This window comes from Dryas octopetala, chromosome 2 (genome assembly GCF_963921425.1).
Source record: "Dryas octopetala chromosome 2, drDryOcto1.1, whole genome shotgun sequence".
NCBI lineage: Eukaryota > Viridiplantae > Streptophyta > Magnoliopsida > Rosales > Rosaceae > Dryas > Dryas octopetala.
In genome coordinates, this window is record NC_141367.1 from 3,867,063 (window position 1) to 3,922,498 (window position 55,436).

The window sequence follows — 55,436 nt, forward strand, 5'->3', positions numbered from 1 at the left end:
CTGGAACCCTCCATCCTATATATAAATTGACCGGCCAAGACTTGGGTGATTTTTGCACATATGAAAATCTCTTAAGAGTGTATTTGGGGATTAAGCTTTGATACGATTAAGAGTGTATTTGGGGATTAAGCTTCGATTAAGGAGATAGAGGAGATGGTAATTAGGGTGATTATTAGGCTGTTTTTCGGGGTAGCTGCAGAAAGCCAAGATGAAGATGAAGATGATGCTTATGAAGGACCTCAAGGTCCTCAATTAAGATCAGATTGGAGCAATGATTTACCAGAGGTATTTTGTATCTCTGTTACTCACTCTCACATATAGACATTTAATTATTTTTGTCAATTCTAATATACTCTCTCTCTCTCTCTCTCATACATAAATAAGAAATCTACCAAATCTATTAAAATATGTCACATATTTCAAATTTGGTTTTATTTTTATTTTTATTTTTCTATGCGATTTGCTTATTTTTATTTGGTCTGTTGGTTTTTCTTATTTTGAGTAAAAGTTTGTTTTCTGACCCCTAATTGAAGATTTTTTAGGTTTCTAATGGCTAATCAACTCTAGAGTTTGAAGAAAGTATACATCTTGGCTGTATTGGTGTATTGTTGTAGTTTAGTTGTTTGGTTGTGTTTCTGTTTGTTGCATTGCTTTGCTCATTTCTTAGTTATTTCACTGTGTGATTTTTGTAGATGGCTGGGTCAACAAAATTAGACCGCAGAATGTGGCTCGACGCAATGTTTATCAACACATCATCAAAAAAGAAAAAATGCAGCCCATACATCACTAAAGCTCTCATTGCGGATATACTCTCCAGGCTATCAGCTAGTGAGATTTCGCTGTGTATGCAAGTCTTGGCCTGTTCTAACCTCCAACCCTCAATCCGTTTCAAATCACCATAACCATGCAATCATGGCCACCAACATATGGAAAACACCTTCAAACAGTTTGTCTCAGCTAGACCTCTCTTTTTCATAGACTATAATGATCGATGGTGTTCTTGCAACGAGAGAGCTGGATCTGCCCGTGGTAACGATCGAGAATGAGAGAATTTTGGGTTCCTGTAATGGCTTGGTATGTCTAGAAGTTGACAATAACATCATTGTCTTATGGTTGTAGAAAACATTGAGGCTCATACTGTTAGTATATGAGTATAGGCCATGTCAGCGTTGGTTTGTTGATGAACTGTTAGGATTGGAGGGTTCTGATGTATTCTGTTAAATAGTCCACCAATAGGATATCTGATGTAGCCTATATAAGGCATGGTTAATTCACGTGTATTAGTGTGTGAAACAATATTCAATCTTAATGAAATAGAATTTTCTCGTCTCTCTCACTTTTTTTCTTTGCTTTCAATATTTTCTGAAAACTCCTATTATTTCATAGGTTCTGATTGCAGGCTTACTCTCCTAGGACAAGGGCCCTTGTTGTTTAGATATTTAATTTATTTTCTACTATCGTATTTAATGATTTTTAATTTATCTTCACTAATCACAAAGTGATTATCCAATGTATTTTTGGACCATTGTATCTCTAGCTACCAAACATTTAAATTCATGAACTCTGTTTAAAACCTTTTTTTATCTTGGTTTCCTGTATGGATCATGAAGACGGGGCAACACCTTGCCACGATAAAAGAGTAATGGAGACGCTTTGATTCTGCTCAAAAACAAATCCAAGATCTTGGCGTTGAGAAAGAATAATGGAGGCTATGTCTTTCTATTTGCTTGATTATAATTTTTCGAAAAATGAATTAATATTTTTTTTATTTTTAATGTCATGTCATTGCCATGGAAATATGGAAGCTACCTCAGCCCTTTTAAGCCCTTGGATGTCATTAATCTAATTAAGAGCATAAAAACATTGTAAAATTGTTTGTTAAAATATTTTTTCCACGATCCTAACCATACAAGCTCCTTCCATTATAACCAGTGGCGGAGCCAGGATCTTCATCCAAGGGGGGCACTATATAAACTTTTTTGAACACACAAAATATTTAGTATTGATTAATAATTTTTTTTGTGTTATAAGTATAATATTTTTCCTTTTATGAGTCTTTAAATTTTAATAAAATGTTGCATGATAACTTCATTGTTTTGAATATATAATTGTTTCTCTCAAGACATTTATAACAATAAAAATCATCTTTACATAATTAAGATTACTTTCACAAACAAAAAATTCAAGAGAATTAACTTGTTCTTAAGTTAATTAATCATTAAGTATTTTTAACAAAAAAAAAAGGATTTTTTTTTATAAAATGGCCGGGCAAGATAGATAGATCAACTTTTACTATTAAAAAAAATATATATATATATAATGAACATCTGGATTTATACATGTTACACAAGAAACTATTACATTTTTTATATAAAAATTAATTATTTAGAAAATATATGTCATATATATTAACAAAAATAATAGAAAAATCAACGAGAAAAGTCAATTAATTAGAGGTGAGGGGGGGGCATGTGTCACCCCTGATCCCTATGTCGCTCCGCCACCGATTATAACCAACCTTAGATGGTCAGCGCAAGGGATCGTCGACGATGGGTTGTTGCCGTGTAACACCCCGAACCTCGGGTCCATGAAAATACTGAACATCAAGCTGTTAAATCTGTTTTCTCTTACTTTTGAGCCATGCACTACAACATAAGTAAATATAATTCTGTCAAAAACATTTTAAACAAACCACTGAGTAAAAACAATTAAATAAATCTCTCTGGGTCCCACTGCCTCGTCTTCTCCCCACTGCTTCCTCAGCCTGCTTAACCTGCAAAACACAAATCCTACACCACATCCATGGTGTACCAGGTTATACGACAAACCCGGTAAGCTCACTAGAGCTCGTATGAATGAAGTGACATAATAATTGTCCTCAATAATTTTCTCAATCCCCAAACTCAAAAACAATGCGCAAAATATCCATAATTACTTAATCACAAAACATTCCACCACCAATCATCCAAGCATCAAGATAATCAAAAACTCCTCATATGCACATCAAATCTCATCAATAATAATAATAAAACGTTCTTGCAAATCAATTGCCTAATCGTTACTATTAACCTCAACATCAACCTCAAACATTCACATTCTAATTAATAACCTCACGGCATAATCACCCTCGCTTCCCTTCTCAAGCTTCAAGCCTAAACCTTACCAAATTCTAACCAGCCCAAGTCCTAACGAACAAAAGCCATACAACACACGGTACAAACAAACATCTATCCAATTTCACTCACGACGCTCTTTGAAACCCTCCAACTTTAAAACTATTTCTCAAATCCATTTTTAAGTCATCTCAAAACTGTGATTCGAACTCTGAAGAATAAATAGTATTTTCAAGTTGTAAAACTGTTAAAATAACTGAAATAAAAACACAAAACTCTACTGAAACTGTCATTTAAAATATTTACTGATGTAATTTCATTTCTCAAAATGTTCCACAAACTGAAATCTCACGTCACACTAGTACCCGGGGAACTGCTGGTCATACACCGCCGAGTCATCTCTAGGCAAGTGCAGAGCAAATTTATACCTGCTGTGATGCTGGTCATACACCGCCGACTAGGCAAGTGCAGAGCAAGTGCTGGTCGTACACCGCCTACTAGGCAAGTGCAGAGCAAATGTCATGCTGGTCATACACCGCCAATTAGGCAAGTGCAGAGCGAGTGCTGGTCATACACTGCCGAGTCATCTCTAGGCGAGTGCAGAGCAATATATACCTGCGTGCTGGTCATACACCGCCGAGTCATCTCTAGGCGAGTGCAGAGCAATACATACCTGTTGAAGGGGGTACTAGTATGGCGGTTTGAAACCGCTTCTGTATATCTCAATCAACCACCTCTCAAAAACTACTCCTCCAGATCAAAACTGAAATTTAAATCTTTCCATAAATTCGTTTAAATAAAATTATTCTCAAATTGTGAAAGCTGCTCGATCAAAATCATTTTCTAAAGGACAGAAATTCATTAATAAAACTTCCCCAAAATAATACCAAAAACCATTTCTAGAAACTGTCCATACTCAATTAAATCAAGAAAAGAGTTGGATTATAAAACGTGCAAAACATTTCGAAAAACCAAAGATCTACTCATAGTCTACCCCGAGCTACACCGAAACCTTCTCCGAAACTGATTTCCTACTCACGCCCCCTCACTTGTTTGCCATCCCTACTCACAGTCTACTGTATAATAATTGCTTAATCCTCACTTATATACCTCAACAACAAATATTTCTTCTCTAATTCAGCAAATATTCATCATTCCTTGATTCTCGAAAATAGACATTTCTCATCAAATCAGTACTTAACCCCAGGGCAACTCTATAAATTCCCAACTAATTTCTTAGCCTCAAATCTTCGTCAATTCATTCTCCTAATTCAAATTCTACACGTAGTCCCCTCTAACGTAAATCGGCAACTCCATAAAACAAACAATTCATCCACAGTACTCAATAGAATTACCAAATAAGTTTCACTCACAATTTAACTACGTAAAAGACCGAAATACCCTTCACGGTGCCATTGCTCGGATACCAAATCCGGCAGCATAACTGCATCGGGAATGAAATTTCCCGAGCCCATGTACCTGTTAAGACCAGACAACCAACAATATACAATAGATTCTTTAACTAGCTGTTAAACAACCGAAACAAGCGGCCAACCACCACACATGGTGGCTGCCCGGCCATAAACAACACACAAAAATAATCTCAGATAGTCACCGAACCTAAAATTAAGCTACTAGAACTCTAAGGAAGTGGAAAAATACAAGAAACCATCCAACCCGCCGCCACGAGTGGCGAAGCCGACGGTGGCAGGGGCGGCACAAACCTAAGAACACCCAAATTCAACTCCAATTAATCCTAATTGCATAATAAAACCTTCAATTGCACAAAATCCACTCAAATTCAAGTCCAATTTCAAGAAATCCGAAATATAACAAACACCCTAAAATCAATTTTTAATTTCTCAAAATTGAACAACAACACCTTAGGGGAAAGATTACCCGTACCTAGAGGATCGATTTTGTCAACTGGACCGACGGCCAAAAGTCACCGGAAACGCCGGAATCGACGGCGGAAGCCGCCGGCTTTTGCATCGTCGATTCGCCGCCGTGAGCGATCACCGGAGCAAGGGGGTGACGCTGCTGGACTCGCCGGAGCCTGGGGAAGAGAACCCAAGTGGTCGTCGGCCTCGAACTTGCCGAAAAAATTGAGTCGCCGTTGAGAGCTTCGTTCAGAAACGGCGTCGCTGCGCCGCCGTTGCGGCTTGGTTGGCTAATCGGACCCCACTGGGAGGTCGGCGGCGTGGAGGCGAGTCCAACGCCGGTCGGATCACTGAAATCCGGCGCCGAACGACCGAGGGTCGAGGAGAGAGATCACCGGCGGGGGGGGGGGAGAGAGAGCCAGCCGAGAGAGAGAAAACCAACGAGGAGAGAGGAGAGAGAGTGTCCAGAAATTTCTGGATTTTGGGTATTTAAAACCCACTCCTACTAAATTACAAAATTGCCCTTCCCTTCAAATGCTCGTATCTCTCAAACTATAACTCTGTTTTATACGTGCTTCGTGTCTACGAACTCGTAGGCTCGAGATCTATCAAACGGACCCAAGGTCAAAGACGAAAGTCCCTTAGTTTTAAAAGTCAACTTTGGGTCGGGTCGTTACATGCCGCCAGTGGGTGGGGTTGCTAAATCAAAGAGCTTTAACTAGGGATTGTTTTAGTACGGTAACCGTACCAAAACCTTGATACCTCATGCCGACCACTAAGGGTCGAAGCCCTTGTTTTTGTCATCGATACCGTGCCAATTGTTTGCGGTAACCGTAATTTTTTGTTGCGGTCGGAGAAGGGCTGCATCGGCATAGTACTGGGCTTACCGAAACCTAAGAGAGACAACGAGATGAAGAGACCGAGACAGAGAGAGGGAGAGATGGAGATCGAGAGAGCGAGACAGAGAGATGGAGATGGAGAGAGAGAAACTTGAAAGTTAGACAGAGAAAGACAACAAGATGGAGAAAGTGAAACAGATAGATGAAGATGGAGATAGCGAGACAGAGAGATGGAGATGAAGATGTGGTTTAGGGTGGAGTTTGTGGGGGTGGGAACATGGGATTAAACTTCAGTACTAAGATCCAGCAGGCACAGAGTGATGTTCATCATCATATGGGGTTCGGTGGCAACATGATGAATAGTTTATCAGCTGGTGGTGGTGGAGATCATCAAAGAGTGGATCAGTGGCGAAATTTGCAGCAAATTCCTTTCTTGGGTGGGTTTGATTAGTCAATTTGCAGAAAACAATATAATACTAATCAATTGATCTGGGGTACTAGAATTAGTGTTTGGACAGATTTATTAGGTACTGGTGGTGGTTTGAAGTCATAAATGGTGGAGATGATGGATTGATGGTGGACGTTGGAGAGAATCGCAGAGAGAGAGACACTGAGAGAAGAGAGAGAGATCTGAAAATGGATTGAATGAGATATCTGAAAAATGGACTGAATGTATAATATGCAGTACGGTATGCTATACTGACGGTATTGAATGTGGCCGGGGAACCGTTCAGATGCCGTTTATATGCGGTACGGTATGGTATTTTTGCCGATACCGTATTTGACACATTTTATACCATACCGTTCGGTATTTTACGGTACAGTTTGCGGTTTTTTTCGGTAATATGGTAAAAAAAACCCACCCCTAGCTTTAACCCATTGTAAAACTATTTGTTATACAATTATCCTAACCCATTCATATAAGATAAGTTTCAAAGCACCAAAAAAAAAAAAACAAAAGAAAAAAGCATTCAAGCACGACATATATAGGTATACCCCGACATGAACACAATGAGCACAAGATGGCTTAGGCTACGGGCCAAGCTAGGTCTAGGCCTCGATTACTCGGGGATGAGATAACATAATTGTTAAACACACATGACATGGAACATACAACATTTAATGAGCTGAGCCAACACTGCATGACCCTTTTGACCTCTTACAAAAGAAAATTAAGAAATCTACAATTTAATATCAAATCAAAACCAATTCAGATGTTGCCTATAACACCAAAACATCATTACAGCAAGAAAATTAAACCAATAATAGAAAATAAAATTCCCAAACTCTTCAAAAGAAAAGAGAAAAAAGCAAAACGTCTTTTGTTTTCAGGCCAATAAGTCAATAACATAACATATACAATACCAAATAAATAAATCAAACATATGAAAGACAAGCAGTGTCAAACCCTTTTTCACCTTAGGGCCAACCAGAACAAGTCTAGGCCTATCTATACTAGTAAGATCATCTACCATAACCGAAGCAACAGTAGGGAGAGGGAGATAAAAAACAGAACATCCAACATGCATCACAGTTAATGTCAAGCTTGGCAAAGCTATCAGCCACCATGTTCCTCTCCCTGTAGTTATGGCAGAAATTAGACTGCTCAAAATGATCAAGCTGGCACTGACAGCCCTTTATCATGAACTCCAAAGGAGAAATATAAAAATATCAGTTGGGCATGCATGACGTTTATAACCTTGGAGCTCTATTTGTGAGAAAATATTGAAAGTAGAGAAAGAAAGTGAGAGAGACGAGAAAATTCTATTTCATTAAGATTGAATATTGTTCCACACACTAATGCCTTATATAGGCTACATGCTAGAAATCCAATTGGTGGACTATTTAACAGAATACTACAGAACCCTCCAATCCTAACACTTCATCAACTAACCAATGCTGACATGGCATATACTCATATACTAACAATATGATCCACAATGTTTCTTACAACCATAAGACAATTATGTTGTTGTCAACTTCTAGACATACCAAGCCAATCAGAACCATCCAATTTTAACAGTTCATCAACTAACCAATGGTGACATGGCCTATACTAGCTCATATATTAACATTATGAGCCACAATGTTTCATACAACCGTAAGACGTACAATGATGTTGTTGTCAACTTCCTAGACATACCAAGCCATTACAAGAACCCGAAATTCTCACATACTCGATCGTTACCATGGGGGGATCAAGCTCTCTTGTTGCAAAAAGACCATCATTATAGTCTATGGAGGGAGAGGTCTAGCTAAGACAAACAGCTTGAAGCTGTTGCATACACAGCGAAATCGTACTATAGATTTCACTGGTAGCGCGCCCAGAGAGTATGTCAGCAATAATAGCATTGGTGATGTATGAGCCACATTTTTTCTTTTTTTCCCGAAGAGTTGAGCCACATTCTTCAGTCATTTGTTGTTGGCACATCCATCTACACAAATCACACAGTGAAAATAACCAAGAATTGAGTAAAGCCAACAAACATAAACACAACTAAACAACTAATTAAACAAGTATATATAATTCTCAACCTCACACAATCTTAAATCTCCAAACCAGAACCCCAATACACCCAAGATGGATATACTTTCTACAACTCTAGAGTTGACTTGCCATAAGAAACCTTAATAATCTTCAATTAGGGGTCAGATTTGGCCCTATTAATTTTAATTTTTGATTGCATTCCCTTAAGTTTCTGTTGTAACACATTGATTGATCGATGTAATATAATTCTCTATTACTTGTAATTAGCTAGGCTGATTGCTTGTAATTAGGTTTCGTTGCTCAAAATTGTTTTCTACTTCTGTGCATTCAATCTTGTATAAATTCAGAGATCAACAGAGAACAATCTTCTCATATGTTCACAGTTTCACACATAAGAAACTTTAATTAGCCGTGATAAACATCCCATAGGCCATTCAATTAGGGTGAGAAACTTTTGTATAACCAACTTTTCTACTAAAAATAAGAAAAACCAACAGATAAAAAAAAAAAAAAAAACCCCAGAAAGGAAAAATAAAATAAAACCAAATTTGAAATATAAGACATATTTTAATAGATTTGGTAGATTTCTTATTTATGTATGCATGTGTATGTGTGTGTGTGTGTGTGAGAGAGAGAGAGAGAGAGAGAGAGAGAGGGAGAGAGCGACCTGCAAGATCCAACACCATTCTTAAGTGAACTCAGAGTTCGTCTTCTCTCGCAGAAAACTCGTAACGTTTTTGCATTACCAAATTCTCATAAGAAGGCTACAACATACAGAAAATCAATATATATTAGAATTGACAAAAAGAAATTAATGTCTAAATGTTATAGTGAGTAACAATCCAGCAACCAAACAATAAAAAGAGATACTAATAGTAAATTGTTAATGATATACAATATACCTCTGGTAAATCATTCCTCCAGTCTGATTTTAATTGAGGACCTTGAGGTCTTTCATAAGCATCATCTTCATCTTCATCTTGGCTTTCTACAGCTACCCCCAAATACAACCTAATAATCCCCCCAATTACCATCTCCTCTATCTCCTTAATCAAAGCTTAACCCCCAAATACACTCTTAATCAAAGCTTAATCCTCAAATACACTCTTAAGAGATTTTCGTATGTGCAAAATTACCTCAATCTTGGGTCAATTTATAGATAGGAGGGAGGGTTCCAAAAGGAGGCCATAAGGGTTTGAGAAACAATGGGCTTCTAGGGTTTGATTTTTTTAAAAATAAAAAATAAAATCAGTGCTCCCTTCTCTTTTTTATTGGTCCACACATGGGTTTAACTTTTTTTTTTTTTTTTAATCAAGGCAAAGAGCCATATCTATTGAATTGAATTCAACCAAGCAGAAACATCATCTTAGAGGAAAGGAATAAGCCAAACAGGGCCAATCTCCCGCCAGACAACATAATGATTACAACTCAAAGAAAACCGAGCTAATTGATGGGCCACAATGTTAGAAGTCCGTGGAGTATACCCAAAAGAAATTGCTTGGAAAGCACCCACCAAATGGTGAACCTCCAAAACTCACCATCGGCACTTAGACATTCATCATCAGAGAGTACCTCATTAACCACCTCAAGTGCATCACATCCCACCACAATGCGGGAGAAACCCAGCCGCAGGCACAGCTGCAACCCATGAATAATCGCCAATAACTCAGTTGTTTTGTTCGAGAAACAACCATCGAACCGCTGGATTGCAGCAGCTTGCAACACCCCACCATTATTCCTCACGATACCCACAACTCCCACCACCCGATCCTCCAACTTTGTAGCTCCGTCAACATTAAGTTTAAACAACTCACCCTCTGGGAATAGAAGCAAGGTCTAAACTAAGCATGGCCTCTGTAAATTCTTGCAAATATCGCCTAGCCACATCGAGAACAACTTCTGGGGGGCGGGGCTGACCCCTTGCAAAACCGTATTCCGTTCAAACCAAAGCTGCCAAGCCACCACCATGATTTGGGCTCGGCAGTCAAAGTGGTGTGCTACATGGTTACAACTATGGGAGATAAAAATCATAAAACCAAATGAAATATTAGTGAAAAAATATAGAAGTAGCTTAATCTCCTCCACAAATTCATCATCAGGATCATTACTCTAGCTCCATCATACTATTGAATTTCATCCCATGCATACCAGCAGCATCACTCTCCAGTCTCCACAATTAAAGAATAAAACCCTGAATAAATTGCTAACTGTAGTCGATGAAGCATCGAAAAAAACTCAATGCATCCAAAAGAACTCAATTGTTTTAAGTGGAAAAACAACCCATTACAGAAGCAGAATACAGACAGCCATAACTATAAGCATAAGCTTGAAAAATGTCCCCACCACCAGACCACCACTTCCACAAGCCCCGTCAACCTTTCAATTTGAACATACCACGCAATGGGCCGGGGGATTCCATATTTGTTTCTTTGCATATTGAAAAATGTAAATTGTAAATTCTAATGTCACATTTTCTTGTATATATAGTTAAAAACAACATAATAATAATATTTAAAAGTCCATTAGAATATCATAAAATACAACTGACAAAAGTAGCTCTTTGGTCAATGGCAAGGCCTCCATCAATCATCTTAATATCCATCAATCATCATAATACGTTCCTTTGCTCTGTACTAGCACTATTCCTCCTTTCAGAAAACTGGATTGGAAGAAGAAAAGAAAGCGAAAAGTAGCGAGGAAGAAACATCAAAGAGTGATGGCAAGAAGACCAATGGGGCCAAGAAGAAGACCCAGGGCAGCAAGAAAAAAACCCTCTTTCTTCAAGGTTCTTGTAGAAGATGACTTCTCTGACCTTAGTCCAAAAAAAGATAAAGGCTTCTCTGACCAGTTGGTAAGTCTCTCTCTTCTATATATATATATATTTGCACTATGTTCTCTGCTTCACATAAAAATGAAAAATCCCTGTTATTTCTGGAAAGGAAACAAAGAAAAATGAAAAAACAGGTTACTACTTTGTTTTATCCTTTACTGATCTGTGTGTCATACTCATGCTTCTAATCAGATATTAGTTTGAGTTTCTGCAATGACAGATGGAGTTTGGCTCTTCTATGAGTATGAGTATGGATGGACCACCTAAATATATATGTGACTATTTCTTTATTTTCTATCTTTTGCTTATGATCCCATTTGGCGATCTCTGTATTCATGTTATCTATTTTGGAGTCTATATGGGCAACCTGTATTTGTTCATATTTTGTCTTTTGGAGTCTTATTGGGTTATGCAATGTGTGTTAAAGCTAGCCTCTTTAGTCCCCAAAGCCAACCTAGCTCCCTACTTAAGGCAGCATATATAAAATCTCAAGAATCTGTAAACTGGTTAAGGTCTTGAATTGTTTATGCTATAAGTATCCCCCTTCCTTAATATGAAATTTATTGTCAGTTTCTCACTGATGGGGTACAAACTTCTGCATCTTTTTGTGAAGATTTTTGACAAATATGTACATGAAACACATATTCTTACCTTTTTTGTGAAGATTTTTTATTTTTGCTTTTTTTCATGGTGATTGTTAACACGTCTTTTTCTTTATACTCTGGTCTTGATATAATTCATATATTGTAGATTGATTCATGGTGCTATTCATCTATATCTTCATCCTGATAACTTTGTTGTAGAAAATACCGCTAGCTTTCTACAAGCATTTTGATGGAAAGGTGCCTCAACGGTCTCTTCTTCAGACCCCAGCCGGAGCATGGAATGTTGATGTGAAAAAGGTTAATGACAGGTTGTTTTTCCAAAAGGGTTGGAAGAAATTTGTGCATGACAATGGATTAAAGATTGGTGAATTTCTAGTTTTCCATTATGCTGGAAATTCAAAGTTCAATGTTGATATATTTGGAACAAATTGCTGTGAAAGGGGGCATGTAATGGGCGTTGGGCAAAGTGACAGAATTGAAAGTGCCCAAGATCGAAGCACGTTGATAGCTCTAGCAGACATGGAAAGCAAAGCGTAGATAACCAGAGGTCAAAAGGCTTATCAGCTGATGGAACTAGGGCTAGCCAAGCCACTAGTCCCATAAAAAATAAAGTAGTTGTTATTGATGAATCTGAAACATCTAAATCTGAAGCATTTGAGTCTAAAGCATCTGAATCTAGAACATCTGAATTTGAAGCATCTGAATCTGAAACATCGATGCATCCATTGACTGCAAGTACTGAGGAAGCCACTGCTCTTGAGAGAGCTAATGCTTTCAAACCTAAAAACCCTTTTCTCAGGGTTTTTATGTGTCCCACTTATGTCTTCGCACATTATGTGGTAAGCTTTCTATAGACAACCTTGCTGGGCCATCACAACTTCTGTTATAACTTTTATTTGTACATGTATCTGTGAAAAGATTTAATCAAATACTTTTACAGAGCAAATCAAATCATAGATAACCTCTCCAAAAATTTTATTGATGCCTGCCTTTCATATATGTTTTCCTTTTTCTTTCAATATTTGTCATCTAAGTTTGTCAAGAGTCATCTAATCAAGCAGAGTAGTGTCAAGAGTCTTCTTATCAAGAATGCCACTCTTCGGGATTCAGAAGGGAGAACATGGCCTCTCAAATTCCAATACTAACATGCACAAGGTACATTCCAAGTTGGTTGGATGGCATTTGTGCGAGAGAATAATGTAGAAGTTGGTGATGTGTGTGTGTTTACCTTGATTAACAAGATTAAGCTTTTGTTTGAAGTTGCCATCTTCCGCAAGAAAGAAGCTGCAAATCACGCCTTGTCACAAGGTAAGTGATCTGTACGTAAACTTGTGAGTTTGTGCTCCCCTTTGGTCAGCTGTCTGCATAACTCATACAAATAGTGGGGATTCCGAAGTTGGGTTGCATGGTAAGTTTCTGAACGGATAATTAGTTTTAATATCCTTTTGAAAACTTCACATGCTCATTTCTTTAGTTGAGTTGCATTTCAATATGGAGAGATATTGATTAGTAATGTTGTATGCGTTTGACACTGGAGAATGTTTGTGCGCCATGGGCTGCCTCCTTTTGGTACATTCACACAAGCAAAAGAACTTTTCACTTTGTATGCATTTTGATACTCCAAAGATTTTAAAGTATTGTCTGTAGTTCCAAGTTTGTATATAACATATGCGTGTTTTTTGAAATTTTATGTGAAGTGTTTATGCTGTTATGATCATTCTATAGTCTTGTCGGATCAATTTCATATATATTTCTTTTTAAAATATCCCTAATTGAGTGTGGCAAAGTTCTCCCTAGATGGTGTCCAGTTAGCAATTTCTTTGGCTAGTAACTTTGTTTTCTGAGAGCTTGCAACAAATCTATTGTAGAAGTTGCATAGTATAGTCTAGTTGCTATTATATTGATCTGGATAGGATTATAGGTTGAATTTTTTGAATGATAATAGCATTCCATTGTTTCCAGATTTGTCCATTGTTATTTTCTTTAAATAGATTATTTTGTCAGACTAAACTTTTATTTCTTAAATAGTGAGCAATTTGATTTACTTTATTTTATACAAATTTTGGCATGGAGACATTTAATGGCTTGGCCAAAAGCTAATCAAATTTTAGGGTCTGTGACCCCAATTGAATACTCTAAAAGAACCATATTATATCCCCCAAAAGAGCAAAGTTTCAAATTGATGATGCTTGCAACTACAAAGAGAGTTTGCTCAATTTTGATGATATTCGCTCAAATATGATATATCTGTTGTAAAAGTATTTAGAAAATAGGGTTTGTGAAAAGAAAAGCAGAGAGAATATGATCTGTCTATTTCATTTATCTTATAAATATCCTTATATAGAGTAGGGTTTACTAGGGTTTTGAATATTTACTAGTATACCCCTACAACTAATTATAGGAATAGCCACACATAATACCATATTTACAACAGTCCTCCTTGGATATTCCATGTCATTAGTGTTGTCTCTGCTATGTACTTCTAAGTTGCCTCATTAAAACCTTGCCAAGTAATAAAAACTCTGTGGGAACAAAAACAACCCTGATCGAAGGAAAAAGAGTGCAACGCGCGTGAGTGAAGAGTAGTCGCATCAGAACCTCGAAAGTAGGTGAAGTCATATCTTCTGGATCATAAGCAGATAATATGTCTGTGGGAGCGGAATGCATTAGAGTTGCTACACCAAAACCTTGCCCGGTAAACCTAATGGAAAAAAACCCATGGTCGAAGGGAAAAGATGAGCAAATGCATATATATCAGATCAACACATCTTTAGGATGTAGTATGAGTAGGGTGATCATGCCAAGATGTGCCTCATTAAAACCTTGTCAGGTAACAAAACTCAGTGGGACAAAATAACCCTGGATGAAGGACAAAAGTGTACACGATGGTCAAGCGAGTATGCTTCGGGATACTCGCCCTGATGTCGACTCCCCCTGAGGACTACATATTAGGTAAATCAGCCAATCTAGGCAAACCAATACTTCAAACATGCATCAAGAACGTGGACTTTGGCAGTGACTTGGTGAAGAGGTCTGCATGGTTGTCTTGAGATCGGATCTGCTTGACTTCAATCATCTGATGCTCTTGTTGTTGTTGATTGAAGAAGAACTTCGGTGCAATATATTTGGTGTTGTCTTCTTTGATGAAACCCGTCTTCATCTGCTCGATGCAAGCGGTATTATCCTCATAGATAATCGTTGGTTCATCAGTGGTGGAATTCAGCCCACACGTACTTCGAACATATTTGGAAACTGCTCTTAGCCATATACATTCACGAACTGCTTCGTGAAGGGCTAGAATCTCAGCATGATTCGAAAAGGTAGCAACAATGGTCTGTTTAGTAGACCTCCAAGATATTGTTGTATTCCCAATGGTAAAGACATAACCAGTTTGAGAACATGCCTTGTGCGGGTCTGATAGATACCCTGCGTCAGCATATCCAACAAGGCGAGCATTGTTCTGAGGATCGAGGGGGTTCGATCCATTCCTTAATGCATAGGGATAAAATAAGCCCATATCCGTCGTACCTCTAAGGTAGCGGAAAATGTATTTTATGTCATTCCAATGACGGCGTGTTGGCGCAGAGCTATATATAATTAACAAGTTCACTGCGAATGAGATGTCCGGTCTAGTACATTGAGCCAAGTACAATAATGCACCTATTGCACTTAGATATGGGACTTTTGGTGCCAATATCTCTTCGTTATCATCTGCGAGACGAAACAGATCCTTCTTGGGATCTAGACTACGGACGATCATGGGCGTGCTAGAAGGCTTCGCTTTATCCTCATTAAAGAGCCTTAACGTCTTTTGGATGTAATTCGATTGATGGACTAGAATTCCATCTGCACGGTGCTTAAGCTCCAGGCCGAGACATAAATTCGTTCTCCCAAGATCTTTCATCTCGAATTCCAACTTTAGGTGTTTAGCTGTTTCCTTGATCTCTTCAGGAGTACCAATTCGATTCATGTCATCGACATAAACAGCTACAATAGCAAAACCGAAACTTGTTTTCTTAATAAACACGCAAAGACATAGATCATTATTCACATATCTCATCCCGATCAAATACTCACTTAGATGGTTATACCACATCCGTCCGGATTGTTTCAATCCATAAATTGAATGCCTCAAACGAATGGAGAGCGTGTTTCATGGTCTGGAACTATTTGCATTGGGTATCTTAAGTCCTTCGGGAACTTTCATATATATCTCTGTATCAAGATCCCCATAGAGATAAGCAGTGACCACATCCATAAGCTGCATACTCAGTTTTTTTGAAACTACCAAACTGATAAGGTAGCGGAACGTTATCACGTCCATTACAGGAGAATACGTTTCCTCGTAATCAATCTCAGGGCGTTGATAAAATCCTTGTGTCACTAGACGAGCCTTGTATCTTACAATCTCGTTTTTCTCATTACGCTTCCTTACAAATACCCATTTAAATCCTACAGGTTTAACATGGGAAGGTGTATGAACGACAGGCCTAAACACCTTTCTCTTTGTCAAGGAATCTAATTCGACCTGGATTGCTTTTTTTCATTTTGGTCAGTCGTCTCGACGTTGACATTCATCAACGGAGCGAGATTCGATGTCATCGCTAGTTATGATTTCAGTAGCTACCGCGAATACAAACATATCATAGATGATAATCTCGTTTTGATTCCAGAGCTCACTTAAGCATGCATAATTTATAGAGATCTCTCTATTCTCGGGAGTGGGTTCAGATGTTGGAGCGTCCTCCAACATCGTCTCTTTTAGGACGGACCCATAATCCGGAACTATTTCGTGAGATGGATCGGTTGAGATTGCTATGTCAAGAGTACTCGTTTGTGCCAAATTTATCCTCTTCCGAGGATAAGAGTCCTTCGAACTTAGTGGTCTACCTCGCTTCTGGCTAGGGACATATGACTAGTTAGCCTCTATAGCCGTACCTCGTCCATCTGAGACGACACGTCCTTCGGTATGGATATCCTTGCAGGCACGTTTGCAGCATGTATATGTGATCTCGTCACTTTAGCTAGATCAGAGAAAGCGTCTGGCATATTATGAGCTACACTCTGTAGATCTAGAATTCTCTACACTTCGTTATCACATTGTGTGGTTCGGGGATCGAGATGAGACATAGTGGCGACATTCCACGTCAATTTACGTCGTTCTTCAGGAATGGTGACGTTATTATCTTCCCCCAATGGCGGGAAGACTGTGTTATCAAAGTGATAATCCGCAAATCTAGCGGTAAAGAAATCGCCAGTCAAGAGCTCTAAAAAGCGTATAATAGATAGGGATTCATAACCGACATATATGCTCATCCTTCGTTGATGACCCATTTTGGTACGTTGTGGTGGCGCAACTGGCACGTAAACTGCACACCCAAATATGCGTAAGTACGAAACGTCAGGTTCATACCCAGTCACCAGCTGTAACGCGGAGTAAGGTTGGGTAGCAGTAGGCCTCAACCGGACCAACATAGTTGCATGCAAGATTGCATAGCCCCACGCAGTAATTGGAAACTTGGTGCGCATAACCAAGGTTTGTACGATCATTTGTACTCTTTTAATGAACGCTTCTGCAAGACCATTCTGGGTGTGAACATGGAGAACTAGATGTTCAACATCAATCCCAAGAGACATGCAATAATCATTGAAAGTTTTCGATGTAAACTCAACGGCATTATCAAGTCTTATGGACTTTATGGGATAATCTGGGTGGTGAACCCTCAATTTGATGATCTGGGCGAGGGGTTTTGTAAAGGCAGCATTTCTTGTGGACAATAGTGTAACATGTGACCATCTTGTCGATGCATCAACCAAAGGCATGAAATATTTAAACGGTCCACATGGTGGTTGGATAGGTCCACAAATATCCCCTTGTATCCTTTGCAGGAAAAAGGTGGAATCTTTACTAGTCTTTGCATATGATGGTCTAGTATTCAACTTTTCAAGCGAGCAGGTTGGCATAGTGTGTCACTAAACACAAGATCCTTATTAGTAAGGGGATGCCCGTGTGATGAATTGAGGATACGGCGCATCATACTTTGACCTGGGTGTCCCAACCGGTCATGCCATAGTAAGAAACTGGTCGAATTGGTTAACTTCTGATTAACTATGTGATTGACCTCAATCGATCTAATGGTGGTCATGTAGAGACCGCTCGAGAGACATTTCAATTTCTCTAATGTACGCTTCTAGCCATACAAATTGGAGGTTATGCAAAGATATTCACTCCATTTTCCTCAGTGGTTTCAACGTGATAATTGTTGGCTCGAATTTCCTTAAAACTCAACAACATTCTTCTGGAACATGGAGAATATAAGGCCTCATTAATGGTAAATTCAGTACCATTGGACAACATAAAATGGGCTTTTCCATGACCCTCTATCAGGTTGGATTGGCCTGATATGGTTGTCACAGAGGTATGAGTAGGCAATAAGTTTGAAAACTATTTTCGATCTTGGAGTATGGTGTGTGTAGTAGCACTGTCAGCCAGACAACAAACTTCCCCACTAAACATGCCTATTCATAAATTTAAGTCAATGGATCACATATATGAAAATAACTTGATTGAATTAAATAATATTTGAGTATAACCAAATTTCCAAAACAAATAATCCAAGTCATAAATCACCAAAATAATTTTGAATAAGAAAAATATTATTTAGAAAATAAATACGGCACAAGCGCCGATCATATCCATGTCATTGAGTTTCTAGTCCTCGAAGTGTCCAGTGTAGCAGCCTGGAAATTAGTGACCTCTAAGGTGGTATCCATAGGAAATGATCCTTCAACGAGGTTGGTCTCTCAAGTTCCGCAACTGGCGTGATACTTATTTACAGCTTACGCTGATGCACGGCAGGTGCGGGACTAATGATCAGTTCCTCCACATCGGTAACAGAGATCATTTTGATTTTGATTATGATTCTAGTTCTGGTGGCGACGAGCCGGACCAGTGTTTCTCTCATTTCAAGTTCTTGGGGCCGAGGGACCGCGGTTCCTACCACGTGAGCCTTGGCCACTAGAATTCGAGTTTCGTGGGCCATGACCGCGTTGGCCTCGGTCATACGGGCTATTACTCTGAGAACCTTTCCTTCCATATCTCGGGCAGTCGAACTTTGTGCCCTTTCCATGACCTCGGTATCCTCTTTCGCGGTTTGAATTGCGATGAGCAACAGCGTTTGCTTCAGGCAATGGTGCTGCTTTAGTACCGACAGGTTGGGCTTGATCATTTCTAATTAATAAGTTGTTGTTCTTTTCAGCGAGCAGCAGAGTAGTGATCAATGTCGAGAACTTGGTAAAATTCATCTCCCTGTATTGTTGCTGCAGGACCAAACAGGAGGCATGGAAGGTGGAGAAAGTCTTCTCCAATAAGTCAGCTTCAGTGAGCTCCTCCTCACAAAATTTGAGGAGTGACCGAATCCGACAGATCTCCGAATTATACTCATTCACGGATTTGAAATCCTGGAAATGGATGTTCTGCCAATCATGTCTTGCTTCAGGCAAGAAAATGCTCTTGTGATGGTTAAACCGCTCTTCCAGAGTGACCCAAAGAGCTCGTGGATCCTCTTCAGTGATGTACTCAACCTGGAGTGCTTCCTCCATATGCTTTCTAATAAAGATCATGGCACTTGCCTTAAGAGACTCTGCGACAACATTGTCTGCATTGATTGTCGACCTCATCTTCTTGGCAATCAAATGAAGCTTAACATCTTGAGTCCACTTTAGATAGTTTCTTCCAGAAACTTCCAAAGCGACAAAATCAAGCTTGTTGAGATTTGACATTCTTTGGTTGAAAGGAACAAATAATCATAATTAGTGCTTTGGGCAATAACATCCATAAACAACAAATAAGAACTTCAAGGTCTATAACATAGTATAGACATATAAAATCTACTGGTTTTATCATGTATGATAAATTTATGAAGGAAACTTCAGGTTCCTTATATGGCATCATTGAAGCTACAGGTTCAATATTTATGTATGAACTACTGGTTCATTAATCACTTGCAATTTCTACATATATACTCTAGTGCAAAAATTTAAACAAGTAAAATATTCATATATTCAAGTAGAACTGAAAAAATGTCACAAAATTGTTTGAATAAAAGTTTTTGGCATTTAGAGTATATATATTAATTGGTTTGTATATTAACAAGAAACCATCAGCAGCACAGTGGTTATGGTGCACAAGAGGTCCTGGGTTCAAATCCCAAGCATGGCAAAGATTAAAATCTCTCTTTTACAAAGTTTCAGGAGGCTCGCCATGTGTCAACGGGGAGTAGCGCTGACGTGGCTGGCCTGGGCTGCTGGCCAGTTAGGCCTTAGGCTGCCTGCGTGGGCTGGGTCTGCTGGGCCTGGTGAGCAGCAAGGCTAGTTCTGGGCTGCGCCTCTTCAAGGCAACTAGGCTGGTAGCGATGTGAGGCTGCTACAGGCAGTAAGGCGAGGCGAGGCTGGCAACGTTGGGGGGCTGCTGCTAGCGAGGCGAGGCTGGCAGCGTCAGGGGGCTGCTGCTGGCAGCAGTGCAAGGCTGCTGCACCGGGGTGGTTTTTCGATCACCCAAAAATTCTTACCCTTTTTATTTTAATCATTCAACTCAAATACATGTATAAAATATATAATCCCAAATAAATCAATCACATAAATTTAGGGTTCATGCCTCATGGATATTTTTTTTCAATCAATCAAGGTTTAAAAACATGAACATAAAATTGTTTTATAAAACCTACTTGGTTACAGAACAAATTGAATGATGATCCTCTTTCGTTTAGTGATCCACAATCCAAAGAGCTTTTCGTACTGATAACGTGCTGTAAAAGTATGTAGAAAATAGGGTTTTTAAAAAGAGAGGCAGAGAGAATATGATCTATCTATTTCATTCATCTTATAAATATCCTTATATAGAGGTAGGGTTTACTAGGGTTTTGAACATGTACTAGTATGCCCCTATAACTAATTACAGGAATAGCCACACATAATAATATATTTACAACAATATCATATTTATGCATCAATTGAATTTTTATCTATTTATATCACAAAACAAAAAAGAACATAGCCCAAATATTGAGCAACTTCTCATCGAGATGGTTTCAGTTTGAACAACTATTTGTTGTTGCCTAAATTTGGGCTCGGTGGTCAAAGGTGGTTGATCTCCAATCGTTGGTCTACTTTGGTGACATAATGTGGTGTTCTGCAAGATAAACAAAGTGAGGCCAGAAGGATAGGTACTGGTGCGGTACATGCCTAAGCTCCTCCGACGCTCAAGTCAGTAAGTGAGCAGAGAAATGACAGTTGGTAAGGGTAATAAATGTGTCTAACCTTACCTCCTTAATGATTGGTCTATTCATAATGGTCATGGATAAGGATAGGTTGGTGATGGGACAAGTGTTCCTATCCCTTCTTGCCAAGTGGAGGGTTGACTTGACTCGGGAGTACGGTTTGTTCGTGCGCCCTAGGAGAGTCCCACATGGCAGAAGAGATGAGATGGCTGGTGTATCATACGTTTCACCTTAAGCTACCCCTATCGTTGGCCATTAAAGTGAAATATAAAAGTTCCATTGACTTTAGGAGCATCATATGCTAGATGCAGTGACCAGATCATACATCACTTCAACCTATAGGTGTCAAACGGGCCGGGCCGGCCTAAGCACCGCATTGGCACGACATGATTAAAATAGGCATGGCATGACACAAGTAAATAGACAGGGCCAGGCTGAAGGTTTTAGCCCATCAGGCACGGCACGACATAAGCATGATACAAGCACAGCACGACACGAGCACGACATGAGTACGAGCACGAAATGGGACTGAATTAGGCACGACTCTTTTAACATTGTTTTTTTCATTTTTAGATAACTTTTCAACAAAATTATTCAATTTTTATGCAAAATAATGTTAATATTTTAATTATAAAGAAGAAAAAATGTCATAAGATTAGTTTTCTCACCCTAAAAAAAAAAAAAAAAGGCTCATGGGCCAGCCAGTTTAAAGTACGGCACGAGCACGAATGACTAGCGAGCCTTGGGCAGTGCCGGGCCGTGCTGTTTGACACTTCTACTTCAACCACGTAAAATCGGTCGCACATTAAAGTAAAATATAAAAGGTCTATTGACTTTATGTACTAAATTTTAATTACTAAAATTTCATTTCACTTTAGATACTAAATTTAAGTTTAGGTACCAACTTTTAAAAACTTGTTCACCGAGCGCTCGAAAATTATTTTTTTTATTTTTTTATTTTTTACAAACTCAACTGTGACTGTATAAAAGTCACAACTTTTTTACTGAAATACAGTCACATCTTAGTTCTTTTTTTTTTTTTTTTTTGAATATTTGTATTATGGTTTAAGGCTTAAGCTTTGATGTTTAGTCTATAGGTTAGAGGGCTTCATCCCGCAAGCCTAAACCAAAATGTCTTAAACCCTTATAATCTCTTAATTTTTATGAACTCCATACAGTCACAATTGTGACTACATGATACTTACAACTGTGACTATGTTGCAATCATAACTACGTACCAAACAAAAAAAAAGACAATTTGGCGACAAAAAATGCATGTTTTGTACATATTTGTGACCTAATTAAAATGTCTTGCAATAATTTAGTACCTAAACTAAAATAAATTAGTTTCTTATTGTTTTGGTGAAAAATTATTGGTCTTTAGTATTTAATCCTAATTTTCTAAAATATAAAGTGGAGAAAATCACACAATTCAAAAAGTGTAACCCTATTAAATAAAGGGTGCTTCAATTTGCTGCCAAAATGACTAAAAATATTAAGCCTAAGACCAGCCGACTGAAACCTTAAGTTACAGGCCAAATTTAAAAAAGACCTTTACTGTTCATTGCGTCACCATTTGCTTTATTTACAAAATTTTCATTGTTGCATCTGCATCGGCTGCATTTGCAAAAGGTGCATCTGTATCTACAGAAGCTACATCTGCGGTACCAAATTTAGAGGCTTTCAAGGCTCTTGGAGTGCGAGATATGAGCAATCTAATTAACCAATGTTGAGGTGGTTTCGCTGCTGCAATATCACACCCACAATAATTACTTTGAAAAAATAAAGCTTCAAATGACATCAAGGAGCATTATATGCATTTGCAAGATGTTTCGTTGTTGCAGTATCATGCCAAAAATAATTTAAGAAAAAAAAAACTTCAAATGACATCAATAATTGTTGAGTGAAATTAAGTGGCCTCGTTCATCTAAGCGAGATATCGGCTTAAAAATTAAATGTAATCAAATCCATACGAGCTTGATTTTCGCCCAATAGATAGAAGTCACCCAAAGCCCAAATTTCGCTCAGAGTTTGACCATAATTTAAAATTCGAAGTTTGAGTCTAATTCACATAAAAAAAATAATCATCTATTGAATGCCAACAAAGTCAGCACTCAAATCATTGATCAATTAAAGATCGGAATTAATTTTGGAATTGATCGTCTAGTAATCACATAATCGTGATTTTAGGCCATTAATGGCCTACCCATATTGGGTCATGGACGAACCCTATAAATACAAGTTTATGGGGGTGAAGAAGATCAGCTGATTACACTCAAGAGACTCTAATCACTCGAATTCCCATTTGTTTTTATCCACTTTTTGTTCAAAGTTCTTTAGTTAATTTAAGTTTCCATTTTGTCTTAAGTTTCATGTTTGTAGCTTTACTTGCGCCTTCCCTAGAGTTGATATCGATTTCTATCTTTGTTCTTTAATATTGCAAGTGTTCGAGTTGTTCTTGTTTGTCAATTTCATTCTCACATTATTGTAGACTTAAATCTTGAAATCATTGTATTTCATTTTTGTCATTCATAGATTTTTCTTATTGTTTGGACAACTTCATCATTACACACAAAAGTTTGATCACACAATCCTACGTAGGCCAACTCACGATTCTAACACCATATCTAATTTATAAGGCCTCTCCATAAGCCTTGCCCCCAAGGTGTGAAAAGGACCTAGGCCGAGAGAGGTTCCTTGCTCGGCTGGACTTTGTTTGGTTGAAAGTCAGATTTTAGTCCCAAGTGCTTAAATTTCATATTCAATTCTGGTCAGACCAAAATTGTTCTTGACCGGTGGCACGCCCCGCATCAAACATAAAAAGGACCAAAAGTTTTCCTCTCCGCCACCCCCAGCCAAAAAATAGCTAACACAACTCAACCCTTTTCTATAATCCCAAGATTACAATTGGACTAAATCACATAACCCAATCCCCAAATCCCTTGTACACCCTCCTCAAAGTGTTTCCCAAGAATCATAGCTCTCTTACCCAAGATTAATTACCTAATTTTACTCTCACCAACTTTGATTATGTGCCTCTCACACAACCCTGAAGATTCCAATCGATCAATTTTCCAAAATTGATCCCTAAGGTCCTATTTATAATTCATAGGCCTTAGATTACAAGTCTAGATGATGTAGGAAACATACCAATGAGTAAGAAGCAAGGAAACCTGTATACACGAGGAATAGAAATCAAATAAGTGTATCTTTTACAGATTTATGGGTACAAATAAAGTTACTCGAATATAAATCAAGAATGGAGTGTACAAGTACAAAAAGGGAGTGCAAATATAGCATCACTTTTGAGTTATACCTGAAAATAGGCTGAACTAAGCTGACTTAATGGGCTAGTTCCTGTCCACTGCTGAACCAAAAATCTCGCATTTTTTGGTGGGGGAACTAAAACTCACACTGTTTATAATAGAAAAACTAAATATCATCCTTTACTAGTGAACAAAAAAAAAAATAAAGATGAACTCTTCTTTAGCCTCTACCTCTAAAACCTCCCTCCAATCTAGCTAGTACGTACATTGGCAGCAAACTGTCATCGCTTCATCCATGAAGAAAATCAAAGTGCATGTTTGACGACCACCCAACAACCCAACCTTGACAGACCTCTAAAACAAGAAGATTAACATTTTGCAGAAGGTCTCCAACTGACAGAACGCTCAACTAGCATTAGCATTAGCATTTTTGGAGATCTTTTGCAAAACCCCAATCAAAATGCTCATCCAATGCAGGTGTGTTTGCAAGTCTTGGCTTCGTTGGCTTTCAAACCCCAAGTTCATCAAAGACCTATTTTCATGAACACCCGCTTGCCTCTTGATCAAAAAACAATTGTACATCGATTTGAAGATAATTATATAAACAACAAGAACCTTTGCAATGGCAAAGTTGGCCAAATCCCCAACAAATAAACTCTAAAGTCCTCAAGATTCCAGCCTACCCAAATCCTACTATTCTTATACCAAAATTTGGCATAGAGGAGAGGGAGTTGAATACATTTTATCTATAGTTTTTATGCTTACATTAATTAAAAACAAAATTCAATAATGTCAAATTTTAGAAAGAGTCCGTTAATTCCAAGGTGACAATCCAAAAAATTAACCAAAACCACCCAAGCCTACAAACTTACCTTGCAAGTAACCTTCTAGAAAACCCAAGATACGCGAGCCAGCGAAATGACAAAACTAAATACAACAAATATAAAAAATTCTAAGTGTGTCCTTGTTGGACCACCTTCTTCAGTTCTAGGTCGAGAAAAAATGGAAAACCAAAATAAAAAACTAAAATTAACACAAACCCAACCCACCCAAAATAAAAAACAGAATCTGAAATTACGAACTAAAATTTCATTAAACAACATTAGATGATAATTCCACTCAATTTCAAAACACTTTCAATGATTAAAAAACTTAAATTGCAAACTAAAATTGCCAACTGAAACTGCATCAGAAAACTGAAACTACGACCGTCAATTAACAACTCTGCAAGCTTCATACATCGACAGTAGGAGCATATGCAAGCTCTGTAAACAAATGAACAACTTTATCCCTAAAGAGTTTACCATATGTCCAAGGATACCTGCTTCCACAAAGTTTGTTTTTCAAATGAAACAAACAGTAACCATGAAGAGATTCAGGAAAAACTTTTGGCACACCTTCAAGAAGTCCTTTGTGACGATCCGAGATAAATGTCACTATCCTTCCTTGTGTATCTAGAATACCACGAATCATCTGTAAAAACCAAGTCTAGTTGGCTTCACTCTCAGAATCAACAATAGCAAATGCAAATAAATTATATGGATATCTCTGCAAAAAAACAAAAGAAACACCATGCATTACTGCAAAAAAATAGTGAAACCACAAAAAATACTAAAAACTGTAAATTGAAATTGCACAATACTGAAAAATTGTAAACTGAAACTGCACAACAACAAAAACTAAAACTAAAAAGCATAGAGCAAATCTCAGTCAACTTAAAATCAAAATCAAAATCAATAAAAAAGTAAAAAAAATACAAAATCAAAATCAAAATCAAAATCAATAACAAAGTCAAAAATAGAAATACAACTACAAACGAAGATCTATGGTTTAAAATCAATTATCGAACACAACACAAAACCAACTGAAGAAGAGCAGAAAAAAATTAAACACTATAAACTTTAATATGAAACACGATAAACTCGAAATCAAGAAAACATATCGATCTCGATCTTCAAACACCAAAAATCCAATTTAAAAATCAAAATCAAGAAAAAAAAAACTAAATATACAAAATCAATCATAAAATCAAAGGAAAACAAACCTGCAAAGTCGATTAGCCAAGATCGAACACCAAAGTCGATGAGAGATTGACTCACGAAATCAATAAAGAGAATTTGAGATAAGAAAATTCAAAACGGAAAAAAAAAAAACGAACTGAAACTAAATAAAATAAGCTAACTAATGAAAACATCAAATAACTTAATAAAGGACAAAAATGTAAATGACAAAGATGTCAGCTAGCAACTACATTTGATTTCGTGACCTAAAGGTTACAAATATCACCTTATTGTTACATTTTAATAATAGGTGTATACTAGAGGTTAAGTATGATACTTGTCATGCATCATAAACTAATTTAAGGCTTGTTTGACAGGGCTTTTAAAAGGTTTAAAGATGTTTTCAAATAGTCAAAAACGTTCTTGTTTATGTTTTGACAAAAAAATTGATAAATACTTTTGGATTCTAAAAGTACTTAAAAGCGCACCAAATACTTTTTAAGAAGCACTTTCAAATATATTAACAAAAAGTACTGTGAATTTTTTTTTTTTTTTTTTAATTCTATGAATTTCTAAGAAAGACGCTTTCTACATAACCATTCCCAAATAATTTATTCTTTTAGGAATACGCTGAATTAGGCCGGCCAATGGGCTGGCGCAGTCCATTCCTGATAGCTATAATTTCTTGCTCAAGTGAGCGAGAGAAGCCACTTACCACTCACCAGTACTTTTGCTGCAGCAAAACGCGACAGCGCTTCATCCATGAAAAAAGTCAAACGAGAAGATGAAGAAGAAGAGCTTGATAGGAAGAAACCCTACATTTTCCAACTGCCAGATCACATAACAGTGGAGATCTTCTGCAAAATCCCATCAAAAACGCTGATCCAATGCAGGTGTGTATGCAAGTCTTGGCGGCGTTCTCTCTCATCAGACCCCCAATTCACCAGAGACCTATTTTCACGAACACCCACTTGCCTTTTGGTCCAAGACTTCAGCCCCGGCCTCAATTCCACGAGGCTCTACATGATCGACCTCGACTGGATCGACCTCGACAAGGGCTCGAAAAGAAATGGAGTCTTAATGGAGCTTCCAGGAGACCCCAATGCACCTTATGGTGTACAAATTGTGGGTTCCTGCAACGGCTTCCTCTGCCTATCTGGGTTTTACAATGATACTCACCGTTTTCGCATATCCAATCCCATTACTGGTGAGTCTTTAGCTCTTCCACCACTACCTACTAAACAAAAATGTACATTTCTTGCTGGATTTGGGTTTAGTCCCATTAGTGATGTCTATAAAGTAGTTATGGTTACATTTCGAACCAAAGAATGCAATGAAGGGGAGGTAATGGTTATGACTGTTGGCTCTGGGATTTGGAGAAACATTGGGGATTTTGTCTACTCTTTTGGGGATGTTCATTCACGTTTTTCGTCATTTGGGATTTTTGTCAGTGGATTTCTTCATTGGATTGGTCAGTGTAGTAAGGGTTCTCTTTTATTATGTGCCTTTGATATTGAAAGTGAGCGTTTCCAACAGTTACCGCTGCCGCCTTTTTCTTCGAAATTTATGTTAGGAGTGTTCAAAGGTCGGCTCTCTATAACTGTTGGCTCAAGTAATAACAATATCGATGTTTGGGTGATGAAGGATTATGGTGTTAACGGTTCTTGGACCAAAGAGCTTGAAATTGTAGACGCAATTGGTTCTCAAGTATTGATGTTGACAGAGAAGGAGCAAGTCTTGTTGTCACTTTGGTTTGAATTTCTGGCTTATAATCCTGGAAGAAGAAACTCTGTGTGGCTTCCTGTTGATGGGTTACCATTTTATTTCTTAGCATTTGCCCATACTCCAACCTTTGTGCCACTTAAAGATATCATCAGGGGTAGAGCCTGAAGGTAATATATGTCAAACCTAGTGAAAGATCTCATCTTTCTTGCCAGTTTCAATTTCTAATTTCAAAGCCATTTTTATTACTGATAAATGGATTCGTGTAATTATGTTTACTTTTTTCTAATTATTTGCAGATAATCCTTCTTGTTAATTTGTCTCTTTTCAATTGTGATTGCTTCATTTTTCCTACATATTCTTATTCCATAGATAAGAGGTGAGTCTTTCTTAAAAATGAATGTTGATAGACAGAGACTTCCAGTTGATTAAGTATACAAAGTAGGCTATTTTTTCTTTAGTAAGATCAGGGGCTGGCACTAGTCACGTAATCTATTTTGTTGATTATTTATTTTTTCGTCTTTGGATACTAATCCAACTACATTTCCTTCCTCTGTTGTGTCTGTATTATAGAAGTTGACTCAGCCAACATGATTTCGCATTTGTCAGTTTATTGGCAAATATCATCTTTTCCATGATAAACAATAATCATTAAGTTAAAAAGAATCATTTATAAGTCATTATGTGCACCAAGGGCTTGTCACACATTGATTCGATTCTAGGGAATGTGGTTTTCTTTCCAACATGCTTCAATTTGTAGAATTATTTTGAGTTCCTAATCTCCAGAGAAGGTGACTGTCTATTAGTTGGAGGTATTTTACGTATTGAGAGGTCTTGTTGATACTTGAGTTGTAGTGATGCTTTTCTTGTAGCCAAGGATTGTGTGTAGGGTAACATAGATTTTCGTGTTTCGGAAACACACTGAGATGGTCTTTACAGTGCAATAATGTTATTTTAGATTAGGTGTAAGACTAGTAATTTTTATTCGGGACAGAAGCATTTGGAGGACTGTATTCTTTATTTTCAATGTGTGTAGGAATACGTTATGTAGGAATTGTACATAGCTTCAAGGGAGAGACCCTGATTCAGTGATGCTATGCATTTGGAATCATGATTAAATGCTTCTATAGTTTTTGCTCTTATTAAGTTTTACATCTACCTAGGTTAGACTGTGATTTGCGCGTAGCCAACTGCTTGAGTTCTTGTTGGTTTGTAAGGACCACAAAGGTTATTGAACTTGCCTTTAGAACACAACATGGTTGTTACACCATCTTCTTTTACATAAAAGTCTCTTTGCCTTCTGCTTTGAATGGTGTAGTTTTACTTTTATATATGGCTCTTTTATATCCAATAGGCATAGTGACATCACATTTTATTGTGCTTTGGTGCTTCTTGTTAATTCAAGGACACCCCCAAGGGCTTTTTCTGGGTATGGTGAATATGCTTTTAAGATTTCTTACAATTCCTGATCCTGATATGAATCCTATTTCTTTGGTATGAATGGATGCAACATGGTGGTTGGCTTTTGCTAAATTGATGCAATGAAATCCAAATCTACTTGTAACGTATTATGATTAGCTATTCGTATCAGAAGTCTAGGCAATATTGTACTAAAAGTGTGTTGTGAAAATTTCATGTATGTCACAAAAAAGATGAGATTTTTATTAGTATAATTTTTATTCGATTTTTGAGCTGTAAATTATCAACACTTACCAAAAGTGTTGTAAATTACCAATAGTAAATAATTAATAACCCCCAATCAGTAGTAGAGTTATTTCAAAACCTCCAGTGTTTTTAGAATTAATTGATACCCCCCTAGTTGCTGTTTAATCTTAGATGCCGCCCCTGATCAATATGAAAAGTTGAAAACAACATTCTGCTGTTTAATCTTAGTTGCCCTTGCGTGCCTTGGTCCATGAGCTGCTCCCTGCCCATGCGTTATTTCTCTATCCTGGCCCACATATATGCTACATTCCAGTAAAAAGTAAAGAAAAATAAAGCAGCCAGGAGAAATAGAACTAAAGACAAGTGATATAAACATAAAACTCCCAACCAACCCAACTACACAACAGGATTAATTTAATTTATAGAGATTAACAAATATTAAATAATTACAATAAAAAAAGTTTATATACTATTACTATCAGATATTTACAATAGAGATTGTACACAATTACTAAACAATAACATGCAATTAAAGCCCAATAAAATCAAAAACTAAAATTCAAAAAAAAAAAAAGAAACAAAACGAAAAGGCTAAACATACAACATATAAGCTTGTTACAAAATGATTACGATTTTTAAAATTTCAACATTTTCACTTTCCCAAATTTCAATTTCACACATATCAGAATCAATCATAATGAAACTGAATCAATCACACTGAAACTGAATCTCACATTGAAACGAAATCAATCACACTAAGATTGAATCAATCATACTGAAACTGGATTGATCACAATGAAACTGAATCAATCACACTGAAACTGAATCTTAAATTGAAATTTAATCTCACATTGAAACGAAATCGATCACACTGAAACTGAATCGATTACACTGAAACTAAATCGATCATATTGAGACTGAATCGATCACACTAAAACTGAATCTCACATTGAAACGGAATCGATCACATTGAGATTGAATCAATCACACTGAAACTGAATCGATCACACTGACACCGAATCGATCACACTAACACTGAATCGATCACACTGAAATTAAATCGATCATACTAAGACTGAATCGATCACACTGAAACTGAATCTCGCATTGAAACTAAATCGATCACACTAAGATTGAATCGATCACATTGAAACTGAATCGATTACACTGAGATTGAATTGATGACACTGAAACTGAATTGATCGCACTGACACTGAATCGATCACACTGAAACTGAATCGGTCACACTGAGATTGAATCGATGAAATTGAAACTTAATCGATCACACTACTATATAACATGCCTTTATATGTGAAAAAAAAATTATAATAATTTGCACACAATTAAGGGGACTCAAACCCAAGTCAAGCACGAGCAAAAATAGTTACACTAATTTTCAATAAAAAATTAATTACACTAATTTGCAATGAAAAATAGTTACACTAAATTTTCAATAAAAAATTAGTTACACAAAATTTGAAACAAAAAAAATTACACTAAATTAGCAATAAAAAAACAATTACACAATTTTTAAAATTAAAATAGAAATAAGAAAGATTTCCTATCTTTTAAAATGTGTATAAATATCATTAAATACTAACCTTTACACATCAAGGTCCTCGGTCCAGGTGGTAAGGTGGTAGGGTGATCTCTTGAAGCCATTTGTCTTGGGTTTGAACCTCCCTTTGAAGCCAAAGGATTACTTCTTACTGAATTAAAATAGTGGGCGAATGTCAGGTGGTGGGATGTGTCAGTTGGGCCCACGCGTCAGATGGGCTAAGTCTGGTGGGTCTTACGCGTATGATTTGGTCAATTTGACATTATGTTGCATGGGTTAAAAAAGGAATTGTAAGTATTAGGGGATTTTGAGAGAATTTTTAGATGGATAAGGGTTTAGGCAAATTTTGTATGTAGTTAGGGGGTTTAAAATTAGGCACTATATATAGGTTAACCACAAAGACACCCCTAAACTATGCTTGGTTTTAACTTTAGCACACTGCCTTCTAGGATGAAGATGGGCCACGTGGCACCACATAAGCATATCTCATATGAAATATGTAACAGAGATTTGTGGTGTGACACGAGGAATAGTTTGTAGGGTTATAATTTTTGAAGGTTAAAGTGCAAAACCGAGCACAATTTTGGTTAAAGATATAAAGTTCAAAACTCTAAAATATCAATTAAGTGAACTTAAATTTATCTTTTTCACTCTCATAAAATAGGCTCTTTTATGCTCCTCTCTCTCTCTCTCTCTCTCTCAAACTTTCACTCTCATTGTCAATTGACTAGAGATTGTCTATGTTAAACAAAAAACAAGAGATGGTTTATTTGTTTGAAAATTATAACTTTCATAGCTTGCTCTCTCACTCTCAACTCCACCTTCATAATCTCATTCACACAACCCAACGATTTATGATCGTGAAACATAAAGGTTGAATTTTGAAAGCAAGAGAATAACAAAGAGTGCTGCTATTTGCACACTTTTTTTTTTTGCATATCATTTTTTCCTACACACCCCCTATCCTCTTCTAAAATTTGAAATTTCTCTTTAATATACCTCTCCCATTACCAAAATACCCATCAAACACTACACACCCCACCCAACATCCAAACAATACACACCTCCCACCTAAAACCAACAAACGCACCTTACCTTGCACCACCGTGCGTAGCACCCCACACCACCCAACCTGTGCACACATGCATGCAGAGCCACCAAGAAAGAGAAACTCTACCTCTTCCCAGCTCACGCCCGACCACGCTGTCGTGCCAACTTCCTCCGCGTCGACCACCAATGTGTAGCACGCAAGCTTCCTCCACTCAGCCTGCAAGCTCTGCGAAGCCCAACCACCGGCTCCAACTCGAGCACTTGCAAGCTGTGCAAAACCCAACCTCGCTACACACCACTTGCAATGCTGTCGCCGCACCAAACACCTTGAGCAGCCCATGCCGCCAAACACCTCCTCCTTCTCTCTCTTACCTCACGTTATGTTCTCTCTCCCCAACACTCTCTGTTCTCTCTCCTTTCTCCCTTTCTCTGTCTTTGTCCAAGACAGGCCCCATCCAAGCCATAGCCACCGTCAGCATTGGTTCGCCAAACCAGCTGCAATTTTTTTTTAAAAGGTGGATGTTCGGAGGAGAGAGGGAAAGAGAGAGAGAGAGGAAGAAGAAGAAGAAAAAAATGAAGGGGGAGGGAGGTGGTCGGGTGAAGGGGAAGTTTGGCACTTCTCCGAGGTGGAAGCTTGAAGGTGCGACACGGGAGTGGCGCTAGTGGCAACTTGGATCTTTCACAGACAGAGAAAGAGAGAGAGGATAGAGAAGAAGGAGTTGATCGGTGGTGGTCTCACCACCTGGTTCACTGACGATCGCCGCCGGGCAAAGGAAATCCGAGAGAAATAGGTTGTAGTGAGAGAGGAGAGAGAACAGAGAGTGTCGGGGAGAGAGAAGAGAGTTTGGGGTGTGTTGGGGGAGGGCTTTAGGGTCTTTTCACAATGTGGCAAATCTATAAATTCACTAATTAAGTGATGGAGGGTACGCAAATAGCAGCACTCATAGGCAATATATTGAGATTCTCTACCTTTAGTATATATATGTGTTGTTTGCTGCCTTTTATGAGATCTTGACCTTTCAAATAATCTAATGGTCTTTACTGTTACACATCAGCATAATTATTTTTTCTCCCCCAAAATACTGTTTTGCTTCCCTCACCCTTTCATGCCTTCCTCCATCCCTCTCTCCAGTACTTGCAGAAAGATACAAGTCCCTATCTTAAACAGAGACATTTAGATCTTCATTAATTTACATTAAAGTAATGGAATGAGATGTCCATTTTTCAATAAAAAGATGAGTAAGAAACAAGTAAAGCCATTGTCATTATATATCCACATGCCGGCCATTGACGATTATAGAATTGTCAAAACAAACTACCAAAAGATTCTTTGTTTCAAAATTTTGGAATACGATTCAACTATAGAACTATAAGATCTCTTTATTTACATGATTGTAATTGTGGAAAATTCCAGTGTAATTTTTATATTTGTTTTTAGTTAATTTAACAAAATAATCAAAAGCCAATTGAGAGATCCAAGGAAATTAAACAAGCCAAAACCATGGATGATTTAAATATATATTTTTTGTTTGAAATCAGAACTGATCTTAGACTTTCCCCTAGAGAGGGAAGAGAGGGAGATAGATCGAAGATGAGAGAGTGGGAGGAAATTAAGGTAGAGAATGAGAGATAAACCAAACCGTAATTTTTGGTCAAATAATTATTTTGATGTGGAAACATTTAAAACCATTAAATTATTTTATTTTAATGGTGAAGATCTTTTGAAAGGCAGCAAACAGGACAAAGCCTAAAGGCAGAGGAGCAAGATCCGGCAAGATCATTGTCTTGAGTCTTCAGCAAGTATCCCCACTTTTTAATAACATCCTATTGTCAAGAAATTTCCAACTTTACACCCTAATTAATGTCAAATATATGAAATATCCCTAAAGAAACGCTGAAGCAGGCCGACCCAATGGGCTCAGCCCAGTCCATTGCTGAAACCTATATATTCATGCTTTTCATTTCCAGCGAGAAGCCCTCTCAAATTGACCTTGCAGCAAAACTCAACAGCCATGCTGAAAATCAAACTGCCCTACACCCGCCCACCAACCAACACTCACCGACCACCAAAACATGAAGATGACAAAAAAGAAGAGCGCATAAAAGTGGATATGTTTTGCAAAAGTCGAGTAGAAAGGCTTATCCATTGCATCTTGAGCAAGATCCGAATAAAAAGGCATGACAAGAAACCCTACATTCTGCAACTTCCAGACCACATGATAGTGGAGATCTTCCGAAAACTCCCACTTAAAACGCTCATCCAATGCAAGTGCGTGTGCAAGTCTTGGCGTTTCCTCTCAGACCCTCATTTAACGAAAGATCAATTTTCACAAACACCCACTTGCCTTTTGCTCGAATCGGCGGAGGGCAACATCTTGGTCGACCTCGACAACACCTCAAGCCCAAACAACGTCCCACTGAAGCTTCCTAAAGTCGCTAATGTCCTATCTGGCGCAAAAATTATTGGTTCCTGCAACGGCCTCCTCTGCTTATGGCTATGCAGAACCCAACGATTTTACATATCCAATCCCATTACTGGTGAGTCATTAATTCTTCCAACACCTCCTAGTGCCAGGAAGAATATTGATCCTTGTTCACCTACTTCTGTTTGTGGGTTTGGGTTTAGTCCCATTAATGATGTCTATAAAGTAGTTCTGGTTACGTCTCCAAATGAAGAATCCAATGATGGGAAAGTAATGGTTTTGACTGTTGGCTCAGGGATTTGGAGAAGTATTAGGAATATTTCTGTATACCCTATTCATCATCATCAGGCGTTTTTATCATATGGGGTTTATCTTAATGGATTTATTCATTGGATTGGTTGTAGTAAGCGTTCTCTTGTGATACGTGCCTTTGACCTTGAGAGCGAGCGTTTCCAACTGTTTCCTCTGCCACCTTGTTTGGAGCAGTATTTTCATCCTTTCAACCTTGGAGTCTTGAGAAGTTCACTCTCCGTACTCGTTCCTACTCTCTTTACTGGTAATATTGTTTGGATGATGAAGGATTATGGTGTTAAGGAATCTTGGACCAAGGTGTATGAAGTTAGAGGCGCATTGCCTAGATCTATAAATAAGATTGAAGACTTATTTCTTAAGTATAATTTGAAGGCTTATACTCGTAGTAGGGCAGAAGAGCAGCAACTCCTGTTGTTTCTGCTGGCTTACTCTCCTCGGACAAGGGCCCTTGAAAGTGTTAGGTTTGATGGGATACCACCAGTGGTTAAAATATGGGTCCATATTCCAAGTTCTGTTTCACTTAAAGATGTGATCAAGGGTTAGAGCTCCAAGGTTTGATCAATTTGAGAGGAACATGGTGGCCGAAAACCTGCCAGTGCAAGCTTGGGCTCATCTGTTCTATTGGATGTTCTATTTTTGATCTTCCTCTTCCCACTGTTAGTTCTGTTATGGTAGATGATCTTGCTAGTATAACTAAGCATAGACTTGTTCTGGTTGGCCCTGAGGTTCAAAAGGCTTTGGCACTGCTTGCCTTTCATATGTTAGATTTACTTATATGGTGTTGCATATCTAATTTATGTTATTGGCTTGGAAAAAATAAAAAGACATGTTGCTTTTTTCTTTTCTTTTTTTAAAGAGAAGGAATTTTATCTTCTATTGGTTTCTTGATGTTCTCGGTGTTATAGGCAACAGCTTGGTTTTGATTTGATATTAAATTTTACATTTCTGTTCCTTATATAAAGAGGTCAAAAGGCTGGTCGATCAGGTCGTGTTAGCTCAACTCATTAAATGCAGTGTGTTCCATGTCATGTTCGTTTAACAAGTACTAACCTCTCGTGACGCGAGTGCGAATAAGCTCTTTTTATTATGCAAATGTTGATATTTTAGTTCGCACAATGTGTTTATTAGGCTTTTTCTATTGCGGATAGGTCGACATTTGTGTTAATTAGCTTATAATTTGCCTTCATAATTGTTAAAATATGAATTAGAAACCCACGTAACCCCAAATCAAAATCCAATTTAGATATCCAAAATCTATTAATAAATTAATGAACAACACAATTCTTACTCTACACTGTATCTGTTTTCTCAGAATCAGAAATTGCTTAGGGGAGAGAAATATATGGTGAACCGATCGACCCAGGTGCAGCCATACTCTGGTGCCAAAGTTGTACAGTGACTTTTAAAGAGAGATATATGTGGGTACAAAGTTTGAGGGCGGAGAACTTATGTTAGGGGAAACTGGTTGTACGTGGGGTTGCAGATTGTGGCATTGGAGGAAGACATGAGTTATATATGGTTGCGTAGGTAATTGACTGAAACGTGCGTTCTCATCTGCTATGGGATTAGTGGGGAGTTCGAAAGTCCGGATGTTGTTTTCTTTTTTATATTTGTCCTATTTGTGTTCATTCTACAATTTTATTCTCATAAAATAGTAAATATTATTAAAATCAATAAAACATATATATTAAGATTACATAACAGGTTTGTTTGATCGGAATCCTAGAATGGGAATAGGAATAGTAATTGTACTCCTATTCTTGTCTATTCCAGAATGTAATGAGTTTTCAATTCTTATTCCAACGTTTGGAACAAAAACATAATCAAAGTTATTGGTAATATTTCCTATTATATTTTTTAATTTGGTAATTGACACATATCAATATAATAGGAAAGATATGTGTCATAATTATGTGCCACTATTTCCTATTTCTCAACAGTTGATAATCTTTCCTACTATATTTTCTAATTTTTTAATATAGTCAAATAATAAAAGAATATATATAGTAATTTTTACATTCCAGATTAACTATGGAATAGAAATCCCACCCCCCTCATGGTATTTCTATTCCTCCTTTTTTTATGAAATTGATTTACAGTCAACTAAGGTCAATTCCTTAGTTTTGTTTTCTTTCCAGTCAACCAAATATCAAGTCTTCTTGAAATTGAATCCAATTTTATTTCAGGCTTTGGATTACGACCAAACAAATATGACCTAATAGTCTTGGGAGCCCAAAGGTCGGGAACTAAACCCTAAGCCATTTTGCTGTTTAGAAGTCAAACATACCTGATGCAAATCTAAATTTGCATGGTAGTAGTGTATGTTTATTAATATTGTATTTTATCTCTTTCTATTATAGTCAATGGTGATTAAAATAAAATTATGAAAAAATACATTATATAATTTTGAAAAATTTTATTTATTTATTTTTTGGCCACTGAAAATTAAATAACCCAAATATATACTTGTTTGTTTTAGCAAATTGTGTTAAGGAATGAAATTTTAGATAAAACCATTTTTTGGTGAAACCGGTAACACCAAAGGATGACTTCTGGCTTTATAATAGTAGATGTTATATATGTTGTGTCCAAATAGTCAAGACCAGATTCAACTTGGCCCGTAGCTCGGCCCACTTCATATTATTGAAGAAAATTATAGAAATAAATGTCAACCTTCTATTTATTAACATCATGTTAAAATTTGGAGTACATTTAGTACTTACGAAACAAAAAGACAACAAAGGTGGGGGATTGGATTACGATAAATAATCGTTTATTCACATTAGAAATACTAGTCTATCCGCACTCACTAAAGCGCGTGTAAGTGAATTAGCTCTTCCTAGTTTGTGAACATCAATATGTTAGCTCATGTAACGTGTTTAATAGGCTTTTCCTATTTCACACATATATATATTATCTTTTTTCTTATTTTCATCCAATCAGAGAGTCGCTACAAGGGAAATTGGCAATTGCGTCGATGCTTTGCGACAACGCATTTATGCCGTCGCAATTGGGCTTAAAGCATGAGAGTGTCGTCACAATTATGCTTAAAGTTACTTTTCCCTTTGTGAGCTAGTCACAATACCCTCTTTGTTAGATGATAAATATTAACTTATTACTATTTATAATTCTCGTAGTTCATTGGGTTGCATTGAAAATGTGACAACTACACTCTCAAGTAATTTCATTTTTCAGTGAATTGTTTCTTGTAAGTTCACTAAGGTTGGATTAGATTTATTCATTGTATTTTGTTTTCATCTTCATATTTCTTTATGCATCTTTATGTTCATACTTGTGCCTTGGTGAAAGCTGAGCACAAGTCTAACTAATTGTCCCTTCTATACATATTCATGATTTCACTATGATCAGTTAATTTCCCTCTATTTAAAGGACCACTACGTCGTACCTAGCTAAGTAGCTAGTAGTGTCTAGCTCCTTCCTCGTTATAAGTTGTATAATTGCTTCAATACGTTTGTCAACAGTTCTCAAGCTTTCAATATGTCTATATATTCTCTTTTTAATTCTCATGTGTTTCGCTCTAAGCACAGTTGCATGACCAATTTTAATTTATTTATGCTTCACATGAGTCATTCTCATGTCATGCATAGCCAAATAGATCATTACTGATACTTTATTTTTGCGATTTAATATGTATTGGTTCATAAGGTACTTGTGGATTTCAAATTTATGTGGGTGTTGATATTTTGTTGGAGAAGAACTTACATACCCCCCCTGGGATACCACTTGGCATCCTCTGTCTCATTGGCTCTCTCTCTTTCTTTCTCTCTTTGATATCACATGTCTCTATCACACAGAGACAGGTAAGTTATTTTCTTTTGTTGGTAGTCTAGTTATTTTAACTTATAATATCTATAGTTTAAAATATCACCTATAAAAAATGTGTTAAGAGTCATGACATATTGTTTGCATATACTGTATAGAACATCAGTCATTGCAATTGGTTAAACGGAGAGGAAGGGGGATGGCAATAATTTTTTGACTTTATAACATTAATTGTCTTTCTTTTGTTGGTGCTCTCTATGTTATCTGATCTTATTGGTGTGCGATTTGTACAAGAAACTAACTTGTTTGAGTGTTCTTCTATACCTCTCTCATGCATATTTGATCATTTATTCATTTTTTTTAATTCTCTTATGTATTCATCTTTTGCAGACAATTACAAGCAGCATAAAGATAGGTTCAGATCGACACAAAACGACTCGTGTGGGCCCTAACAAGGTCAGACCTCAACATAAATAAGTTGAGGTATACCTCAATAGAAGGAGTCTGTATATATATATGTTACGAGTAATTAGAGATTGATTTAACAATTTAACACTAACCAATCTCTAAGCAAAAGAAACATACCCTATCTTGATGTTAACCAAGATGGGGTATGAATCAGTCTCTAATTACCAGTCAACTAGTAGTGACATCAAGAGGCAATCCATGGTTTTGTAAAATCATGTTAAGGATCCTAAAGAAAAATTTGTGCACAAAGATAAAATTAAAACTTAATGGAAATAAATATGTAATCCATTTAAAGGGTTCTGAATTTCTACAAAGTCTACAAATAATGCAAACTACTGATTGTGGTTCAGAGTTGGCTAATTTTAGTGGCAGAAGCTTCTAGCTCGAACTTGTTGTAGTTCGGCATTAGAGGCCTGAAGTTCACGATCAACCTCCTCTTTCATTTTTGAGATTTGGGAATCCATGGTTACCCCTACTTAACTGAGACTAAAAGGGAAATACTTGGTTATTCGATAATTGCCTCGCCTTTTTCCTTTTTAGGCGCAGTAGTTTCTACATTAATTTCTTCAAGGTCCCGTTCAATCCCAATGCCCGGGCCAGCATGACTGATGACTATCTGAAGACCATCTATGAGAATGACATTCTCTTTGAGGCCAAATAACTTCTTGACTTTATTCATTTCGGCTTCGTTGAGTGTTGGACAAGCCCTTTTTGTTTCAGAGATTCTCTCGAAGTTCCATTTTCAAGGCACTGGGAAATCTTTTGTTTATCTAACTTTAATTAAATAAATGGACTAACTTTGATTCACCTCTTCTGAATTCCCATTCAGAACCACTTACGTGAACAAAGTATTCCTTCCAGTCGTGATTGGAAGAAGGGTTATCCATGATTATTGATCGTCCTTTTCTCGTAAAAAGATACCAAAAACTTCTTGCAACCTTTTCTATTGGAATTAGGTTATAACAGTATAAGATGTCCCTGAGTGTTATTTTGGGCTCATCATTGTTGTCACGACTACTTGACCTATAGATACTCCAACGGGTGATGAGTTGGAGTGTTCTCCAACTATTTGGGACGAGCTAAGTGGGAGGAAGGACGAAATAATTCAGAAACCCCCTAATTGTATGATGAAGAGGGATTTTAAGCCCAAACTCAAAGGGTTGCAAATGAAAACAGATAACACCTTCATAATAGTGCAGACTTTGGATTTTCATAACATCTTCACTAGCAAGGCTTTGGATTTGATCCACAAGAAGCCACATATACTTTTGGGGACGAATCTGGTCAGAAACAACTATGACTTCGATGTCGGCTTAAGTTGGAGGATTCAAAGGAATAGCTTCGGGAATTTCAGAGGCACTCATGGTGAATTGTTGGTGAGGTAAAAATGGAAATTAGGGATTTGGTTTTCTTTCTCTTTCTTTTCTTTTCTTTTTCTTTTTTCTTTACGAGTTTCTTTCTCTAAGTGGGGTGTCCCCATCTCAGATTTTAATGGAATTCTATGGATTTTAAAGGAATTATGAATTCTTATGGATTTCATGGATTTTAATGGAATTCCATAAACTTCATAGGATTCTAACAGAATTCTGTTGTATTGGATTTTAATAAATTTGGTTGGATTTCAATGGATTTTTAATTAATCCTAACCCTTAGGAATACTCCAAAATGTTCGAAGACTCCATATATCCATCAAGCGCAACCGTGCATATATCAAGTCATAAATTTTCTGCTGCTAGCTAGTAAAAGTCACCCATGATTTATCTGACTGATCCTAAGTTTATCCAAAGTAAGAAAACCTTTCCCAGGTTGAAATAATGTTAACAAATGGCTACCCTCTCTCTCATCCATTTTGTTGGGTAGTCTATCTATAGTTTGTTCAACTTCTATTATAATAACTCCTTGTAAATTAATACAAAAATAAATATTTGTTGAAAAAAAAAGAAAAGAATCATACGTGAAAGTTGATATATGATGCAGCTTGTTCAATGATCTACTAAAATTGATATTTTGCTGCCCAATTAAAAAACATAATAATTCCATAGCTTTGATCTTAAAAAAAAAAAAAAAAGTCCATTAATATATAGGTACTGACATCTAATTTTATTAACCAAAACCACCTAAAGCCTCATTCTTCCTTTGCGGACCAACTACCACAAACTCATTCTTCATTTGCGGACACCAAAAATATAACATGCAAACATCTTCCAAAATACCAGCATCAATGCATCACCAAAAAACAGAAACAGAAACTGCAAGTCCGCAACTCCAATAAACTGCAGTTTCTGCAGTTTCAGTTCACTTGCAGTGAGAAATTGCAGAAACTTCAGTTCACTTGCAGTTCCCGAAACTGCAGTTTCAGTTCACTTACAGTTCCAGAACTGCAGTTTCAGTTCATTTGCAATTGCAGAAACTGCAGAAAACTGCAGTTTCAGAAACTGAACTAAACAAAAAAAAATCAAGAACCTACTACTGATGTGGAGGTTGGGATTTGGGAGGAGTTGAAGATGTGGAGGTTGGGATTTGGGAGGAGCTGAAGATGTGGAGGAAGAGAGGAGGAGCTGGGTTTTGGCGGCAGGGGGCGACGGTAGGGGGCGAAAGCAGGGAGAAAGAGAGAGAGAGAGAAAGAGAGAGAGAGAGAGAGAGAGAGAGAGAGAGGGGGTGGGCTGGTGGTCAACGTAGGTGGGGGATGGAGTTATTGATGGAGGAAATGTGAGAAAGGAAGAAGAAAAAAAAAAGAACGAGAAACGGAGGAGAGAGAAGAGAGAATGAGATCAGGGTGGGTAGTAGGAAGTGTGGGTTGAGTGCATTGATAATGTGGAGAGAGAAATCAAATGCAGTGACCTAATTCTTAATAAAGTGGCCTAATTGTTACATTTTAATGATCATGGTATTACAGATTAAAAACAATAACTAGTATGTAGCTTAGGGTAATTAATTCAAAAAAAAAAAAAATTCATAACTCCGTCCTAAAAAAATCCTTAACTTTGCAAATCTCAACAAGGTTATAAAACAGATTAGCAAATTGAAATACTTGAGTTAGGTTATATGTGCCATTCATTTATTATTCATAACCCTTGATTCCCATCGTTTATGGCATTTGTCCACATATTTGAAGCAATACTAGTTCTCCATGCATTAGCACTCTCTCGTTGTTGTTCTTGGGTTTGAAAATCTTGTTCATCCTCTTCAATTTCTAGTAATGATGACGATGGTGAAGATTCATTGTCTGGTTCAATAGGAAATTCATCAGAACGACACTCTTTGCGAAGAAAATTGTGCAATCCTGGGCAAGCTAACACTAGCTCTGCTTGTGTCCTAAATGGGTATGGAGGCGCCAATTTGAGAATTGTGAATCGCGATTTGAATATGCCAAATATCCTCTCGATTACATTTCTCAAGGAAGCATGTCGAAGATTGAATAGCTCAAATGAATTATCGGGATCACAACCTTGACCACCAAAATCTTAGAGATGATATCGAACACCGAAACGGTGCTAAGAATTGGTGACGATTCAGGTATTATATATTTACCTGAATATATAATACATAATTAATATGTAACTTATGAACTAATGTCAAGAAAAAAAAAAAGTAACTTATGACCTAATGTGAAGAAAAAAATAAATAAATGTGTACCTTGCGGCACTTTAAGTCCATTTCTTTTGATAAAGCATCATGTAGCAATTTTGAATCATGAGCTGAACCCTCCATCCACTAAGGATGTAAATGAATTCCAAATCAAAGTTGCAAGCCGCCAATACATTTTGTGATATTTTTCCGTGGTGATTACGATAGCTGCTCACATCGCGTCTTGATACCATTTCCGGAATGTGTGTGCCATCAATAGCTCCAATGCAATCCTAAAATGAATACGAGATTTTTAAATTTTAACAATATATTTTGTTACATAATAATAATAAGTAATAATTGTAAATAATATATAATAAAATATTCTATCTCTTACCTTAAAGTAAGGATAAAACCTTGTACTTTCTCTAATTTTATTTGGCACTGTGGATCCAGGTTTAACCATCATATCTGGTGCAATTGTATTCAAGGCCTTTAGGATTTAGGGTTTAGGGTAATTGATGGGCCATTGTAATTAATTAGCTTGTTTTTTGGCCAGTTCAAAAGTTTGACTTGGGTTTAATAAAGGAAATGGGCCTTGAGCCCATATTAAGATTCGGTTTGGTCATTAAATGACCAAGTAATACTGAACCTCCATAAAATTGCTTTGGAAATTAATGGAGAAGTGGTTTCACTCCATAATTTAAGGGATTAACTCCTAAGAGAAGAACTATGAAGCTCAACATAGACTAAGGATCGAGGTAACACACATAACTGAGCCAACATATAAATTTATATTACTCAATTCATAAATGACTAACTTAAACATCGAAGGCCCTTTGAGGAATAACTTGCCAAGAGGTAGTTAGAACTCATTTTTTTTTCATTTTGTAGGGAAGTTAGAAGATGATTGAAGAACAATTTGCTGATGTGTACGCCTACGGAAATTCGAGCCTCATCAACATTAATTCATTAATAGCTATAACTCTTCTATTTCTAACAAACTTGGCCAATCCATTTCCAATTTCTAACAAACCCAAATGTTCATTTTGCACAATGCCTTGCAATTAAAGATCTATGTGTATGCTTATGCGAGAGTACTAATTCCATCCATTGATTTTATGATTTGTTTCCATTCAAGACTATCTTGTATCTTTCAAACATCAATGTAACATGCAATGAATTTAATACTCTCAAAAGTCTTATTGATCTCACAAAATTCACTGTCTCATCTTACTTAGCTCTAAACTCTTATATATGAATAATACGGGTAGTAATTCCTTAACTTGTTAATTGTTTCCTTATTTTTCTTATAAATCAAATTTTAATATTGAAGAAGTTTTTCTACAGTTAACTGGGCTGCCTAGGTGAGGCGGCCCTAGGCTGGGTCTCTTATATATTAATTTTAATATTTTTCTTATTTTCCTAGAAGCTTCCGTGTGACTATTCACCTCCCAGGTAAGGTGGGCCTGGGCTTGGTTTCTTGGGCCGGCGACTAGGCTCACTCTTTTTGGGCCTTCGTCTCCTTCTTCCTTTCTTCCTTTTTTATTTTGTTTTGGGCTTGGGCTGCTTTTCTTTTCCTTTTCTTTCTTTGGGCATTTTTCTCTTCATTTTCTTCTCTCTTTTACTTGGGCTTTCAAATTTAAAATCCTACATAATAAAATCAAAACTAAGCAACAATAATTAAAACTCATAAAATTAATTTATTCTAGATAAAATCTAAGAACTTAGATAAAAATTAATATTGCCCAATTTTTAACTAACTATTAAAAAGAATAAATAAAATACTACAAATGCCAAAAGACAAGGGCTAAAATGTATGATTTTAAGGATATAAAATATATATAAATTAAGCTCAAAAAATACCCCCAAACCTACATTTTGCTAGTCTGGCCTCGAGCAAACCTAAAATAAATAAAAAAAATTGATTCCTTCAAGTTTTCTAAGAGAAATTCTTTTATTCAAATACACAAACTTTGGAAACATAATTCATTTAGCCTAACACTTAAGCATGCTCTCAAGAATATGAACAAGAGATCAAATATTATTTGTAACGCCCTAAAACCCGGGTACGCCACAGCGGCACCCATCTTGACAATACTCGAGACTACAACACTTAGCTAACCCATGTGTGTCATGATCCCAAATATTCCCGAGATAAGTTAAGCCTTTTTATTTTGAAAACCGGGTTGGATGAAAAATGATATTAGCAACAGAAATAAGTCGAGACTCATTTTGAAAGATTTACACAAGACCAACCCCTTGGGGTCACATATGAATAGACATAACCCCTGTTTACTCCCTATTTTGGTTTTGGACAAGATCTAACCCAAACCCAATGTCACAAGCAAAGCCCACTTATGGTTGAAGTTGAAGCCCACGACGAGTTTCAGTAGCAAAGGCCAGATTGTCAGAAAATATGTTTAAAGGAAGTTTCCTTTTCGGCCAAGAATCCTTGACGGGATAGGAGTACTAAATCAAGATAAGGCAAGAATTCAGTGACTTAGGTGTAAAGAAAGGAAAAGATCAAGAAGGAAATAGAAGTCTGAAATCGAGTAGGAAATGGTTTCTTAACTCTAGGGGCTGATCACTATATAAAGTAAGGCATTAGAAGGAAAAAGCTCTCTCAACACATCTCACAAGTCAAGCACAATCTTTTCAACAACTCAAGTTCCCGATTTCTCCCAGATTTCGGTTTTCAATCTTGTTCTAGTTCTTCAGGCCTAGTTCTTTGTTTTTTGGCTCTGCTAAGATTTTTTCTTAGTATTGATTTCTCTTAGTTAGTGTTTCTTTTCATTGGTTGTTTTCTTCCATGAGATTTGTCATAAGAACTCGTATTGTCACTCAATTTTGAGATAATCAAGTCATCCATACTTTCTTTATCAAGATTCATTATTTTGCAATTCATCCCGTTACTCAAGTTACAATTTTACGTCACCAAGTCATTGAAACAAGTGATTAAAGTCCTTAAAGATCAAGGCAAGTAGAACCTCGGCGAGCTTTTGTTCTTTGCTCGTTTGCAATTGTTTTGTTTCAGGAGTTAGTAAACTCGGCGCGAAATAGCAACTTATATTTTTTCTATTACGGCTCATTGGCCTAGAATAGTGGAATGCCCAAACATTAAACTAGTACTGCAGTGTTTCTAGCTATAAATTTGGCCAAGCTTGCCGTGATTTTTAGAGGTTAATATAATTTGGCACGCCCGGTGGGACACACACTTGGTGTATGACTGTAACAAGATCGTTCCATAAGGTGATCAAAGATTTTCTAGATGAGATAGTTAGGCGAGGAGTGACCACCAAAGAATTGAAAGATATCATGGCTAAGAGGGACTTTCCTTTAGGTGAATAGACAACCATGGCTGAACAACATGTGGTCGAGATGCAAGCAGCTGCTAGCATATCTGACGAGATAAGGAGTGTTTAAGGCGAAATGAGGGTCGTAGAGCGATCAATGATTGAAATGCAGCGTGGGGTGGTGGAAGAGATCCACGGCATGCACACCGGGCTTGAAGGGGGTATAACCACCCTTACTACAACCATGAATCGTTTGGCCAAGTCCATTCGAGGGGATAATGTAACTTTGACGGCAAGCGTAGACTGTTTGAGTGAAATCATGAGAGCAATGATACCAGCCCAAAATCTGGTAAACCAAGTGCTGAATCAACAGACAAACAATGGGGTGGACCACGCCATACAACAGCCTGCGGCGAAAGTTAATGAACAGAAGATCATAGTTCCACCACAACCACTTGAGATGATTCCCCCGCAGCCGGCTCAACCTCTATACGTTGCGCCGTATGTAAGGAATAACAGGAATGGTTTTATCAACGGAAATGGTATAATCTGAATAGAATTCCAAGACAGGTGCCGAGGGGCATATTCAGAGATGTTGAGGAAAAAGCTGCTTATCACAGCCAGCCAGTAACCATGGCCGTTGTGGAAAACCTACTTCAGAAGTATATGGGGGATAATGGTAGACAGCCAAGGCCAGTATACACTTTGTCGTTCACGGCAGCGGTGTTGGATCATGAATTTCCCAGAAACTTTAGGCAGCCAGATTTTACCATGTTTTCCGGCGAGGAGGATAGTATCTCGTTCGTCAAACACATTGCTAAGTTCACGGCCCAGTGCGGTGAGCATGCCAAAGATGAGGCTTTGAAGATGATGATGTTTGTTTCTTCACTTACTGGCGCTGCGTTTAAATGTTTATGACTCTACGGCCCCATACCTTTGGAACCTGGAGAGAGATGGAAGATGAGCAATTTTACCATTACGAGGAAGAGGTTTTAGTCGCAGACTTGGCGAGACTTTACCAAAGGGAGAACGAGTGAGCCTCGGCGCACATTGCTAAATTCTGGAGTGCAAGGATGAATTGTAGGGTCCATTTGGCAGAGAAAGAAATATAGCAACAAAATCTATTAAAATATGTCTCACATTTCAAATTTGGTTTTATTTTTATTTTTCTATGGGGTTTGTTTTTTTATTTTTTATTATTTGATATGTTGGTTTCTCTTATTTTGAGTAAAGTTTTTTTTCTTACCCCTAATTGAAGATTTTTTAGGTTTCTTATGGCAAATCAACTCTAGAGTTGAAGAAAGTATACATCTTGGCTGTATTGGTGTATTGTTGTAGTTTAGTTGTTTGGTTGTGTTTCTGTTTGTTGCTTTACTCATTTCTTGGTTATTTCACTGTGTGATTTTTGTAGATGGCTGGGTAAACAAAATTAGACTGCTGAATGTGGCTCGACACAATGTTTATCAACACATCAACCGAAAAGAAAAAAATGCAGCTCATACATCACAAAAGCTCATTGCAGATATACTCTCCAAGCTACCAGTGAAATCTATAGCAAGATTTCGTTGCGTATGCAAGTCTAGGCCTGTTCTAACCTCCAACCCTCAATCCGTTTCAAAGCACCAGAACCATGCAATATTCATGGCCAACAGTAGCAACACCTTCAAACTGTTTGTCTCAACTAGAGCTCTCATTTCCGTAGACTATAATGATGGTGTTCTTGCAACGAAAGAGCTCAATCCCCCCATGGTAACGACCGAGTATAAGAGAATTTTGGTTTCTTGTAATGGCTTGGTATGTCTAGAAGTTGACAATAACATCATTGTCTTATGGTTATATGAAACATTGTCTTATAGGCCATGTCAGCGTTGGTTTGTTGATGAACTGTTAGGATTAGAGGGTTCTTATGTATACTGTTAAATAGTCCACCAATAGGATTTTTGATGTAGCCTATATATATATGGCATGGTTCTAAGGGTATTAGTGTGTGAAAAAATATTCAATCTTAATGAAATAGAATTTTCTCATCTCTCTCACTTTCTTTCTCTGCTTCCAATATTTTTTCACAGATTTTTTGGAAACTTCTGTTATTTCATTGGTTCCGATTGCAGGCTTACTCTCCTAGGACAAGGGCCCTTGAAAGTGTTAAGGTTGATGGGATACCACCAGTACTTTAGATATTTGTTGGAATAATTAAGTATAGCATTAATGTCTTAATGTCTTGAGCTATTTATGGTTCTCTGTTACCTGTCTTCGGTTAATTAGCCGTTTATGTTAATTGCCTTGGACATATCAGGAGGCCTCATTAGTAATTGTTGTTGGCCTTTATGTCTGGTAGTTAGCTGGTGTACGTTCTCTATATGTACTTGAGAAGTTCAGTCCTCTGGATATAATGAATAGTTAATCTTTCTATTCCAGTTTATTATCTCCTTTGTTTCTATATGGTATCAAAGCAGGATTCTTAGAATCTGTTGCTGAAAATTGTTGATAATTTTTTAATGGAGGATGAACAAGAAAAGGGTGCATCTTCCCGTTCTTTCACTTTTGAATCAGATTCCAATCCGAATCTACGACTTTGTTCTGTTCTCTTAAATGGGTTCAACTATCTTCCTTGGTCAAGAGCAATCAATTTAGCTCTTGGAGGCAAATCCAAACTTGGTTTCATCAATGGGAAACTCCCTGCTCCTAATATTGATGATCCAAAATTTGAGGATTGGCTCTATAAGGATGAGTTGGTCATGTCATGGATTTTAAATTCCATAGAGCCACAAATTGCTGAGATATTTAGTTACTCCGAATCAGCACTGCATCTATGGGAATCTATCAAAGAAATGTACGGACATCATAATAATGCCGGTCGAATATTCCAGTTAAAGAAAGACATTGCAGGTATTTGCCAAGATGGTAAATCTTTTGTTGAGCATCTGGGAAAGTTGAAGAGCATGTGGAATGAACTTGCTCTCTATAGACAACATACTACTGACACTAAAATTCTTTTAAAGAGGATAACATTTTTCAGTTATTAGCTAGTTTGGACTCAGAATATGAAGATCTTCGCAGTCATATTCTTATGAGTGCGGAGTTACCAACCTTTTCTAATGTCTGTACGACGATCCAGCGTGAAGAAGTGAGGAAGAAAGTTATGAATCCTCAAGGTAAATCCTCTTCTGAAGCTTCTGAATCACATGCCTTTGTGGTTGATAGAAGGAAATCTGAAAGCAAAAATTTCAAGGGGAAGAGAGGTCTAGTCTTTTGTGAGCATTGTGGACAATCACGACATACCAAAGACAAATGTTGGATTCTTCATCCACATTTGAAACCAAAGTTCGGAAAAGATAACAAGAGTGCACAGGGATCTACTGCCAACCAAGTCTCCTTTGACAGCATTTCCACAAATTTTGGTTCATCACATTCATCTGCCCTGATAAGTCAACTTACTCAATTGCTCCAGCAAATTGGTAAATCAGAAAATTATTCTTCTGATGTTCATACTGCTTCTCTTGCCTCAGGTATCTTTCATGCCTTCCTCTCAACTTTTTCATCTAAGTCCTTGTCTAATATTTGGGTTGTGGACTCTGGTGCAACAAACCACATAACAAATAATAAGCAATGTCTTCAAAGTCTTCAAGCACCGGATAAAAATCAATCCGGTTCTTGGTCATGGAAGAATTAATTTACTTGGTTCAAAGTTTTCTTCTATAGCTCTCTATGTCCCTTCATTTCCTTTTCAACTTTTATCCATAGGGAGACTAACTAACTCCTTGAACTGTGATGCAATTTTTTCTCCTCATTCTGTGATTTTTCAGGACCGAATCACCAAGAAGAAGATTGGTGAGGGAGTTTATTCTAATGGTCTATACCTTTTGAATCAACCTTTGAACAAGTCCAGAGTTTTTCAAGCCAGTTCCTCCCAAAATGATCGTTTGTGGCATCAGCGTTTGGGTCACCCGTCTGATCGTGTTTTGTCTTCTTTTTTCCCTTCTTCCACCGATAAGACTCATAACTGTGAAGTTTGTCATTTTTCTAAACAGACTCTTCTACCCTTTGTTCCCTCATCATCTAAGGTTGACAAACCTTTTGAGCTCATCCATTCAGATTTGTGGGGACCAGCTTCTGTGAAATCATTTGATGGTTTTAAGTACTTTGTTACATTTGTAGACGATTTCTCTCGTGCTACTTGGTTGTACTTATTAAAATCAAAGAGTGAAGTTACCTCATGTTTGAAAGATTTTTATAATATGATCTTGACTCAATTCAATTCTCTTGTTAAAGTTTTTAGATCTAATAATGGCATAGAGTTTATGACACACTCTATCTCTGATTTTCTGGCTGATCATGGGATAATCCACGAAACCAGTTGTGTCGGTACTCGCCAACAAAACGGAGTTGCAGAACGGAAAAATCGTGATCTCCTCGAAAAAAACCAGATCCATCATGTTCCAAATGCATGTCCCAAAGAAATTTTGGTCCCATGGCGTTCTTACTGCAACTTATTTAATAAACAGACTTCCCAGTCGTGTTCTTGGTCACAAATCTCCTCTTGAGATCATTAAGGGACGAAGCATAAATTTGGCCCATTTACGGGTTTTTGGTTGCTTATGTTTTGTTCACATTCAATCTACTCACAGAGATAAACTCGATCCTCGAGCTACTCGATGTGCCTTTCTCGGATACTCCTCTACACAAAAGGGGTATAAATGCTATGATCCAAAATCAAGAAAGTTGATTGTACGTGTCAAGAGATGTTTAGTTTGTTGAATCACAATTTTTTTTCGAAAAGCAATCTGGCACTGAACTTCAAGGGGAGTATTCATTTGATCAATTTCCGTTGCCAATTGTTGATGAGTGTTCTTTGCCATTCTGTCAATCTCATAATGAAGCTCCTTCACCAAACTGTACAGATGTGATTCAGGATAAAGGGACCAATTATAATTCACCTTCCAATGAGCCTCGTGTGTCTTACAATGAAGTGCCTCGAAGATCAACTAGAATCAAACAACAATCAGTCAAGCTTAAAGACTTTGTTACTTGTTATGCATCCAGGTATCCAATTCATAAATACATATCCTATAAAAGTATGTCTCCTAGTCATAGTGCTTTCCTAAGTAGCATCTCACAGACACCAGAACCTTCTTGTTTCCAAGAAGCCAACTCTCAACCAATATGGAGGGAAGCAATGAAGGAAGAGCTACGGGCACTTGATGACAATCAAACTTGGACTATTGTTAAACTTCCAAGAGGGAAGAAATCTGTTGGGTGTCGATGGGTTTACAAAACGAAGTTCAACAGTGATGGAACCATTGAAAGGCATAAAGCGAGACTAGTGGCAAAAGATTTCTCTCAAACCTATGGAGTTGATTACAAAGAAACCTTTGCGCCAGTTGCAAAGATGAATACAGTTCGGGTTCTATAATCTGTTGCTGTAAACAATAATTGGCCTCTATACCAAATGGATGTAAAAAATGTTTTTTTGCATGAGGATTTAGAAGAAGAAGTCTATATGAGCCTTCCTCCTGGTCATTCTCAAGAAAATCAAGAAGGCATGGTTTGCAAATTACATAAAGCTTTGTACGGCCTTAAACAGTCTCCATAGGCATGGTATGCAAAGCTTAGCTCAGTTCTTGAAAGCACAGGTTTTAAGAGAAGCAGAGCTGATTCTTCCTTATTTGTTAAAGAAGGATCTTTTGGAAGACTTGTGGTCTTAATATACGTTGATGATATTATCATCACTGGAAGTAGTGTGAATGAGATTAAAAAATTAAAGTTCTTTCTCTCAAGGAATTTTTCCATTAAGGATCTGGGCAATCTTAAATATTTCCTTGGGATAGAGATGGCTTCCTCAAAGAAGGGATTGTTTCTCAACCAAAGGAAATATGTGTTAGATCTCCTTCAAGAAACAGGAATGCTAGACTCCAAACCTATTGATAATCCAGTTAGTAGCAAAGGAACACTTGGTTTGGATGGAGATTTGTTATCTGATGTTGGTCACTACCAAAGGCTCATTGGGAGACTTATCTACCTCACCATCACTCGTCCAGATATCACTTTTGCTGTGAGCCAAGTGAGCCAATTCATGCATGCTCCACGAACTAGTCACTGGACAGCAGTCAAAAGAATTTTGCGGTATCTAAAAGGCTCTCCAGGTCGCGGTATTTTAATGAGAAGGAATGATCACTGCCAAATCGTTGGGTATTGTGATGCTGATTGGGCTGGCAGTCCCGTTGATAAAAAATCGGTCACTGGATATTGCACGTTTGTTGGAGGAAACTTAGTCTCTTGGAAGAGTAAGAAACAAAGTGTTATTGCCCGTTCAAGTGCTGAAGCAGAGTATAGAGCAATGGCCTCCATCACCTGTGAGTTAATTTGGCTGCAATATTTACTTAAAGACTTGGGTTTTGGCACTTCACAGCCCATAAAACTCTTCTGTGACAATCAGGCAGCTATGCATATTGCTTCAAATCCTGTATTCCATGAAAGAACCAAACACATTAAAGTTGATTGTCACTTTATCCGTGAGAAAGTTCAAGCTAATGTCATTCAAACTGTGTTTGTCAGGAGTGGTGAGCAGCTGGCTGACATTCTCACCAAAGGCCTACCTTCAGTTCAATTGCATCGTCTTCTGTCCAAGCTTGGCTCTATCAATTTTCTAGAGCAAGCTTGAGGGGGAGTGTTGGAATAATTAAGTATAGCATTAATGTCTTAATGTCTTAAGCTATTTATGGTTCTCTGTTACCTATCTTCGGTTAATTAGCCGTTTATGTTAATTGCCTTGGGCATATCAGGAGGCCTCATTAGTAATTGTTGTTGGCCTTTATGTCTGGTAGTTAGCTGGTGTACGTTCTCTATATGTACTTGAGAAGTTCAGTCCTCTGGATATAATGAATAGTTAATCTTTCTATTCTAGTTTATTATCTCCTTTGTTTCTATAATATTTAATTTATTTTTTACTATCGTATTTAATGATTTTTAATTTATCTCCATTAATCACACATTGATTATCCAATGCATTTTGGGACTATTGAATGTATTAAAGGGTGTTACTACATTTCACAGCCCGAACTATGACCAATAGTACTCACGACCTATAAAATAGAGCGCATAGTGAGAATTACCATTCATTAAAAGACGTTACAAAGAACTATCCTGCATATTTACAAAGACAATGAAGACATACTTATATTTAAAAAAAAAAAAAAACTCTCAAAACAATTATGCTTTTGGATTGTATAATAATTTTTTGTTTTTTTTTTTTTTTAAAGGATGGATTGTAGACTCTAAAAGAAAATTTTCAGTACTAGCTATTTGTCTTAAGTTCAAATCCACCTTCCCCTAAATCAATAAAGAAGAAAAGGAATTATCCCAATAAATGAATCGGGGTGTTCAAAAGTTAAACCTGTGTGTGGACAAGTAAAAAAGAGAAGGGAGTATTGATTTATTTTTAACAAAATCAATTTTAAGGAATGTTTAGACATTTTCTAGAACAAATTAACTTTTGAAGTTTCAAAGTCGAAACAAATATAGATAAAATAAAGCTTAGTTAACTACATACTTTGTCCTTGGCAACAAAAATATTACAAATTATGTAAAAAAAAAAGTAAAATTCGAGAAAAGGGCCAAACATTTACACATATTCGCAGTTAAGGATGCGACATTCAGAGTGTTCTAATTAAAGATTCCACTTTCACTTACAGTTCAATCAAGGACTTTCCGTCAACTCTATTATAACATCAATTAAAAATTGAACATATGCCAAACACATAACCAATTTTTAGGATTAATTTCCTCATTTCAGCTGTAAAATATATTAAAATAAATAAAAATAGTAAATTTAAAAGCCAAAATTGACCATATGAAATTTGGTCCCACTTTTAAAGCTTATGCGGACAAAAAATAATAAAAAATTATAATACTGTTAAAATATATTTAAAAACTTAAGAAATAACAATGGAAAAGAAGAAGAAGAAGAAAGCATGCTCAGCCACATCCATGCACCCACCACATGGGTCCCACCCGAAACCCAACCCCTCCCCCCCCACCACGTGGGTCCTACTCGAAACCCAACCCCTCAAACCCCACCACCAAGCCCCGACCCTCCCCCTTGCCATTGTTCTTTCGTAAGTTTTTAAAATATATTATATTTTTCACATAAGCCTTAAAAGTGGGACCAAATTCCATATGGTCAATTTTGGCTTTAAAGTTTATTATTTTTATTTATTTTAATATATTTTACGACTAAAAGGATGAAATTATTCTTAAAAATTGGTCATGTGCTTGGCATATGATCAATTTTTAACAAATGTTATAACAGAGTTGACATAAAGCCCTTGATTGAACCGTAAGTGAAAGTAGAGTCCTTAATTGGAAAACTTTGAATGTTGCATCATCAACTGCGAATGGGTGTAAATGTCAGGTCCTTTTGCTCCAAATCAGTTAATTGAGCAAAACGGCATTTTAAGAAAACAAAAATCTACATTTGTAAATAGGATGATGAATCAAGCAAACAATGGCCCATTTTAAAATCGGAAAACATTGATCTCTAATACATACTCCATCCATGCAGCTACTATGTCATTACGTACTCGATCTGTCCATGCACATACTTCAACCAATTAAGCACTTTTAGTTTTCTTTTCACTATTTTTTCTTAAATTTTCTAAATTTGTTTCAACTTTTTTTTTTATTTATTTTTTAAAATTTAATATATGAACACGAATTTTATAAATACACACATCAGAAGAATATTAGTTACTATTGTTGTGATATGCATTTTATTCTCTCAGATTTTACTTTCTTTCGTCAAACTTGATTTCTAGTAGTAGCCATAAATTTCATTGAGAAACTTATATTTTATATATAAGCATTTACTCGTTTTAGAAAGAGAAATAAAGTACTAAAAAGGAAAAAAATATAACCATATATTTACATGCTTTATAATATATTTTTCTTCTTCCTTATTTTTCACTATTTATGGTATTCAAATATGAGTAACACATTTATGTACTTACCAAACAATAGCAACAGAAAAAGAAACATTTGTACACTTGCCAAATAGATATAGGAGGAAGATTCTGGACTAGATACGAATTCATCCAAAACCAAAACCTAGAAGCCCATTGTTTCTCAAACCCTTCTGGCCACCTTTTGGAACCGTCCCTAGCTCCTATCTATAAATTGAACCCAAGATTGAGGTGATTTTGCACATACGAAAATCTCTTAAGATTGTATTTGGGGATTAAGCTTTGATTAAGTATGTATTGGGGCTTCAGCTTCGATTAAGGAGATAGAGGAGATGG

The 55,436-nt window shown here is 37.0% G+C and overlaps 3 protein-coding genes and 2 pseudogenes across 3 annotated transcripts; 4 read left to right on the forward strand and 1 right to left on the reverse strand.

Moving 5' to 3' along the window:
- Positions 1-11,051: 11,051 nt before the first annotated feature.
- LOC147292568 (B3 domain-containing protein Os01g0723500-like) lies at positions 11,052-12,292 on the forward strand. The gene is made up of 2 exons (XM_086230884.1): positions 11,052-11,171; positions 11,954-12,292. Exons 1-2 carry the CDS (start codon positions 11,052-11,054, stop codon positions 12,290-12,292), a joined length of 459 nt encoding a protein of 152 aa, XP_086087010.1.
- Positions 12,293-26,962: 14,670 nt separating this feature from the next.
- On the forward strand, positions 26,963-28,337 carry LOC147292569 (F-box protein At3g07870-like). The gene has a single exon (XM_086233593.1). It carries the CDS (start codon positions 27,062-27,064, stop codon positions 28,187-28,189), a length of 1,128 nt encoding a protein of 375 aa, XP_086089719.1. The 5' UTR covers positions 26,963-27,061; the 3' UTR covers positions 28,190-28,337.
- Positions 28,338-34,306: 5,969 nt separating this feature from the next.
- LOC147292570 (F-box protein At3g07870-like) lies at positions 34,307-35,572 on the forward strand. Its single transcript, XM_086230885.1, has one exon. It carries the CDS (start codon positions 34,307-34,309, stop codon positions 35,570-35,572), a length of 1,266 nt encoding a protein of 421 aa, XP_086087011.1.
- Positions 35,573-42,345: 6,773 nt separating this feature from the next.
- LOC147292571 (uncharacterized) lies at positions 42,346-43,313 on the reverse strand (annotated as a pseudogene).
- A 5,328-nt stretch (positions 43,314-48,641) lies between these two features.
- Positions 48,642-51,556, forward strand: LOC147292572 (uncharacterized; annotated as a pseudogene).
- Positions 51,557-55,436: the final 3,880 nt, after the last annotated feature.

Bases quoted from the DNA above. Each gene is read 5' to 3' on its own strand.
- LOC147292568 (XM_086230884.1), top strand. From the start codon at position 11,052: ATGGGGCCAAGAAGAAGACCCAGGGCAGCAAGAAAAAAACCCTCTTTC. The intron at 11,172-11,953 runs GTAAGTCTCTCT...ACTTTGTTGTAG, and splicing joins AAGGCTTCTCTGACCAGTTG to AAAATACCGCTAGCTTTCTA.
- LOC147292569 (XM_086233593.1), top strand. From the start codon at position 27,062: ATGAAAAAAGTCAAACGAGAAGATGAAGAAGAAGAGCTTGATAGGAAG.
- LOC147292570 (XM_086230885.1), top strand. From the start codon at position 34,307: ATGCTGAAAATCAAACTGCCCTACACCCGCCCACCAACCAACACTCAC.